The sequence below is a fragment of the Meles meles genome, chromosome 6, assembly GCF_922984935.1.
Source record: "Meles meles chromosome 6, mMelMel3.1 paternal haplotype, whole genome shotgun sequence".
Classification (NCBI taxonomy): Eukaryota; Metazoa; Chordata; class Mammalia; order Carnivora; family Mustelidae; genus Meles; species Meles meles.
Window position 1 is genome coordinate 23935802 of NC_060071.1, and position 72089 is coordinate 24007890.

Consider the following 72089-nt stretch of genomic DNA (forward strand, 5'->3'; position numbering starts at 1 on the left):
GTTTATATGATATGATAGGTAAATTGGACTTCATATAAAAGTGTTTAAAAATGATGTGGCTTCCTGCCCTCATACGCTCATTACTCTTCAGTCATGTAAAATTTTATAAGTCCTGTAATTTTCTTCAGCTTTATATCTATACATATAGTTGATAAATTGTATTATGTAATTTTCAGGTATGATACATGATGATTTACTATACACCTCTATTGTGAAAAGATTTCTACAACAAGGTTATTTAACACATCCATCACCTTGCATAGGTCCATTTTTTTTCTTGTGATGAAAATATTTAAGATTTACTCTTGGCAAATTTTGAATATTATAATACTGTTAACTGTAGTTCCCATGCTATGGATTAGATCCTTTTAACTTAATCATCTTATAATTAAAAACCTATACCCTTTGATCAGCATATCCATTTTACAGACCCCATCAGCCCCAGGCAACCACCATTATAGTCTGTTTCAGTGAGTTTAACTTTTTCAGAATTCACATGCAAGACTTTTTTTGCAAGGTTTATTGAGCAATAACAAAGTGGTAATACAAAGCTCCTAAGGAGGGAGGGGACCCAAGGGGGTTGCCCAGAAATCTTGTAATTTTTGTAAACCTAGCTAGTGTTTTATTTCTTTTAGGTCTTAACTTGTATTAGAATAATAATGTAGTAGAAAGTAACTTACAGAGTTATGTGATAAGAGTAATACTTGTCTAGAATTTACATAATCTGATTTCAGAGATCAGGATTTATTCATTTCCAATAAAACTTATTGATTTCGGCCAGTAGTCAGTTACAGCCTCTGTGAGATTATATGACATTTTCAAATACATGTTATCCAATTGATAATACATTGCTAGATTCTAACTCATCTTCACATTCCAGTTCCCTGCGACTGGCCATTCATATAATAAAGCTTAATATTTGAATTATAGTAAATAAGTAAAGCAAGATACATTCTTTTTTTAAATTTAATTTAATTTTTGATTTTTCGGTGTCATATTCTAAGCTTTTTTTTTTTTTTTGTATTGCAGTTTTTTTAGTGTTAATAAGGTCTTTTTTGCCCACATAGTTGATGACTCTGAAACGAGGAGAGAATTTGACCACTCAGTTTTCTGACATGTCACCGTGGATCCTGCCCAGTAGTATCACAAGGAAGCTGAAAATGGTGTTAGCTGCACTTAGGGAAAAAAATCCTTCCAGGTAAAATAACCTTGTAAAGAAAAGTAATAGTGTATTATAGAGGCCTTGGCTAGGTTCATGATGACAAAGGACCTTGTCTGAACATAATGATTTCAAAACTTGAGCTTAAATGACACTCTGAAATCCAGTCAATGTGCCTCAGTAGACTTTTCATAGAACATTATTTTCAACAGATACTTTGACTTATTGTGGAAACTTAGAATACTAGAAATGGCAGGTGTAAATCGGCATTATATATTGCCAATTATTCAGACATCTTTTTTTAAGTTTTCATAAGATATTCTGAGCTCATTATTTTTCCCTTCTTTTTAAACATGTATGCTGCTGAAAGCAAAAAAGGAAACTTATCCTTAGATCCCAGAAGGCATACACACATGCTGAGATGGAAGCAAGGACATATAAAAGGGAGACGACCACCTCTTTGATCAAACATAGAATGCCAAAATTAGAGATGTCTAAGTGATGTCCAGGAAAGAGGGGAACTAATATTTGTGGAACATGTATTATAAAATGCAGTGAGTATGGTAAGTGTCCTTACATGGACACCACTGGTGTTTGAAGACAATTTGTTTTGGTTTTGTTTTTCTTCAGTTGTCTGCAGTGATCAGTGGGCATAGACTCTATCACACAGAGGGAGAAAAACCATAAGAGACTCTTAATCTCACAAAAGAAACTGAGGGTTGCTGGGGGGAGGGGGTTATGGAGAGAGAGTTTTGGTTATGGGCATTGGGGAGGGTATGTGATATGGTGAGAACTATGAAGTGTTTAAGCCTGACAATTTACAGACTTATACGCCAGGGGCAAGTAATACATTATATGTTAATAAAAATAATTAATAAAAAAAGAAATGTGTCAGCATTACCAATTTTTAAAAAATGTTAGGGTGCAAGTTTTTAAGATTTATTATAGTTCCTTCCATGTAGTGGAATGTCTGTGATTAGAATCTATGCCTAACTAATATCTAGCTCCGTGTTCTTTTTATTTTTAAGATTTTATTTATTTATTTGACAGAGATCACAAGTAGGCAGAGAGGCAGGCAGAGAGAGAAGCAGAAGCAGGCTCTCCTTAGAGCAGAGAGCCGATGTGGGGCTCAATCCCAGGACCCCAGGATCGTGACCTGAGCTGAAGGCAGAGGCTTTAACCCACTGAGCCACCCAGCTGCCCCTAGTTCCATATTGTTAACGCAGAAGTGGTCAGGTTTTCCTAAATAGGAGCCAGTCAGAAATATGTTTATATGGACTTATTTTAGTGAAGCTAGGTACCTTGTCATGATGTTTACAATGCATTTTAGTCATTTTTGGTCAAAGAGTAGAAATAACAAAATTCTGTTTGATTTTACAGGGGTGAGAGGATCCCTACTGCTTAATTGAGATGATAAAGGACCAATAAGAGAGCAGTATTTGAAATCCAGTTCCAAGGATATATTTGTTTTAGATGTGAATGTTGATTAATGACTTCAGGTGTTAATGCAGCAAGTTCATCTATGCCAAAAGTGAGTAGAATGTGAAGGGGAGCAGCTGGGTGTTGGCTGCAGTATACTTCATTCAACTTCTTAAATGATAGATGAGGAAACCTCAAGGGACTTTCCTTGTATTAAAAGTGATGTGCTGTTTGCCCCTGGTATCCTCTGTTGGCAGGGATGCAGACTGAAAGAAATAGTCCCAATAGGTCTTCTGCATTCAGTTTCACCTCAGTTTTGCTCTGGAGTCCATGTTGATAACATACGGGGTTTTTTTTGCCTCTAATATAGGAAGTGCTAATGTAGAATAGAATTGGTTAGTAGAAGACTGGACTGGATTAATTTTCTTTGGTGGGCAAAATAATTTAAAAATTAGGTGAGGTAGCCAAGATTCAATAAAGAGCCTCAAGACCAGCCAGATATTTGATGATTATGAATCCTTTGTATTAGATTTACTGTTCACGAGGGTAACACAGTGACCCAGGGGGTAAGATATTTGTACATCTGCAATCGTTGAACTATCTGTTCCCATGTATTTAAGTTAAATTTAATTAGACAAGCTATAGTACATCATCAGTTTCAGATGTAGAGTTCAGTAATTCATCAGTTCCATATAATACCCAGTGCTCATCACATCACATGGCCTCCTTAACGCCCAGCACCTAGTTACATCCCCCCGCCCATGTCCCCTCCAGCAAACCCCAGTTTGTTTTACTGTAGTTAATTTGAGCCTCTCTTGATTTTTCTCCTTCTTTGATAAGTTCCAGTTCAGTTTCCCTCCCTTCCACTATGATCCTCTGCAGTTTTTCTTATATTCCACAAGTGAATGAAACCATATGATAATTGTCTTTCTCAGATTGACTTATTTTGCTCAGCATAATACCCTCCAATTCCATCCATGTTAATGTAAATGGTAATATCTGTTCTTATATAAAATTTATTTGTACCCCTAGTTACTTTTTTTTTCTATTTAAAAAAAGTTTTTATTTAAATGGTAGTTGGTTAACATATAGTATACTTCTATATAGTACCTTGTATACTCATTAATCGTCCATCACATATTTAACTCAACACAGAAAGAAAGTTAAAAAGTTCAGTTCCGGATAGGAATAATTTATTGTCTATTAGGAGATCTGTATCAGGAAAAGTAGTGTGTGCTCTCTTCGTCCCATGATAATTCGGATTATGTTATCATATCACTTTGTTCTTTGTATTAGACATGTTAGAGCTCCTTCAGAATCCTCAACACCATGTATCACTGGACTTGTTGGACTTTGTGTTTTACTTACTTGATTTTCCGTAATTTTATTTGACCATTGACATTGATTCTAACTTAACTCTAGAATATTTTGGTAGATGTTTTCAATGTAATCTAGATCCTTAATATATTTGAATATTTCATTTTTTTAATTTGTTAGGTGATTTGCTTGTTGAAGCAGATTATAGACTATTATATTTAGTTCTAAGACAGCAAAGATCTTAATGTTATTCTGTCACATTGCTGGAGTTTTACTGTCTTTTAAATTTTTTCCCATATTTTTACCTTTATTCTGTGTCAGTTGAATGATACTGCTGCCATTTAACTTACCTTGTTACATGAAGATGATCATTTGTTTTCCTAAGCTAGAAGACTTTGCATTAGTAGAGATGTACTGTCTGCAGATATTAATTCCTTTGCAGGTTTGCAGTTGTTGTTGTAAGACCTTAACTGAGTTTGTGATGAGTTATGATAACTGAGCATGATGAAATGAAACTCAGCATGAGTACTCTGAAGTATAGCCTAAGGGTCAGTCCAAGTACTTGGGACACACACATTCTGACTGTAAGTTCTTAAAGGTATTTGGAGCAATATTATGCAGGTTAGGGAATATAGAAGTGTAGGTTTTCCCAGAGATCTAAAGGGACGTGAGTTCTAAATTTGACTACTGCAGTTTCCTTTCATAGACTATCTTGTATGTTTGTAACATTTGTATATCTGATCTTTTTTATTAGGAATTTTAAGTGAGTAATGATGTGGTAGATATTTTGCTGTTTTTTTTATATTACTATCATCATTTAGTTCGAACCTTATATCTGTTTCTCAAGAGCAGGTCCCCAAACTATGAGGCAGCTCCAGTTAACATATGAATAAGAAATTTCTAGTTTGTTGTTGAGATACTGCTTTGGTTTGAAATGAGAGTTACACGAACTTAAGCAGAATGCTAAAGATACATCAGATGGATTACTCTAATTCTCTTAATAAGTTACTACTTTCTGCATCTTTATCAAGTCCTAAATGGAGATGTAGAAGTTTTGACTGTGATTTAAGGAAGAAAGTGACATTTCATAGTTAATACTGAGCCCTAGAGAGGAACTTATTTGCTAAGTACCATACATTTTCTTTTGAATCAGGACCTTAATCTCCCATTATTCTTTGTTATTTGTGTTTATTTGAGTGTGCAATGGACCTTTTGTTATCTGTGATTGGCATTCCATGATAGATCCTTCTGATTTGCTTATTTTAGTTATGAGGGAATTGAGTAATAATTAAACAGTAAGCCTTTGTAGAAATGTACTATGGATAGTTGAATATACCAGGATATAATTTTTTTTTAGATTTTTTTTTATTTATTTGAGAGACAGAGATCACAAGTAGGCAGAGAAGCAGGCAGAGAGAGAGAGGAGGAAGCAGGCTCCCTGCTGAGCAGAGAGCCTGATAAAGGGCTTGATCCCAGGACCCTGAGATCATGACCTGAGCCAAAGGCAGAGGCTTTAACCCACTGAGCCACCCAGGCGCCCCCCACCCCCAGGATATAATTCTTAAATAGCTATCTTAATTTGTTAAGGAGTATGTGGTGTGTGTGTGTGTGTGTGTGTGTATGTATGTATAAATAACGTGGGTATTGATACTATGACAGGTGGTAGTTTATAGGGAAAAGCTTTTGAGGTTCAGAAAAATTACATTCCTTTTTTTTAAAGGAGCAGGGAGGGTAAGTCTTTCCACAGGTCCTTTTTTCCCTCCCATAAATTTTAGAATATTCATAACCTCATGCTTTGTTTGGTTACTTTCAGTGTTCTGATTGTGCCACCTGGCTGCCTGCAAATAACCACTCTCTTGTGGTGTCTGCCTCTTGTCTGCCTTTGGCTCAAATCATCATCCCAGGGTCCCAGGATCAAGCCCCTTGTCAGGCTTCCTGCTCACCAGGGAGTCCACTTCTCACTCTGCCTCCCCTAACCCCCTGCAGCATGTGCACACTTTTTCACTCACTCACTATATCTCAAATAAATAAATAAAATCTTAAAAAAAATTAAAATATGAATTACCAGAAGGGCTTGTGTAGTTTGAGAGAGGGATTCTGGGTCAGCAGTAGGTCTAGGTCTGAGAAGCTGACAGATGTTGATTTTAGCACCACATGTAGAAAACAGTTGGGTTTTCTTCAGAGAACAAATAGCCAGTATACATTTAAATTATGTACATCATTTAAAGAAGTAAATTTCTTTTTTTTTAAGATTTTATTTATTTATATGACAGACAGAGATCACAAGTAGAAAAGACAAGCACGCAGAGGGAAAGTATGAAGCAGGCTCCGCACTAAGCAGAGAGCCTGATGTCTAACTCAATCCCAGGACCCTGGGATCATGACGGGAGCTGAAGGCAGAGGGCTTAACGCACTGAGCCACCCAGGTGCCCCAAATTTCTTTTTTTTTTTTTTAAAGATTTTATTTATTTATTTATTTGAAGAGAGAAATCACAAGAGAGGCAGGCAGAGAGAGAGGAAGGGAAGCAGGCTCTCCGCTGAGCAGAGAGCCCGATGTGGGACTCGATCCCAGGATCCTGAGATCATGACCTGAGCTGAAGGCAGCGGCTTAACCCACTGAGCCACCCAGGTGCCCCCCAAATTTCTTTTTGATAACGAATTAACTTTTCACCAAATTCATACTCGGTTAGATGATCAATAAACAAAAATCTAAAAAAAAAAAAATTTTTTTTTTTAAAGTAGATGTAATCTCAATTAATTGTGTGATTTTCAGGACATGGTAATTTCTGTATAGTAATTCTACTTCTGGGACAAGGTTTATCTGGTTTATGTTCTGTTAATCACACAACTTCATAACTCGAATTACTTTGCATTTGGGCATTTTTTTTTTAAAGACTTTATTTATTTATTTGACAGACAGATCACAAGAAGGCAGAGAGGTAGGCAGGGAGAGAGAAGGGAGGAAGCAGGCTCCCTGCTGAGCAGAGAGCCCGATGCGGAGCTCCATCCCAGGACCCTGGGATCATGACCTGAGCCGAAGGCAGAGGCTTTAACCCACTGAGCCACCCAGGCGCCCCCATTTGGGCATTTTTTTAAGATTTTATTTTTAGGTGATCTCTACACCCAGTGGGAAGCTCAAACTTACAGTTATCCCCCAAATCAAGAGTTGCACACTCTAATGCCTAACCAGGTGCCCTTGTTTTTTTGTTTTTTTTATTTGACAGACAGAGATCACAAGCAGGCAGAGAGGCAGGCAGAGAGAGAGGAGGAAGCAGGCTCCCCGCTGAGCAGAGATCCCAATGGGGGGCTCGAGCCCAGGACCCTGGGATCATGACCTGAGCTGAAGGCAGAACCTTTAACCCACTGAGGCACCCAGGTGCCCCCCTTGTTTTGTTTTAAGCAGCCACTTGTGGATCATCTTAAGTAGGCCAGAAACTGGCAATACCAATGGATTTCTGGGGGTTGATGTTGGGATTGAGTCTGTTTTCTGGGGAAATTTCAACTACTGTGCTATAGCTTGGCTGTGAATACTCTGGTGGTTCTATATGTTTATTAAAATCTAGGGCTGTTTTATAATGATGCTTCTTAATGGGAATAGTGTTACAATGGACTGTCTACTTCTACTTAGAAACAATGAAAATTAGCCAAGGATTTCTCTAGGATACAAAGTCTGAAGAATATAGATGTAGGTCAAATAAGAGTCATTCCCCATGCTATAGGAAATAAGGAACCCACAATTGAAATGAGGGGACTTGTTTTCTGTGGCTTGGAGTGAGTAAAATAAATTACAGAGGATTTTTTAATATTGTAACTTACGATTTCTGAAAACAAATTATTGCAGTGAAATTGGTTTTCTTATTTTTGAAGAATGGCAGAACATTTTTTTCAAGATTTTTAAAAAAATTTATTTGACAGAGAAAGAGTGATCACAAGTAGGCAGAGAGGCAGGGGGGGGGGGAGAAGGCTACCCACTGAGCAGAGAGCCCAATGGGGATCTCGATCCCAGGACCCTGAGATCATGACTTGAGCCAAAGGCAGAGGCTTAACCCATGGAGCCACCCAGGTGCCCCATGGCAGAACATCTTGCACATTGTATTTTTCTTACTTATGTTTTGTATAATGTATAATCTGCTTTGGTGACCTTCTCTGAACAATGGCTTTGTATTCTAGATAGATGGGGTATTTTCTCCTTCTCTTTTTTTTCAAGCTTTTGGTTATTTGTCAGAGACCAAGAGAGAGAATGAGCACAGAGCACGGGCAGAAGGAGAAGCAGAGTCCCTGATAAGCAGTGAGCCCAGTGGGAGATTGGATCCCAGGACACTGGGATCATGAACTGAGCCAAAGGCAGATACCTAACTGTCTGAGCCACCCAGGCATCATAGATGGGGTGTTTTCTCAACTAAGTGACTCATGGCCTTAAATGATATCAAAGTAACAATAGAAATACTCATCTCCTCTAAGATTGGTGAAGTCACAACGGAGAAACAATGGATAAAAGCCCTAACTTACCAAACAATATTTGTATGTCTAAGGTTACAATATGGAAGATTCATAAAAATGGTTGCAAGAAGGCATAGACGTAACCCTTCCCTTATAGGGAGAACAAAATATTAATAATTAGAATCTTGTAGGAGTTTGGAAAGGTAGCAATTTTTGTCATATTGATATTAACACAGGTATTGGTGGAATTAATACATAAATGAGCAAATGGCACAAGAAATTTTCCTTATGTATAGACAAAACTTGGCTTCAGTTTAAAACTCAAATTTCTCATTCTTTGTAATTTTTTCAAGTCATGAAACGTGGACATATTATTGTCCAAATTGCTGTGAGCACAGAATGAAGTGATAACATCTTTCTTAAAAATTTTGTTTTTTTCAGTGTTCTGAGATCCATTGTATATGTACCACACCCAGTGATCTGTGCAGTATGTACCCTCCTTAATACCTACACTAGGCTAACCCATCCTCCCAACCCCCTCCCTTCTAAAACCCTTAGTTTATTTCTCAGAAATCAGTCTCTCATGGTTTGTATCCCCTGGTGATTTCCCCCAATTCACTTTTCCTTTCTTTCTCCTAATGTCCTCCATGTGATTCCTTATGCTCCACGAATAAGTGAAACCCTAAGATACTTGACTTTCTCTGGTTGACTTACGTCACTCAGCGTAATCTCCTCCGGTCTTATGCATGTTGATGCAAAAGTTTGGTATTCATCCTTTCTGATGGAGGCGTTAATATTCCATTGTATATATGGACCATGGACCATATATTCTTTTTTTTTTTAATTTCTTTTCAGCATAACAGAATTCATTGTTTTTGCACCACACCCAGTGCTCCATGCAATACGTGCCCTCCTTAATACCCACCACCTGGCTCCCCCAGCCTCTCACCTCCGGCCCCTTCAAAACCCTCAAATTGTTTTTCAGAATCCATACTCTCTCATGGTTCACCTCCCCTTCTAATTTCCCTCAACTCCCACCTCCTCTCCGTCTCCCTGTGTCCTCCATGTTATTTGTTATGCTCCACAAATAAGTGAAACCATATGATACTTGACTCTCTCTGCTTGACTTATTTGGCTTAGCATAATCTCTTCCAGTCCCATCCATGTTGCTACAAAACTTGGGTATTCATCCTTTCTGATGGAGGCATAATACGCCATAGTGTATATGGACGACATCTTCCTTATCCATTCATCTGTTGAAGGGCATCTTGTTCTTTCCACAGTTTGGCCACTGTGGCCATTGCTGCTATAAACCTTGGGGTACAGATGGCCCTTCTTTTCACTACATCGTATCTTTGGAGTAAATACCCAGTTGTGCAATTGCAGGGTTATAGGGAAGCTCTATTTTTAATTTCTTGAGGAATCTCCACACTGTTCTCCAAAGTGGCTGTACCAACTTGCATTCCCACCAACAGCGTAAGAGGGTTCCCCTTTCTCCACATCCTCTCCAACACATGTTGTTTCCTGTCTTGCTAATTTTGGCCATTCTAACAGGTGTAAGGTATATATTCTTTATCCATTCATCTGTTGAAGGGCATCTTGGTTCTAGGCACAGTTTGACTATTGGGGCCTTTGCTGTTATGAACATTGTGGTACATATGGCCCTTTTTTCACTGTGTCTGTATCTTTAGGGTAAGTACCTAGTAGTGCAATTGTCAGGACATAAGATAGCTCTATTTTTAATTTTTGAGGAATCTCCTCCACACTGTTTTCGAAAGTGGCTGCACCAACTTGCATTCCCACCAACAGTGTAAGAGAGTTCCTCTTTCTCCACATCCTCTCCAAATTTTGTCATTTCCTGCCTTGTTAATTTTTTTTGTTGTAACTGGTGTAAGGTGGTATCTCAGTGTGGTTTTGATTTGAATTTCCCTGATGGCTAATTATGATGAACATTTTTTCATGTGTCTACAAGCCATTTGTATTCTTCATTAGCGAAGTGTCTGTTCATGGCTTCTGCCCATTTTTTGACATGATTATCTCTTTTGGATGTTTAGTTTGAGGAGTTCTTTATAGATCTTGGATATCAGCCCTTCATCTGTAGTGTCATTTATGAATGTCTTATCCCATTCCTTGGGTTGCCTCCTGGTTTTGTTGACTGTTTCCTTTGCTGTGCAGAAGGATTTGATCTAGATGATGTCCTAAAAGTGCATTTTAGCTTTTGTTTCCTTTGCCTTTGGAGACACGTCTTGAAAGAAGTTGCTGTGGCTGATGTCGAATTTCTCCTCTATGTTCTCCTCTGGGATTTTGATAGATTCCTGCCTCATGTGGAAGTCTTTTATCCATTTCAAGTTTGTTTCTGTGTATGGTGTAAGAGAATGGTCAAGTTTCTTTCTTCTATATATAGCTGTCCAATTTTTCCAGCACCATGTATTGAAGAGACTGTCTTTTTTCCAGCACCATGTATTGAAGAGACTGTCTTTTTTCCACTAGGTATTTTTTCCTGCTTTTTCAAAGTATATTTGACCATAGAGTTGTGGGTCCATTTATTATCTTAAAATCAGCTTGCCCATTCTTGTCATTTAGAGAGTGCCACATTTTAATTTTATGACCTTGGTGGAAATGGAAAATGATCTTCCTTTAGGTTGTCTACTCTTATTGGATATTTCTTCCTGTTTCAGTACAACTCAAAGGGGAATAAATCTTCCAAGTTTAAATATTTTAAAAAGTCTGTGTTCTGTTGAACTTAGCCCTTTGTGCATATCTCTTAGAAATCAAGAGACCATTGTTTTTGAGTGTATATGAAGTTTACTTGTCAGTAGGTAATAGAGTAGTTGGGCACATAAAAAAACGTGAAAATGCGTCATCATTTCAGTTGACAAAATATATGTTATTTATTTTCTTCAATTTTGTAATGTACATAAACATTTGTACAACTTTAAAAGACTTGGAACGATTGTATTCAAAATGACAAAAACATGTACAGATAATTCAAAGAAGAAAATATTGACAAGTAAAATGAAATGTCTGAAAATCACTCATAAACATCCTTTAGAATATCATCATTGATATATTTATCAATTTTACATAGACGTAAAAGGGTGATGCCAGCTAGGTTAGGAAGTAGCTATCATTCATGGATGTGAATGGAGGCTAAGAAACAAGGACAAGTATTTCATCCAGAAACTTTGAAAATTTATTGGACAGTAGATGCTGTATAAATTCCATTACATGGTTGTTCTGGAGCTGCCTTTCTAGATTAGTTTTGTTGTTATTGCTGTCTTTTATCTGTATTAAAACTTCTAATTGATCCCCTTACTTCCAGCTTCAGATTCTCTAATTCATCTGTCTGCCAGAGCAGTCTTTTGGAAAGATGACAAACCTCATCATGTTGCTTCAAAAATCTGCAGTTGACATGTTTCAAGAGTGATAGAAATAAGCAATAATCAGAGAAGAGGACAAAGATTATATAAATTGATAATATTTAGAGCATCTTTTGACTCTGACAGAACTGGAGTTTCTACTTTCACTCCCTGAATAAGATGCCCCTGATCAGAATCTGGAGAAATTTTTGCAGCAAGAAACAATGTGATTAAAATCCAGAATGATAGAGGATAATGTGCAAACCTTTTTTCCATTAACATGGACAGGGAAAGATGGTCTGAGTGACTCTGCATTGATAAAATTGTAGTTTTCAAGTTATTCTGGGGTATCCTGTGCAACTTTACTTATGGACTGCTATGGAAGTCTAAATCTGATGTTTATTTAAGGGGTCACTGACCAGGACCTTCCTGTAGAGACAATCTAGATCTTCCGCTTTATTTCTTGGTCCAACATGATCAGCACAGCGCCTCTCATTCCAAATTATTATTCCCAAAAAATGCAAGTGTGTGAAGGTGTCTGCTGAATTGAAAATTATTTCAAATGGATGACACTTAATAGTATTGGTCTAGTGTGGACAATCTCAAGTACATTTAACCCAGCCTTCTAGGAAAATATGGAAAGAAGGGGAAGGACAACACATCATGAATTAATCTAGAAGCTTCACCAACTACAAAAAAATCACAGAGAAATAAAGATGCATACATTCCTGAAATTCATCTTGCCTTTCAAATATTTATATTTCATTGCTGGTCTTTGAATTTGGAAAAAATATCAATATTTTGCTTTTTATGGAGTATCAACTTGCCCTCAAAATATTTACCAGTGAGAGCCTTGCATATGTGACATTGATTGCATATGTGATAAACACAAGTATTAGTTTTATTTTTTCTTTGTCTTCCACTGCCTGCCATTTTAAAAGAGCTAGGAACCTCATCTATTAACTATTTTACTGGACATATGTAGCTTAAGAATTTATCTAAATACTCACAAAAATTGTGATTGGGTAATGGTATTGAAATTGAAATATAAAATACTCAGTAAATGATGAATATGCATGAACTGTTCATTAGATATTTGGTGGTGAAGAGAATGAAATTAAACATGTAATAACTTTTTATATATTTTATTCTTTCTTTGCTTAATCTTTTTTGGAATCTAATGCTGAAGCACAGAGGCCTACATTTATAAAAAAATCTATTGTTTTTAAGGTACTTTTAAAAATGGTTTCTGTGATAATAGAGGTTTCCTAGGGAAATTTATAAAAACATGTTTGGTAAAACTGCCTTCTGGAAAATATTTTAGAAAGAAATGGGCCATTTTGTTCAAATGTACTGAATTCTATATTGTTGGAGTGCTTATGTAAAGCAAAGAGGAAATGGGCATGGGAGTGTTTAATATATTAATCAGGAAAAATGTAAAACACTAGTTATTTATGTGCATTTAGAGACTATTGTATATGAAACAACCGAATATAATTGCTTTGTGACCTTAAGGCATTGTGATTGCTAAGAAGGTGATTGCTAACATATGTAGAAGAAATATTTTTTAATAACATGACTATAGAAATAGAAGTTACTTCTGAATGATGGATATTTAATACCATGTGATGGGATTGCTGTGGCTTTTTTGGGGGTTGGGGTAGGGATTGTTCTGTATGCAGTGGTCATATTAAGAAATTTTTTTAAGGCTGCTATATATGGCTGTGGATGTTATCCTCTAAATGCTCTTTATGTTAATATTTGTATGGTATGAGATTCAATTCTCTTGATGGAATTGCTGCATAAGAGGCCAGTCTCTATGCATGTTTGATGGACTAGGATATGATGGCCTTTTTTATTTCTCTGTATATAATAGAAAAAAAGTACTGTTAAAACATCCTTTTAAGCATGGTGATGGCTGACATTTGGTCATTTAAATTGTTTGAATGTAGTTTTGTTGGGTTACAGAGAGGAGTTTCAGATTGCCTTGTTTGTTTTAAACAAATAAAAGCAGAATTTAGAAGATAGAGAAAAAGGAATTTTTGAGGACTATTTGAGTATGCATATGTACAGAGATAGTTCTTGATCAGCCAGGTTTTACTCCATGTTTAGATGTTGGGAATCTTACATGTGTTTTATTAATACTGTAATGTTAAACTGGTGTGGGTTTTTGTTACTCTTTTAACGAGTAACAAAATTGGAATTGTGGAATTGCCTCTCAATTCCAAAAGTTAATTTCTTTTCAGTTGATAATGTTACATATTTTATTACAGTGATATATGTAATGTAACTTTCTTTGTTTAACATCTAATTTTCTACATGTATAGACATCACTGTATATATTATAGGACAGACATTTTTATTTCCCAAAAGTGATATTACACCTAGCCTCTTAAATCTTTAGTCTCAATTTTTAGGTTGTGGTAAATGTGTAGTGTCCAGTATAATATCTCATTGTTTTACATAAGATTCATCATGGTGGAAATGTCATCATGTCTATTGGTCTGACTCTGTTCATGGTTTTCAGATGTTTGTATACCAACAGAAAATAGTTACTAGATAAATCCTACATGTGGTTAAACGTAACAGGTTAGAAAAGTTTTCATGTCAGTGGAATTCCACATTTAATAATAACCAAATTGTTCTTGTTTTAAAATACTTACATCTAATTATATAGATGTAGGTGATTGTAAGTTTTTATGGGGGATGTTCACAATTACCTGTCAAACCTATGGTCATTAAGGGATGGGCTGATCCAAGAAATGTTTTATATAATGTGTATATAATAGACACAGTTACTATGTTTTATTAAAGCCAAGGAACTATTATATCAGCATATTTTGTAAATAGATTAATTATATGTAGAGTGAAAAATTACCATAACAGTTGTCAGATTATCTCTTAGTAAATAATTGGCCAGGTGAAGTTCATGGAATTTTGTTAGATTGTTCTGTGTGAAATAGTAAGGATATAAACTTTTAATCCTTGATTTTACAGGGTTCCTTTCATGTACACCTGTGTAATATATACACAGTTGTATAGTATACAGGTCTATAAATAAGTGTTTATTAAAAATCATAGCAAAGAAACATTTTTTGGCCAAGTAGTAATGACTCAGGTTTAGTCTGTTCTTCATGTCATTTTGTGGTTATGATAAAGGGAGTTGCAGTTTGAGCTTTAGTTCCTGAAGATATTGTAGGTTGCTACCTAAGTGTATAGACCAATGCTAGTTTTTGTTTCAGAACATCTGCATAGGATTCGCTGATAGGCACTTATTTTTTGAATACAAATCTGAGACAGTGTGAAAACATTTTATTTTGGCAAGTTGAATCACTATACCATGTCTGTTTGGGATGTATTTGGTGATGGAGATTGTATTATTATTTTTTGCATCAGTGTCATTTTCGAAAACGTTGTATATATAATTTCTGTCAATAATTTTAGAACTATATTTTCATTGAAACAGGTAGAAACATGGAGTGTAGATAGAGTGAGCATCTTCATGAGTTAGGCTTGATTTTGATTTTTTTTAATATTTGTGTATTTTGTAAAGTTTTTATTTAAATTTCAGATAGTTAACATACAGCATAGTAATTTCAGGTGTACAATATAGTGATTCAGCACTTCATACAACACCTAGTCCTCATCACAAGTGCACTCCTTAATCCCCATCATTTAGTTAATCTATGCCCTCACCCACCTCCCGCCTCCCGCCTCTGGTAACACTGTTTCTTTATAGTTTATAGTTTAGAGTCTTTTCTTGGTTTGCCTCTCTCCTTTTTCTCTCTTTGTGTTACTGAGATTTTTTTCAACAATTTTTGTTAAAGTACAGAAACTTGTCATTCATATTTTTAAATGTGAAATTTGAATGATTTTTTATTTCAATATAAATTTTGGATGTTATATATTGAGAACAGTGCGGGGAAACCTTTCACTAACTTATATAACATCTTAAATTCTAACTATATAGAAATACCCTCTCCACGCATAAACACACAGCATGCATACACGCGCATAGTAAACCTATTAATGTTGAACAACTCGGGCAAAAACAGAATTGTTACAAGACCACTTCTGTGTGTTTTCACCTGGTGTGTTTTGGGTTATTACTAAGTAGTTATGCACATGTGTATCAGTTGTTTATTTTTATACCATATAATTTTATAGATGTTCAGACATTGCTGTTATATATTTGAATATATTTCACCTAAAATTAGAGCACATAAACTTTAATGCTTGTAAACATGAAATGATAAAATAACTTTCTGTTAAGTATGATTTCTAGAATGCTGTGTATGTAATTATTTATAAAACACTTGTTATTTCTAGATATATAGGCATTGCTGACAAACATACTTTTAAATATCATACTTTTAAAAATCAGTATAGTAATTAGATTCTCTGCACGTTCAATGGTTTGTTGTGAGGGATATGGTGGAGGGGTGGATGTTTTCCAATCTCATCTATAATGTATGATTCCATTGATTCTTAACTATTCTTTTTCTTTTAAAGAGATGGTGAACATCATGTATATGTTGCAGTCATTCTATTCATAAAATGTAAGTTTGACGTGTTTAGCATTTGCAAATTATTCTAAGAATTCTGTATGGGTAGCTCTTTGGTTTGTTAAAGAGTGGCATTTACAATGGATACTTCATAACATTTGACTTAGGAAATACATTGAATTGTTGATAAATATGATAGTGGGAAGAAACAGTTTTCTTTTGATACTGTTACCTTTGTGTAGAATTGCATGGATTGTTGAGATTTTTAAAGACAAATTACTTAAAAATTGAGTTAAAGGATTTTGAACCCTATTTTTGTTAACATTAGTGTGCTTATACACATGCACACGAATGTATACAGTCAGGGAGGACAGAGGTCAAAAGTTTTTTGTCTTCAGTTTTATTTAGGAGAAAAGTTAGACTGCAATAATTAAATTGTACCCATTTTATATAAAAATATTTCTGCCAATTTAAGGGACATGCAGGTATATCTTCTCAGATGTACTGAGGTTCTTAATGAAATTGATTTTGCTAAAGAACATTTTGTAGAATCTGAATTAGAAAATTCTATGTATATCTGTTGTGTGTCAATATGACAACTTTGTAAATAATGAGCAAGTGAAATATTTACTTTTGAAGAATTAATTTTTCTAGATGTATTGAGTATCACAATATAATATAAATATTTTCATTGTAAATGTGTTAGGATTATTGTCTTTTAAAATCAGCACGGCAAAGAAATTGATCATTTATGTACAGGCTCTTGGAGCGGTGCAACATTTATCTATTAATTTGGTTGTTAAGAGGAGAAATAGAATAGATTGTGTTTTATTCCATTCCTATAGTAAAATAGTATGCCATTAAACTTAAACCATGTAAATTCATTTGATGTTTCTGAATGTATTGTGACGTATTTTATTAGGACTTACCTGATAAATATACATCTTATATTTATGTTAAGACTATTTTTTATAGCAGATTTAGGTTCTCAGCAAAAAGGTACAAAGATTTGCCATATAGCCCCATCCCAGCACTTGCATAATCTCCATCATTAACCATTATGCACATGCATAATTACCCCCCATTATCAACATCCCTTACCAGACTGTACATCTGTTAATACTGATGAATATTCATTGACATATTATAAGTCAAGGTCCATGTTTTGTTACGGCTAACTCTTGGTGGTGTATGTTTTGTGAGTTTGGACAAATGTATAATGCCCTGTATCTTTCATGGTATTATACAGACTATTTGTCCTAAAAATTCTCTGTGTTCCACCTATTCATCCTTCTCCCATATTTGTTTCATTGTTGTTGTTTACATTGGATATATAAATGACTTTCTTAAGGAGATTTTTATACTACCTCTTGGAACAATATACAGTTCTGTATGTGTTCCTTTGGTTGCATGACAATATTCAAGACAACTTTGTAAATAATAGGCAAATACAGTTTTTTTTTTTACTTTTTAACATCTAGTCTTTCTAGATGTGTAGAGTCTCACAAAGTATAATTTTGTAAATAATTCATTGTAAAATTTCATAGTCATTGTTATCAAGTGTTGTAATAGCATTGCAACTGATAACAATTTTAGGTTTCTTGAGCTATACATATTTTGGTATCTGTTTAGGGAGTTGTTAGGGGAAGGAGAAAGTTAGAAGGGTATACTACCAGTCTTGAATTTTCTCAGAGAAAATTTTACATTTTAATCACTGTTTAGTCCTTGTATTTATTATACATTAAGAATCCGAAGTCATAATTTTATAGGTGTATTGCTGAAAGGGCATTATGTATTTAATCATAGAAAATATGTAATATAAGAAATTTTATTCTCCCTTTTAGAACTATTCAGTTTTGTATTTAATTGGACAGCATGACAGCATTCAAGACAACTTTGTAAATAGCAGATGACTATATTATTTATAAATACCTAGTTTTTCCAGACAAGAAATTTCACAATGTATACATTTTATAAATATTTCATTGTCAAATGCCATAAATTGTTTTTTTCTAAATATTCTGTCAGTATAGTAAGTAATAATTGTTCTTTTAAGGTTATGTAACGTTCTGATGTTGGTTAGGTAGGTTTTGGGCAGAGGGATGGATAGATCATCATATCCTCAGATTGCTTCCTTTTTCTTCAGATTGTTAGCTTCTCATAGAAGAAAAGATTAGATTTTATACTTAAAAAACAAACAAGGGGAACCTGGGTGGTTCAGTGGGTTCAGCCTCTGCCTTTGGTTCAAGTCATGATCTCAGGGCCCCTGGGATCAAGCCCCGCATCGCATCAGTCTGTCTGCTCAGCGGGGAACCTGCTTCCCCCTCTCTCTATGCCTCCCTCTCCGCCTATTTGTGATTTCTCTCTCTGTCAAATAAATAAGTAAAATCTTAAAAAAATGAAAATACTCAGGATGTATGTTATCCTTAGAATAAGGAAGACGTGAGAAAAGGAATTGTTTAAAATCACAGATCTGTTCATAGTTAAAAGATACTTGTATTGCTAAGTAATTGTTATTTTACTCTGTTATATAGATCTACTATGGCAAATTTATATGTATATATGCATATACATATATAATATAAATGTTAAGCACCTGTATACAGTAAAATTAGTTTTAGGAGTATAAACTTGATATTATTCTCTTTCTCGTTTATTACCATATTGCTTTGCATTTTATTTTTTTTGAAAATTATGGAAATATTTCAAATCTAAGCTTAAACATTTCTATAATCCCACTTCATGGTATATCTAAATGTATATTATTTTTAATATAAAATGGTTAGCTCCTGTGTGTTTTCTGTTACCATGTATATGTACATCTAAATGAAAATAATTTCTGTGATTATGAATTTTTTATTCTAAGAGCTTATCAAAAATATCCAGTGTGTAGTTATATTTGTATGTTATGCGTAGTCAAACAAATGTCAAAAGTGTTGCATCTTGGTAGTCTTCTAAAAAATAAAGAATATAAACGAAAATATAAATTAATATATTTTTTGAACAGCAGTTTGGCAATAATAGTTGAAATTAAAGTGTGTAAACATTTGAAGTGGTATAACTTGCTGCTGGGATTTCATCTATTCCATAGTCTCAAATTTACAAAGAAGAAAGTATGTTATTTATTGAGTATTAAATAATTGGAGTATCTGAAATAATACATCCCTAAAAGATCATAAAGGTTATATCTTATTCATCATATGAATATAATTTAAACACTGGAAGATATTCTGATATGAACGGGTGTTTTAAGTGGATATTTTTTGTAATTATGTTATTTTTTGAACAAACATCAATACTGTGTTTCCATGTGCTTCTAGTTGTTCTGATGAAAGTGTTAATGTTTACTATTCCCAAGGAATGTAATTATTCTGCCATGATTTATAGAGTTAAGTAATGCTTAGTCATCAGAGTTAATATAATGGTGATTATTTAAGCATTTTTCATAAGATTTTTGTACATGTTTAAGTTAAATGGTAAAACATTGTTTATTATCTGTATATTGCTACTTGACAATCTGAAATGAATATATGAATTGTTGAATAGAAAGTTGTCTGGAAGATCATATGGCAAAAATTTAACATTACTGTGTAGAGTAATGGAAGGGCTGCTTCTGCTTTTGGAATTTGAAATTGTGAAGGTATTAAAAGGAACATTTAAACAACAAAAGAGGATTTAAAAGATAAAACCAATTCATGCCTTTCTGTATCCTTGCCTGTGACGTCTTAAGAGCATTGGGTTGTTATATCCAATTTTGTATTCCCAGTGGCCATTATGAATAGTTTATGAGTGATCATGAAGAACGTGTGATTTAGAGACTAGTACAGCAGAGTTTTACACACTGAAACAGTATTGTGGGATACAGGAAAAGAATATCGGAGAAGATGGGATATGAGGTAGGTGCTAAAAAATTGTATTTGGGTTTACAATCATATGAATGATTAAAATAAGTAACTGAAACTTTTGTATTGTATTATGTTAGTCACAATATCATTACATCATTAGTTTTTATATAGTGTTCAACTGTTCATAGTGTGTAACACCCAGTGCTCCATGCACTACATGCCATCCTTAATACTCACCATCAGGCTCACTCATCTTCCGTCCCCCCTACCCTCTGAAACCCTCAGTTTGTTTCCACAGTCTCTCATGCTTCATTTCCCCTGCAGATTCCCCCAATTCACGTTTCCTTTCCTTCTCCTAGTGTCCTCCACATTATTCCTTAAGTTCCACAAGTAAGTGAAACCTTATAATAATTGACTTTCTCTGCTTGACTTATTTCAGTCAGCATAATCTCCTCCAGTCCCAACTATGGTGATAAAATTTTGGGTATTCAGCCTTTCTGATGGCTGAGTAATACTCCATTGTATATATGAACCATATCTTCTGTATCCATTAGTCTGTTGAAAGGCATCTTGGCTCTTGACTCTGTTTGGCTATTGTGGCCATTGCTGCTATGAACACTGGGGTACATATGGCCCTTGTTTTCACTACATCTATATCCTTGGGGTAAATACCCAGAAGTGCGATGGGAGGGTCATAGAGTAGCTCTATTTTTAATTTTTTGAGTAATCTCCACACTGTTTTCCAAAGTGCTGCACCAGCTTGCATTCCCACCAACAATGTAAGAGAGTTCCCCTTTATCCACATCTTCTCCAACATTTGTCATTTCCTGTCTTGTTAATCTTTGCCTTTGTAACTGGTGTAAGGAGGTATCTCAGTGTGGTTTTGATTTGAATTTCCCTGATGGCTAATGATGAACATTTTTTCATATATCTGCTAGCTATTTGTATGTCTATATTGGAGAACTGTCTACTCATTAGGGTAAATTTTCATAATTCACTGCTGTATTTGTGGTTACCAGCCAGATCACATTGTTTGAGGGAGAGTTTCTTGGAATAAGTTGGAACTTACTCTTAATTAATGGGAGTAATTATAGAATGGTTTCTTTACTTTGTTTTGTGCTAGTGGCAGTCTGCCAGAAGGATATCAAGTAGAATTTTACATTTTTTAATATTATTCAGAATAAACATGAGAGACATTTCAATAAATTTGTGTTAAAATTTCACTGACAAGGTGAGAAAATTTTTACAAAGTTACTGTGCTATTAACTGCTTATTTATCTCCCTTCATTACTCCTGATAATTATGTAGTTATCCTAATTTATGTGTCCTGGTGTCTCACTTGTAACTATCTATATTGTATCCTTACTTATCAGAAATTCATGATGAAAAGAAGTTTATAGATAACCTGAGGACAACTGACATCAGGAATATCCCTCATGCTATGGACTTCCTTAATCTAAAAGTCTTAACTGGGAACAACAGGTAAGAAGTTCTGGATCAGTAAGTACTGTTTTAATACAAGGTTTGGGCAAGGCTCAGGAAAATATCACTGGGGCAGAATTTGGAATATTGTACCATGTCTGAGAATTAGTGAGAAAATCAATTCTTTCCAAAGATAATTTTTGCTGAAATAGAGATGTGGATTAGACGTAGAATATAGGAGATTATTTGTGTATTCTTTCAGTTAATGACTTTTATAATCAAATATCATGACATAATATTATAAAGGTAATGATCAATTGTTCATTAGTTGGACAGAATTTTTGCAGGTAAATTTTATAGTGTGTTAAAGGGAGAAGTTCATGGAAACAAAATAAAGGGGAAACCTCTTGCACTGTTAGTGGGAATGCAAACTGGTTCAGTCACTGGAAACATGTGGAAGTTCCTCAGAAAGTTAAAAATATGATTCAGCTATTGAAGCATGAGGCATTTACCTAGAGAATACAAAAATACTAATTTGAAGGGATGCATGCACCCCTTGTTTATGTGTATGAAAGCATTGTCTATAATAGCCAAACTATGGAAATAGACCAAGTGTCCATCAGCTTAATGGATAAGGAAGAAGTGGTAAATAAACAATGGAATGTTACCGAGCCATAAAATAAGAATGAGGCTTTGCCATTTGCAGTGAGGTGGATTGTAGTCATATAGTTGTCAGTAAAGAAAGACAAATACCATATATTTCATGCATGTGGAATTTAAGAAACAAACTAGCAAAGGAATGAAAAAGTCTGAGGCAAACCAAGAAACGTTCTTAACTAGAGAGAACAAACTGATGGTTATCAGAGGGAAGTAGGTAGGAGGAATGGAGAAAATACGTGATGGGGATTAAGGATGGCACTTGTGAAGAGCAAGGGGTGTTGTATGAAAGCATTGAATAACTAAATAGTACATATGAAACTAGTACACTGTATGTTAACTAACTGGAATTTAAAAACTTAAGAGTATGGGTAAGTAATGGCCGATGCTGAAGAGTTGCATCAACTATGGGATTGATTAATGATGAATTGTTTCTAAGAATTAAGGGACTTACAACAAAGTTCAAGATGAGTATCCACTTAACCTGCTGCTTTAGCTATTCTATGAGAATGATCTATACCTTACCTTACAGTGTTTCTTTTTGTCCCTGTCAGGAGGTGATAGTTCTATGAAAACATACTTCTGCCCTCCTGGTTTGTAATTGCAAGAATTGATATCATCAGACCTCTCACTGGCAGTATTATTCATTCACGGGTTCTTCATCTCTGATCTCTGGTTCCAGGAATACCACTTGGAGAAATTACTGTAAGAACAGATAAGTGCTTATTTGATTCAGGAAGGGACACTTTTGTTAGACAGGAGCTAATATTATGCTTTTATTAAGATTAATGAATTTATGGTGATAGCTAGTGGGGAATGAGGTCTGTTCAGGTTACATATTGTACTTCCTCCAAGAAGTCCTTAATCTTCTATTTAGTAATGAGTAATCCTAAGAAAAAAAAATGCTTTATGATTAACGCCTTCACTTTAAGGTTATTCTGGGTTAGGGTTAAGATTTGGAGGAAGTGTCTACTCAACAATTTTTTGATAGCTAGCTTGAATAATGGGTTAGGATATAAATCTGAGGATTTAGATCTAAGTTAGACCTTAAATTCTTAGGTCCATTATTTCTATATCTTACAGATACCATTTTTATCACGAAATGTACTGAGGTCCATTTGTTATTTTTTGGGAATTTTTTGGCGTTGTTACCCTGTGTATAGAAATGCATGCAGATTATGTAAAATAATTCTGTATGTGAATGAACAATCTAGGGATACAAGCAATCATTCAAATACATATCTGAAAAGAAACATAACATGAGAATTAGAAATGTATGAGAAGAAAGAATACCAATAATTGGCTTTTTTAAGTTGACAATGTTACATTAGCTTCAGGTGTATCAGTAGTGAATAGTGATAGTGATTAGATAATTCTGTGCATTATGTAATGGTCAACACAGTGAGTGTAGTTATCATCTCCAGCCTTAATAGAAAATTCCAAAAGTAATTTTGATCTGTTTTTTCTTCACAATTTAATGGATGTTGCATTTCATTGTACATAATTTTTTTAGCTCCTAGTGATAATTATGTAAAAGTGTGTTTTTAACTTTTACCCATTCCCCAATGTGTCTCTCAGGTGGTGACTAAACAGAAAAACTGATGCTATTGCTTCTGCTATCATCTTCAAATCCAAAAGACAGTCTTCATAATGTATGGAGACTTCTGTTTCATGTGTTGGAGTGGATACTCCTCGCAGATCAGAAAAAATGGACTGAGAAAACTCAAGTTTGAAAATTACCTAGAATGTCATTGGAGGGAAATGTAACCAGGCATGTTGACTGTTTTCATAATTGACATTGGACTAAATCTCAGGAGCTTGAATGGTGGAGATGTTATTACCCAGAGAGGCTCAGTATGGTGTGATTGCAAGGCATCATTTCAGTGTTCCCATTAGAATAAAGTGCACATATTTATAATTTTCACTTATTACAGGGTAAATTTTAAATTGTTGGAAAAAAATTACCCTTTTCCAGATTTCAAAAGGCACAGAAATTTATCAAGGATAATATTTTTACTTCTTAAATGCGTTTTTCCCCTCCTAATTCTAATTTCCAAGATTATCTACAGTTAATGGAGTTTTGTGTTTATACTCTTCAGGTATATTGATGAACAAATTGTTATGCTAGTAGTCTTTTGGACCAATATATTAGCTACAAATTTTCTAGGCAGTTATATGATTTATTTAGAAATGATTTTTAATTTCTCTGGCTAATTTGTTGAAAATAGTCATAGTATTTCCACCTTCTCAGAATTAAGTATACCCAAAGTTTACATTCTGAGTCAAAAGTAAAAATTTTCCCCAAATGGTATAGATTGTCCTCATCAATTTTTCTCCCAGTATTTGTTTATGAGATTTCAGTTTTCTTAAACAGTACAAACATTACTTTTCAGAGTTTTAATCTTTGACAATGTGGTGTTACTAAAAACTGCTTTTATTCTTACTGTTCAGTTCAGTCATCCTCATATGTCCTTAAAACTTACCTAGTCACTTGTTTTTTCATTTTCTTCTCTTGTTTTCTTTTTCATTTCCCTCAGAATATTAGTGTTTTTGTAATGGTTTCTAAGAGATCATTTATGACTAAGTTTGTTAGTATGTTAGTATGCATTTGTCATGCATTGCGAATTACATACTGTATGTTCTCATCACCATTTTACTGTGATGTTTTTGTTGTACAAAAGTTGTGCTTTCAAATATAATGCTCTGCTTTATGCCTTTTGAGTTTTGTGTTTTTATTTGGAAATGTGTCCATCACTCTCATGCATTCTTTGTATTCTATTTTTTGTCAGTTAGTCTGTCATTTCATTTTTTCCATTAATTGTTACTGTGGTTTTAAACCATTACCTACGCAGATTATTTACCTTGACTTAAGCAGTTACCACTTAGCTAAATGGCACCATAGTTACCTAGAAATTCCCACATAGAATCAACTGCAACTCTATTTGTTTGCCTTACTGTCTTTTGATACTTTAAAATTACTGATGATTTTGTCTATTCCATTGAACTATCTCATTTCTCTTCTTTTTTTTTTTTTCAGAATATTCCCTCTCTATAGTCGCATTTTTTTTCTCTCAATTGATGCTTAAAATTATTTTGCAAGTTGGAAAAAAATGCAGTTTTAATTTCATTTGCACCAAATTTAATAGATTAATTAGGAGAGAATAGATGTCTTTAAAAGTGAGTCTTCCTATCAATCTGCAAGGTATGTCTGTCTTTTTTTTTTAATCAAATTGTTAATGTTGGGAAACTGCTGGTGTGATTTTTTTTTTTTAATTCATTCCCAGTCATTTCATAGTTTTGTTAGTGTAGTTATGGGAATAGTACAACTAGTTTATTTTCATAAAGAGCTATTTTTGTTTACTTTCCTAGTGACATTTCATTAAAATTCCGGAATTTTGACTTTCTTTCTTCATTCATGGTTCTTACAGAAATACGGAAGCAGAAACAGCCCTCGCTTATGTGGCAGTGAATATTAATCTTACTATTTTAAGGTTCATTTACTTATGGGTCATTTTAGGTAACTTCCCTTTCTTGGGCATTTATGCAAAATTTGTTGACAGTTTAATAAAATGTTTTGTATTTGTCACGTATTATATGTGATTATAGGTGATTATACATGCCATTATAATTATTGATTAGGCTAAAAAGTAACTTCTAAAAATGAACATTCTTGAGATATGCATTGTGTGTGTATTAATGTGGATGTCTATTTGTTGTGTATATATATTCGTAAATATTTCCCTATTGTTACAATTTTCTTTGCAATTTCTGAAAATATCCTAAATAAATAGCTTATATTCTGCTTTTGTCAGGTTTTTGTATTTGGTTTACTTGTTCTATCAATATATTTGGAGTATTATTTTTTATTGACTGTAAACCAGAAGTATTAGCAATAATTTTTTAATTTTTATTTTCAAATAACTTTCAGATTATAAAACTGTATATTGTTCTCTACCTTCCTCTTATATTAACATCTTTCATACGTGTTATACAGTTACCTATACTAGGAAATTGATATATTCCTGTTAACTGATGTTTTTATAATCCATGATTGCAGATAGTTGTCATAGTCTCCTTAATGCCACTTTGCTTGGGGCAGTTGCCCAGTTTTCTTTTATTTTCACAATGTTGATGTTTTTGAAGAGTCTACAGAATATTTATTAACGTTACTCTATATGGGTTTGTGTGATTTTTGTCATTGAAATTGAGGTTGTGCATAAGATTACTACAGAAATGGTACTCCTTTCTCAGTTCATCACTAGAGATCACATACTGCTGATACGCCTTGTGGCTAGTGATGTTACTTTGATTACATAGTGTTATGTAGCAAGTATGTTGGGGAAGGTACTATGAACACTGTTAAACTTATCTGCAAATTTTAGACTCTTGTTGCTTGTAATAACTAATACACAGTGGTGTTTGACAAATTGTGATTTTTTTTGACAAAACACTTTTTTTAAGTTTCAGAGGTAGAATTTAGTGGTTTGTCAGTTACATGTAACATCCAGTGCTCATTACATCTTGTGCCCTCCTTAATGCCCATCACCCAGTTACCCCATTCCCAGCTCTCCTCCAGCAACACTCAGTTCATTTCCTAGAGTTAAGAGTCTCTTTGAGTTTGTCTTCCACCATGATTTTCTCTTATTTTAATTTTCCCTACCTTCCTCTATGTTCATGTTTTATTTCCTTTCTTTTTTTTTTAAAGATTTTATTTATTTATTTGACACACACAGAGAAATTACAAGTAGGCAGAAAGGCAGACAGAGAGAGAGGGGGATGCCGTCTCTCTGCTAAGCAGAGAGCCTGATGCGGGACTCGATCACAGGACCCTGAGCTCATGACCTGAGCCAAAGGCAGAGGCTTAACCCACTGAGCCACCCAGGCGCCCTCATGTTTTATTTCTTAAGTTACACGTACAAGTGACATCATATTTGTGTTTTTTTGATTTTTACTTTGCTTAGCATAATACATTCTAGTTATGTCCATATTGTTGCCGAATACCAAATTTCAATTTTCTTATGGCTGAATAATATTCCTTTGTATATATGCACCACATCTTTATCTGTTTACCTGTTGATGGACATCTGGGCTCTTTGCATATTTTGGATTTTGTGGACATTGTTGCTATAAACATTGTAGTGTAGGTATACATTCAAATCTCTCTGTTTGTATCAATCGGATAAATACCTAGTATTCCTAATAGTCCCATTGCTTGGTCATAGTTCTATTTTTAATTTTTTAAGGAACCTCCATACTGTTTTCCAGAGTAGCTGCAACAGCTTGCATTCCCACCAACAGTGGGAACCCTTTTCTCTCCATCCTTGGGAACATTTGTCACTTTCTGACTTGTTAATTTTAGCCATTGTGATGGGAGGTGGTATGTCATTGTGGGTTTTTTTTTTTTTTTTAGGATTTTAATTAATTAATTATTTTTTTTTTCAGCGTAACAGTATTCATTGTTTTTGCACAATACCCATTGCTCCGTGCAATACGTGCCCTCCCTACTACCTACCACCTGGTGCCCCCAACCTCCCACCCCCGCCCCTTCAAAACCCTGAGGTTGTTTTTCAGAGTCCATAGTCTCTTTTTTTGTTTGTTTGTTTATTTACAGCATGATAGTGTTAATTGTTTTGGCATCACACCCAGTGCTCCATGCAGTACCTGCCCTCCCTATTACCCACCACGTGGTTTCTCAACCTCCGCCCCCCCCCCCCCCCCCGCCCCTTCAAAACCCTCTGGTGGTTTTTCAGAGTCCATAGTGTCTCATGGTTCACCTCCCCTTCCAGTTTCCCTGAACTCCCTCTCCTCTCCATCTCCCCATGTCCTCCATGTTATTTGTTATGCTCCATAAATAAGTGAGACCATTTGATACTTGACTCTCTCTGCTTGACTTATTTCGCTCAGCATAATCTCTTCCAGTCCCGTCCATGTTGCTACAAAAGTTGGGTATTCATCCTTTCTGATGGAGGCATAATACTCCATTGTGTATATGGACCACATCTTCCTTATCCATTCATCCATTGAAGGGCATCTTGGTTCTTTCCACAGTTTGGCGACCGTAGCCATTGCTACAATAAACATTGGGGTACAGATGGCAGATGGCCCTTCTTTTCACTACATGTGTTTCTTTGGGGTAAATACCCAGCAGTGCAATTGCAGGGTCATAGGGAAGCTCTATTCTTAATTTCTTCAGGAATCTCCACACTGTTCTCCAAAGTGGCTGCACTAACTTGCATTCCCACCAACAGTGTCAGAGGGTTCCCCTTTCTCCACATCGTCTCCAACACACGTTGTTTCCTGTCTTGCTAAGTTTGGCCATTCTAACTGGTGTCAGGTGGTATCTCAATGTTGTTTTAATTTGAATCTTCCTGATGGCTAGTGATGATGAACATTTTTTCATGTGTCTGATAGACATTTGTATGTCTCTTATGGTTCGCCTCCCCTTCCAATTTCCCTCAACTTCCTTCTCCTCTCCATCTCCCAGTGTCCTCCTTGTCATTTGTTATGCTCCACAAATAAGTGAAACCATATGATACTTGATTCTCTCTGCTTGACTTATTTCACTCAGCATAATCCCTTCCAGTCCCGTCCATGTTGCTGCAAAAGTTGGGTAGTCATCGTTTTTTTTTTTTTTTTCTTGATAAACATATGTATTTTTATCCCCAGGGGTACAGGTCTGTGAATCACCAGGTTTACACACTTCACAGCACTCACCATAGCACATACCCTCCCCAATGTCCATAATCCCCCTCCCCCTCTCCCAACCCCACCTCCCTCCAGCAACCCCCCAGTTTGTTTTGTGAGATTTTGTTTTGTTTTTGGAACAGTTTCAGGAGAATAGGAATTAGTTCTTTAAATGTTTGGTAGAATTTCCCTGGGAAGCCGTCTGGCCCTGGGCTTTTGTTTGTTTCGAGATTTTTGATGACTGTTTCAATCTCCTTACTGGTTATGGGCCTGTTCAGGTTTTCTATTTCTTCCTAAGTCATTTATGGTTTGTCTCCCTCCCAATCCCATCTTGTTTCATTTATTCTTCTCCTATCCCCCTAACCCCCCATGTTGCATCTCCACGTTCTCATATCAGGGAGATCATATGATAGTTGTCTTTTCTCCAATTGACTTATTTCACTAAGCATGATACCGTCTAGTTCCATCCACATCGTCGCAAATGGCAAGATTTCATTTCTTTTGATGGCTGCATAGTATTCCGTTGTGTATATATACCACTTCTTCTTTATCCATTCATCTGTTGATGGACATCTAGGTTCTTTCCATAGTTTGGCTATTGTAGACATTGCTGCTATAAACATTCGGGTACACGTGCCACTTCAGATCACAATGTTTGTATCTTTAGGGTAAATACCCAGTAGTGCAATTGCTGGGTCATAGGGCAGTTCTATTTTCAACATTTTGAGAAACCTCCATGCTGTTTTCCAGAGTGGCTCCACCAGCTTGCATTCCCACCAACAGTGTAGGAGGAAGTCTCCGCATCCTTGCCAGCATCTGTCATATCCTGACTTGTTAATTTTAGCCATTCTGACTGGTGTGAGGTGATATCTCATTGTGGTTTTGATTTGTATTTCCCTGATGCCGAGTGATGTGGAGCACTTTTTCATGTGTCTGTTGGCCATCTGGATGTCTTCTTTGTAGAAATGTCTGTTCATGCCCTCTGCCCATTTCTTGATTGGATTATTTGTTCTTTGGGTGTTGAGTTTGCTAAGCTCTTTATAGATTTTGGACACTAGCCCTTTATCTGATATGTCATAGATATTTAAAATTGTTAGATCTTCTTGTTGGACGGACTCTTTGAGTATGATATAGTGTCCTTCCTCATCTCTTATTATAGTCTTTGGCTTAAAATCTAATTGATCTGATAATAAGGATTGTCGCCCCAGCTTTCTTCTGATGCCCATTAGCATGGTAAATTGTTTTCCACCCCCTCACTTTAAATCTGGAGGTGTCCTCGCATCTAAAATGAGTTTCTTGTAGGCAACATATTGATGGGTTTTGTTTTTTTATCCATTCTGATACCCTGTGTCTTTTGATTGGGGCATTTAGCCCATTAATATTCAGGGTAACTATTGAGAGATATGAATTTAGTGCCATTATTAGCCTGTAAGGTGACTGTTACTGTATAATGTCTCTGTACCTTTCTGATCTACTACTTTTAGGCTCTCTCTTTGCTTAGAGGACCCCTTTCAATATTTCCTGTAGAGCTGGTTTGGTGTTTGCAAATTCTTTCCGTTTTTGTTTGTCCTGGAAGCTTTTTATCTCTCCTTCTATTTTCAATGATAGCCTAGCTGGATAGAGTATTCTTGGCTGCATGTTTTTGCTCGTTTAGTGCTCTGAATATATCATGCCAGCTCTTTCTGGCCTGCCAGGTCTCTGTGGATAAGTCTGCTGCCAATCTAATATTTTTACCATTGTGTGTTACAGACTTCTTTTCCCAGGCTGCTCTCAGGATTTTCTCTTTGTCACTAAGACTTGTAAATTTTACTATTAGGTGATGGGGTGTGGACCTATTCTTGTTGACTTTGAGGGGGGTTCTCTGCACCTCCTGGATTTTGATCCTTGTTCCCTTTGCCATATTAGGAAAATTCTCTCTAATAATTCTCTCCAATAGACCCTGCTCCCCTCTCTCTTGCTTCTTCTTCTGGAATCCCAATTATTCTAATGCTGTTTCGTCTTATGGTGTCACTTAACTCTCGAATTCTCCCCTCGTGGTCCAGTAGCTGTTTGTCCCTCTTTTGCTCGGCTTCTTTATTCTCTGTCATTTGGTCTTCTATATCACTAATTCTTTCTTCTGCCTCATTTATCCTAGCAGTGAGAGCCTCCATTTTTTATTTCACCTCATTAATAGCTTTTTTGATTTCAACTTGGTTAGATTTTAGTTCTTTCATTTTTCCAGAAAGGACTTTTATATCTCCAGAGAGGATTTCTCTAATATCTTCCATGCCTTTTTCAAGCCTGGCTAGAACGTTCAGAATCGTCATTCTGAACTCTTGATCTGACATATTACCAATGTCTGTGTTGATTAGGTCCCTAGCCTTCGGGACTGCCTCTTGTTCTTTTGTTTGTGGTGATTTTTTCTGCCTTGTCATTTTGTCCAGATAAGAGGATATGAACGATCAAATAAAATACCAAAAGGGTGGAAAAGACCCCAGAAAAATGTGCTGTAACCAAATCAGAAGAGAGCCCCAAATTGTGGGGGGGAGAAAGGGAATAAAAAGAGGTTCAGAAAAAAAAAAGAAAAAATTAAAAAAATAAAACAAATAAAAAATATAAAAAAGAAAAAATATATATTTTAGATAAACTAGTCAAAAAACGTTAAAAAAGAAAAGGTTAAAAATTTTAAAAAATTTAGCAGAAGAAGAAAAAAGAAAAAAAATTGAAAAAAAATTGAACTAACCGCAAGACTAAAGAATCATGGGGAGAAAGCCATGGGTTCCGTGCTTTGCTTTCTCCTCCAGTGGAATTCCGCTGCTGTCCTAGGTATTGAAACTGCTTTCCTTGATAGTTGAACTTTGTCCTGGCTGGATATTTTGTTGATCCTCTGGGGGGAAGGGGCCTGTTGTAGTGACTCTCAAGTGTCTTTGCCCGAGGCGGAATTGCACCACCCTTACCGGGGGCCCAACTAAGTAATCCAGTTCGCTTTTGGGAGCTTCTGTTCCCTGAATGCTTTCCATAGAGTTCTGGAGGACGGGAATGAAAATGGCGGCCTCCTAGTCTCCAGCCTGGAGGAGCGGAGAGCCCAGGGCCCCACTCCTTAGTGCGCCCCCAGAGGACAGCACCCAATCACTCCTGTATCCCCAGCCTCCATCCGCTCTCCGAGCTCACCCAGCCCACGACCAGTTCAAGGTAACCCGGAGCTGAGAGTTCAGTCCTCGACTTTGTCTCTGTAGCCGGCCTCTCCGTTCTAATACCTGCGAGATCTGCGACACTCCGACACCCCCTATGCTTCTGTGACCCTGCGGGACCTGGGGCCACACTGACCCCCCGTGGGCTTCACCCCGGTTTAGCCTCTGGAGCAATGTCCCTCAGTGGAACAGACTTTTAAAAGTCCTGATTTTGTGCTCTGTTGCTCCGCCGCTTGCCGGGACCCGTCCCCTCCCCCCGTGGTCTATCTTCCCGTCGTTTTAGATTCACTTCTCCGCCAGTCCTACCTTTCAGAAAGTGGTTGATTTTCTGTTTCTAGAGTTGCTGTTCTTCTTCTCTTCTATCTCCCGTTGGATTTGTAGGTGTTTGCAATGTTTAGATAAGCTATCGAGCTGATCTCCTGCTACCTGATGTAGTCTCAGGCTGCTACTTCTCCACCATCTTGACTCCTCCTGTTCCTGTCATTGTGGTTTTGATTTGTATTTCCCTGATGCAAAGTGATGCTGGGCATTTTTTTCATGTTGGCCATTATATGTCTTTGGAAAAATGTCTGTTCATGTCTTCTGCCCATTTCTTGACTGGATTTTTTGTTTGTTTGGGGTGTTGAGTTTGATAAGTTTTTTTTTAAGATTTTATTTATTTATTTATTTGACAGACAGAGATCATAAGTAGAAAAGAGAAGCAGGCAGAGGGAAAGGAGGAAGTAGGCTCCCCGCTAAGCAGAGAGCCTGATGTCCAACTCAATCCCAGGACCCCGGGATCATAACCTGAGCTGAAGGCAGGCTTTAACCCACTGAGTTTGGTAAGTTCATTATAGGTTTTAGATACTAGCCCTTTATCTGATAAGTAATCGGCTAAGAGTACCCAACAGTATCTTAGAAGGATTATTCTCCACAACCAGGTGGGATTTATTCTGGGGCTTTAAGGATGGTTCAACATCTGTAAATCAATAAATGTGATAAACCACATTAATACAAGAATTCCTTTGGGTATATATCTAAGAAATTTGCTAGGAGCCATGGGTATTATCATGTTGAACTCTTTGAGGATTGGGTTGTTTTTATTATAAAAATTTTCATATTCATGTGCAGCTGGGTGGCTCAGTTAATTAACCTTTTGCCTTCAGCTCAGGTCATGATGCAAGGGTCCTGGGATTCAGTCCTCCATTGGGCTCCTGCTCAGCAGAGAGCCTGCTTTTCCCTCTCCCTCTCCCTGCCACTTTGCCTGCTTGTGCTCTCTTTGTGTCTCCCTCCACCTCTGTTTGCTATTGCATCTGCTCCTATTCTCTCTCTCTCTGTTCATAAAATAGATACAATCTTCGAAAAAAAAAATTACCTATATATATGTATATAATCATAATAATGAACTTAAACATACTGAGCAACTGAGATGAATAATTTTCAGTATTTTGCCATATTTTTAAAGTTACAAATCCCAAGAAATTTCAATCTTGAGTTTTCTGCATGTGTATAGAAATGTAAATAACTATAACATCATATGTCTATTGTTACTAAGTAGAATCCCTTAATGAGTTTAAAATAAATTCTCATGTAAATGTGTGAGTTGGTCCAAGGATACCATAAGAATTGCAAAATCTGGATCCAAGCTGGGACCATGCATTTTTATCTAGGCCATTTTTATCTTATATTTGGTTATTTTTAATAATCTAGTCTTAATATTAAATCTTTTTCTCTCTCTTAATATAGGACATTTTCCCTTGCTTTTTTGTTTCATGTGTTAAATATGTAAAAAATACTTGATATTTTGTAATTCATTTCATTTGGAAGTGAAGACTTAAGACAGGAACTTAATTTTTCTGTTTCTTTTATATTCCTATTGATTTTACCCACTATTTCTAGTGTATTAAGTGCATTGTTAGGACTAATATACATGTTATTTCTACCTTGAGGTTTTCTCTGTCTCTCTCTTTCCTGTATTCTCTGGCACATACCTGTGTAACTATATAAACATTACAGAATTATATAGAATATATATATATATATATGCACACACACATATATATATTGAATATTATATACAGTCTTATATTGTATAGAGAATATTGACTATTACATATTCTATATATAGAAAATTTATATATATGTATATATAGTATACCTTAGATATATATATCTGTGGTAGACCATGGCAAAAGTGTAGCTCAGACTTTTAAATACATGACGGGTACGTAGAAAGAAGTGTCTTCATATACAAAGCACTGTAAGTAATTGTGACAAGTTCACTATTGTTACAGGTCTGTATCTCTATCTCCATTAGGGACCAACTTAGTCTTATTAATAGGACTTGCTATCCGTGTCCTGACCTCAATTTTCTTTTTGTTTCTTTTCATATTGAATATTTGACCATTCTGTCAGTGGTTCACGATCATTTTTTATACTATGTCCAAAATTGAAGGTGAATATGTACTTAGATTTTCTCGTGTCTTATCCTAGAAATAATAATTAAGGCTTACATCGCTTTTAAAATGTCTTCTCAATGTATTTTGTTGTATTTCCTCATTTGGGGATCCCATTACTTGTAAAGGATAATCATTATGCTACCTGCTGAAAAATATATAGTAATAAATCATTATAGTGTATCGCAGGGGGATATATAAAGTACTTAGAGGTATTTCTAGATAAAACAATACTATTCAGGGGTGTCTGGGTGGCTCAGTGGGTTAAAGACTCTGCCTTCTGGGATTGAGCCCTGCATCTCTGCATCAGAAGGGAGCCTGCTTCCTGCTCTCTCTGCCTACTTGATCTCTGTCAAGTAAAATAAAATCTATTCAAATGTAATATGTTTTAACAATACTTACATTCAAATCAGCACTTGAATAATCATGTATTCCATTCTACTTGGCTTGTTAATGAATAATTCCTTGAATCTGTAGCAGCCCTTTTTAAAAAAATATTTTGTTCTGTTTATATTTGGAAGAAATCAGGCTACTTGCCATTTAAAACTATTACATTTGTAGATTCTCCAAATAGTTTATGACATCCTTATCGTAGGCTATAATGTCCTACATTTTCTGTGATAGCTAGGTGTAAATGACATACCATATTGGTTTTATTAATTCTTTCCTCATTAAATCATTTTTTGAAAACATTTTATTTATATAGTAATTTATTTGAGAGAGAGAGAGGGAGAGAGGGAGAACAAACACAAGCAGGGGGAGTGGGGGAGGGAAAAGCCAGCTTCTTGCTGAGAAGGAGACTGAGATCAGGACCTGAGCTGAATGAAGGCAGATGCTTAATGACCGAGTCATCCTGGTGCCCCTCATTGGTTACTTATTACAGGAATATTTTCAATATACAATGTATTATATACAATATAATTCTTTAATATGAGAACACTATGAATTTTTATTTATTTTTTATTATTAATTTTTAAAAAGATTTTATTTATTTGACAGAGAGAGCTCACAAGTAGAGAGGCAGACAGAGAGAGAGAGGAGGGAAGCAGGCTCCCTGCTGAGCTGAGAACCCGCTGTGGGGCTTGATCCCAGGACCCTGGGATCATGACCTGAGCCGAAAGCAGAGGCTTTAACCCACTGAGCCACCCAGATGCCACTATTTTTTATTTTTTAAAATATTTCATTTTATTTATTTGACAGGGACACATTGAGAGAGGAAACACCAACAGGAAGTGTGGGAGAGGGAGAAGCAGAGGGAGAAGCTCCCCACTGAGCAGGGATCCTGATGTGGGACTCAATTCCAGGGCTCTGGGATCATGACCTGAGCTAAGGGCAGACACTTAGCCACTGAGCTACCCAGGTTCCTGAAAATAAAAATTTTTAAATTTGAATTCCTGTATAGTTAAGGTACAGGGTTAAATTAGTTTCGAGTGTCCATATAGTGATTCAGGAATCACCTAGCATTCATCACAAGTGCCCTCAATTCCTGTCCCTTCCCACATTTCTAATAACCATTAGGTTTTTTTTCTCTAGAGTTAAGAGTTTTGGTTTCTCCCTTTCTTCTGTTTGCTACTTTGCTTTTTAAATTCTACCTATGAGTGAAAGAATATGGTATTTGTCTTTTTATGACTGACTTATTTCACTTAATATAGTACTCTCAACCTCGATCCGTGTGGTTGCAAATGAGTTTAATTATTTTTTATAACTGAGTAATATTCTGTCATATAAATGATATAAACACATACGCACATCTGTATCCATTCGTCAGTCAGTGGATACATGGCTGCTTACTTAACCTGCCTGTTGTAAATAATGCTGCAAAAAACTTAGGGGTTTAGTGCTTTTGTAATATTTGGGTAAATTCCCAGTAGTGTGATTCATAGGTCATAAGGTAGTTCTATTTTATTAATTTTTAAATTTTTTAATATTTTATTTATTTGACCGACAGCCTGCCAGAGAGGGAACATAAGCAGGGGGAGTTAGAGGGGAGAATCAGGCTTCCCACTGAGCAGGAAGCTGAACCAAAGTCAGACGTTTAACAACTGAGCCACCCAAAGAGCCCTATTTTTTAACTTCTTGAGGAGTCTTCATACTGTTTTCCAGAGTGTCTGCATCACTTTGCATTGCACCAAAAGGGCAAGAGTGTTCTGTTTTCTCCACATCTTCCCCAACCCTTGCTGTTTCTTATGTTGTCTATTTTAGCCATTCTGACCCATGTGAGGTGATGCATAATTGTAATTTTGATTTGCATTTTCCTGATGATGAATAAAAAGCATCTTTTCATGTGTCTGTTGGCCATCTGTATGTCTTTTTTAGAGAAATGTCTGTTCATGTCTTTGCTATTATGATTTTTGGGTGGTTAGTTATATGACTATATATTTAGGATAATGAATTCTTCATCAGATGTATCATTTGCAAATATCTTCCATTCATTAAGTTGCCCATTAGTTTGTTGATTATTTCCTTTACTGTATGGAAGATTTCTATTTTTATTTTTTATTTTTTTTAAGAGCAGGAGAGTGAGAATGATGGAAGGGAAATGAAGAGGGTGAGAGAATCTTAAGCAGGCTCCATGCTCAGCTCAGATCTGATGTCCCTGAGACCATGACTTCAGGCAAAATTAGTAGTTGGAGGCTTAACAAACTGAGCCACTTGGGCACCTGAGAAACTTTTTATTTTAATGTTTTCCCAGTAGTGTATTCTTTCTTTTGTTTCCCTTGCCTCAGGAGACTTTTCTAGAAAAACAATTGCTTCAGCTGATGTCAGCACATTTATTGCCTGTGTTCTCCTCAAGAAATTTTTTTAAATTTTATTTATTTGGCAGACAGAGATCACAAGTAGGCAGAGATGCAGGCAGAGAGAGAGATTGGGGTGGGGGGGAGCGGGCTCCCCACTGACCAGAGAGCCCGATGCAGGACTTGATCCCAGGACCCTGGGATCATGACCTGAGCCAAAGGCAGAGGCTTTAACCCACTGAGCCACTCAGGCGCCCCTCCTCTAGAATTTCTGTTGTTTGAAGTCTCACATTAAGGGATTTCATCCATTTCTAATTTATTTTTGTGTATGGTGTAAGAAAGTTGTCCAGTTTCATTCTTTTGCATGTTGCTGTCTACGGTTTTCCCCATTATATTTATTGAAGAGACCCCCTTTTGCCATTGGATATTATTTCCTGCTTTGTTGATTAATTGATCATAAACTTTGGGTTTATTTTCTTTTTAATTTCACTTTTCTATGTGTCTATTTTTGTGCTAATACCACACCGGTTTGATTACTAGAGCTTTGCAGTGTAACCTGAGATCTAGAATTGTGATGCTTCCAGCTTTGCTTTCTTTTTGGGAGGTTGCTTTGTCAATTCAGGGTCTTTTGTGCTTCCATACAAATTATAGGATGTTTATTCTAGGTCTGTGAAAAATATAGGTAGTATTATTTTTTTAAGATTTCTTATTTATTTGATAGAGAGAGAGGTCACAAGTAGGCAGAGAGAGAAGAGGAAGCAGGCTCCTGTGCTGAGCAGAGAGCCTGATGTGGGACTCAATCCCAGGACCCTGAGATCGTGACCTGAGCCAAAGGCAGAGGCTTACCCCACCGAGCCACCCCTGCACTACAATATGGGTGGTATTTTGATAGGGATGGCAGTAAGCGAGTACATGGCTTTGGATACCTAACACATTTTAACAGTATTTGTTCTTCTAATCCATGAGTGTTGAATGTTTTTCAATTTCTTTGTGTTTTCTTCAATTTCTTTCATCAGTATTTTATAGTTTTCTGAGAATAGTCTTGTTACACCCAAGTTTTTGCGTCCGAGAGACCACCAAGGAGCCAACACCGATGCAATCACATGAGGGTTTATTTGACAAGCTTAAGCTTGGGCCCAAGTATACCCGACAGAGCGGAGTAGGGACTTGGACCCCGAACCAGATTACAGTCAGAGTTTTTAAAGGCAGAGTAGGGGTGGACTCGTAGGTGGATGAGGACAAAGGGGATATTCAGAAGGGCTATCAGGGTAAAGAAGACTGCCAGGATATTGGAGGCCTGGTTGTTATCAAGCCAAGGCCGTTTTTCCCTCTAATGAGGCACTAACATGAAGACAATTGGGAGTTTCCTGGTGGAATGTCACATTCCTCCTATCAAACATCCTTGTTAGTGAGATTTAGCACTAGGACACATGTAAACTGAGGGAGACTCCTGTCTTGCAGGATTGCGATTTCTGCAAGTTAACTATTTGTTCACACATAACTACCAAGGGGAGGTGAGTGGGAGGAGAGGGGGTACAAGGTGCCAGCTTTTGCTTTGTCAAGATGGCGTTACTTATGTCAGGGCTAGACTCGAGGTGGGTGCAGCCTTGTTTTTCTTGGCCTCCACAGTCTGTCACATCTTTGGTTTGCTTTATTTCTAGTTATGTGGTCTTTGGTGAAGTTCTAAATGGGATTGATTTCTTAGTTTCTCTTAGTACTGCTTCATTAATGACATAGAGAAAAGCAACAGATTTCTGTACTTTGGTTTTTATATACTGTGACTCAAATACTTGAGTTTGTGCATCAATCCTTTCAGGTTTTTAGTGGTGTCTGTTGAGTTTTCAATATAGAGTATCATGTCATCTGCAAAGAGTGAAAAATATTTGCCTTTCTTTACACTTTGGATTCCTTTTGGTTGGTTGCTCTGGCTAGGACTTCTAGTACTATGGTAAATAACAGGTGACAGTGAGCAACCCTCTCTAGTTCCTGACTATAGAAGAAAGTTTGTTTTTCCCCGTTGACGAAGGTACTAGCTTTAGGTTTTTCCTGTATAGCCTTTATTATATTGAGGTATGTTTCCTCTAAACCTACTTTGTTGAAGGTTGTTTTTTAGCATGAATGGATGTTTTACTTTGTCAAATATTTTTTTTTAAAGATTTTATTTATTTATTTGACAGAGAGAGAGATCACAAGCAGGCAGAGAGGCAGGCAGAGAGAGAGAGTGGGGAAGCAGGCTCCCCGCGGAGCAGAGAGCCCAATGCGGGGCTCGATCCCAGGACCCTGAGATCATGACCTGAGCCGAAGGCAGAGGCTCAATCCACTGAGCCACCCAATATTTTTTTTCTACATCTATTGAAATGATCATATGGTTCTTCTATTTTGTCAGTGTGGATTTATCAGATTGATTGATTTGTAAATTTTGGACCAAACTTGCAGCCCAGGGATATATCCCACGTGATTGTGGTGAATGATTTTTTTAAATGTATTGTTGGGTTTGTTTTGCTACTTTTTTAAAAAATTTATTTGACAGACAGAGATCACAAGTAGGCAGAGAGGCAGGCAGAGAGAGAGGGAAGGAACCAGGCTCCCTGCTGAGCAGAGATCCTGATGTGGGACTTGATATCAGGACTCTGGGATCATGACCTGAGCCGAAGGCTGAGGCTTTAACCCACTGAGCCACCCAGGTGCCCTGTTTTGCTACTTTTTCATTGAGATTTTTGCATTCATGTTCACAGGATAATTGGCCTGTAGTTCTCTTTTTCAGTGAGGTCTTTGTCTAGCTTTGTCACCAGGGTGATGCTCTCCTTGGAGAAGGAATTTTGGCAGTTTTGCTTCTTTTCTATTTTTTTTTTTTTTTTGGAATAGTTTGAGAAGCATAAGAATTAAGTCTTTAAAGATTTTTATTTATGCATTTGACAGAGAGAGATTACAAGTAGGCAAATAGGCAAGCAGAGAAAGAGGAAGGGAAGCAGGCTTCCTGCTGAGCAGAGGCTTTAACCCACTGACCCACCCAGGCCCCCCAGTATTAACTCTTTAAATGTTTGGTAGAATTCACCTGTAAAGCAATCTGGTTCTGGACTTTGTTGGGAGATTTTTTCATTGGACCAGCTTTTGCTTTCATTGATTTGTCACATTATTCTTTTAGTTTTTATATTGCTTATTTCTTCAATTTATATTATTTTAAAATATATATCATTTCTGCTATCTGTATTTGTCTATATTATTTCCTTCTGCCAGGTTTTAGCTTTGTTTTTTCTACTCTAATTCCTTTAGGTGTAAATTTAGTTGTTTGAGATTTTTCTTGGTTCTTGGTTCTTGTATTGCTATAAACCTTTCTGTTTTAGAACAGCTTTCGTTTCATTCCAGGGGTTTTTATTTTAATTTCTTCCTGTGTACATTTTGATTTCTGCTTTAATTTCTTGTTTGACCCACTTGTTTAGTGGCATGTTTTTTAATATCCACATATTTGTGGTCTTCCAGATTTTTCTTGTTGATTTCTAATTCCAGAGTGTTGTAGTTAGAAAAGATGCATAATATAACTCTGATCTTTTTGAATTTGAGGTATATTTTGTGGCCATGTGATCTATAATAGAGAATGTAACGTATGCACTTGAAGAAAATTAGTGTACTGTTTTTCTAGGATGGAATGTTTTACATATATGTCTTAAGTCTGTCTGGCGCAGTGTATCTTCAAAGTCAGTGTTTCCTTGTTCATTTGCTGTTTAGATGATCTGTATCTCAGCATTATTAAAGTGCCCTCCTATTACTGTATTACTATCAAATAGTTCCTTTTTGATTTTTTGATGTTTTGTGTACTTGTGTGCTCAAATATTGGGTGCATAAATATTTACAATTCTGTATTTTCCTGTTGGGTTGTCCCTTTTATTGTAATATACTATTGTCCTCTGTCTCTTTATTAGGATTTTTAAGATTTAAATTCAATTAATTACATATAGTAATGCATATATTACTATATTAATATAGTACTATACATAGTATGTTAATATGTACTATACATAATACTTATAATGTATTACTTGTATCAGAGGTAGAGCTCAATGCTTCATCAGTCTTAAATAATACCCAGCGCTCATTATATCACATGCCCTCCTTAACATATATCCCCTCACCCCCTCCCTTCCAGCAACCCTCAGTTTGTTTCCTATGCTTGTCTCTTATGTTTCTCTCCATTTCTGATTTCATCTTTATTTTTTCCTCTCTTCCCCTAGATCCTCTGTTTTGTTTCTTAAATTCCACATGAGTGAGATCCTGTGATAATTGTCCTTCTCTGAGTAATACCACTTTGCCTAATACCCTCTAGTTACATCCGCATTGTTGCAAATGGCAAGATATCATTTTTGATGACTGAATAGTATTCCTGTGTGTTTGCACATGCGTATGTGTGTGAACGCACACATGTACACCACATCTTTATCCATTCATCTTTGAATGGACATGAGCACTATTTCCATAGTTTAGATATCATGAACATTGCTGTTACAAACATTGGAGTGTAGCTTCCCCTTCAGATAACTGTATTTGTATCTTTGGGGTAAATACCCAGTAGTGGAGTTGCATCATAGAGTAGCTCTATTTTTAACTTTTTTTTTTTTTAATTTTTTTTAAGATTTTTTTTTTAAGATTTTATTTTTTAAGATTTTATTTTTTTTAAGATTTTATTTATTTGACAGAGAGATCACAAGTAGGCAGAGAGGCAGACAGAGAGAAAGGAGGAAGCAGGCTCCCTGCTGAGCAGAGAGCCTGATGTGTGGCTCGATCCCAGGACCTGGGATCATGACCTGAGCCAAAGGCAGAGGCTTAATCCACTGAGCCACCCAGGTGCCCCTATTTTCAACTTTTTGAGGAAATTGCATACTGTTTTCCAGAGTGACTACAATAGCTTGTATCCCCACAAACAGTGTAAGAGGGTTTGTTGTTTCTCGACTTGTTAATTTTTAGCCATTATGCGAGGTGTGAGGCGATATTTCACTGTGGTTTTGATTTGTATTTCCCTGGTGTTGAGTGATCTGGAACATTTTTTTCATATGTCTGTTGACCATTTGTATGTCCTTGGAGAAAATTCTGTTCATATCTTCTACCCATTTCTTGATTGTGTTATTTGTTTTCTTTGTGTTGCACTTGATACATTCTTTATAGATTTTACATACTAACCCTCTATCTGATACCTCATTTGCAAATATCTTCTATTCTGTTGGTTGTCTTTTTGTTTTGTCTGCTGTTTCCTTTCCTATGCAAAACCCCTTTATCTTGATGAAGTCAAATAGTTCATTTTTGTTTTAATTTCCCTTGCCTTTGGAGGTGTGTCCAGTAAGACTTTTGTGCAGCCCAGGTCACAGAGGTTGTTGCCTGTGTTCTTCTCTAGGATTTTGGTGGATTCCTGTCTCACATTTAGGTCTTTCATCCATTTTGAGTCTCTTGTTGTGTATGTAATAAGAAAATGATCCAGTTTCATTCTTATACATGTGGCTGTGCAATTTTCCCAGCACCATTTTTGTTTTGTTTCGTTTTTGGTTTTTTATTGTGTTATGTTAGTCATCATATATCATTAGTTCTTTTTTTTTAAGATTTATTTATTTATTTGACAGAGAGAGACACAGGGAGAGAGGGAACACAAACAGGGGGAGCGGGAGAGAGAGAAGCGGGCTTCCCACTGAGCAGGGAGCCCGATGCGGGTCTTGATCCTAGGACCCTGGTATCATGACCTCAGCTGAAGGCAGATGCTCAACAACCGAGCCACCCAGGCACCCCCAGCATTAGTTCTTGATGGCAGTGTTCCAAGAGTCACTGTTTATGCACCACACCCAGTGTTCAATGCAATACATGACCTCCTTAATACCCACCACCAGGCTCCCCTATCCTCCCACTCTCCTCCCCTCTAAAACCCTGTAATGTTTCTCAGAGTCCACAGACTCTCGTGGTTCATCTCCCCCTCCAATTTCTCCCTACTCACTTTTCCTTTCCTTCTCCTAATGTCCTCCATGTTATTCCTTATGTTCTACAAGTAAGTGAAACCATATGATAATTGACTTTCTCTGTTTGAATTAATGCACTCAGCATAATCTCCTCCAGTCCCATCCACCCTTTGTCCATTGGATGTTCTTTTCTGATTTGTAAAAGATTAGTTGACCATGCAGTGAAGGTCCATTTTGGGTTCTCTCTTCTGTTCCATTGATCTATGTGTCTGTTTTTGTGCCAGTACCATCGGTATTGATAATAACAGCTTTGTAATATAGCTTGAAGTCACACATTGAGATGCCACCTCAGATCTCTATAATTCGAATGTCACTATGCTTGACAAAGTTACTGAGTTCTTGTAAGTCTATTCTCATTATGCAGTGTTTGTTTTGTTCTGTGTTTTTTTTTTAAAGATTTTATTTATTTATTTGACAGACAGAGATCACAGTAGGCAGAGAGTCAGGCAGAGAGAGAGAGGGAGAAGCAGGCTCGCTGCTGAGCAGAGAGCCCGATATGGGGCTCGATCCCAGGACCCTGCAAACCTATTCAGTTTGATTGCTTTCCATTATTCTGTCCTCTAGGTCACTGATATATTTCTCTGCTTCCTGTAACCTACTACTTATTCCATAGTTTAAATTTCGTTTATTGGGTTCTTCATTTCTGATATATTTTAAATCTTTTTTTTTTTTTTTTTTTAAATTTTTATTTCTTTGACAGAGAGAAATCACAACTAGGCAGAGAGGCAGGCAGAGAGAGAGGAGGAAGCAGGCTCCCTGCCAAGCAGAGAGCCCCATGCGGGGCTCGATCCCAGGACCCTGGGACCATGACCTGAGCTGAAGGCAGAGGCTTTAACCCACTGAGCCACCCAGGCGCCCCCATTTCTGATATATTTTATATTTTTTTCTTTGTTTTAGGTTTTTGGTGTCCTCTATTCTTTTCTCAAGTTGAGTGTGTATCTTTATTATTAGTACTTTGAATTCTCTATTTGGCATATTCTTATTTCTCTCTTTTGTGTTCTCCTGTGATTTTATAGTGTTCGTTCATTTTGACAAATTAAGCTGTTTCCTCCTCTTGTCTGTTTCTGCTTCTGTGTGTTAGGAAAGTCAGTTACATCCTCTGCTCTTGAATGCCATGGCTTTATGAAAGACAGGTCCTGTAGTGCTGTGTCCCTGGCTCACCAGAACCTTGCATTTAAGGGAGTCTCCTATGGGTTTTGCTTGGATTGTGCTATTGTACCTGAGTAGCTTTCCCTTTTAGTCCAAATGTCTGCATAGTCCCTCTGCCTGTTGTGTGTTATGCTTGCTGTCTGTGGTGTCAACCTCTCCCATGAGACGTCTTAGTATTTAGTTGTGGAGTTTGTTGTGTAATCTTTGGATCATTATCTAGTTTATTAACTCAGATTTGCATGATGTGATAGCTGGTTGTAAATGTGCAGTAGGGTGAGGTTACGGTCCTCCTACCTCAGCATATCACCTTCTAGAAGAACACTCCTTTTTGTATCACATTATAATGTTTTATTGGTCATGCAATGTTTAATTTCTCCATCAGCTTTTCTCCTAAAAATAATGGCCTCTATTCATTATTTTATTAGTAGGTGAACTTTTGCTCTAATTAAGTAAAATTACTCTTAATATGGAATTTCTTGTAAATAAGAGTTTTCTAATTTGTATTCTCACCAACAGTGTAAGAGGGTTCTCCTTTCTGTACATCTTCTCCAACATTTGTTTCTTGCCTTGTTGATTTTTACCATTATAAATGGTATAAGATGGTATCTCAGTGAGATTTGGATTCAAATTTCCCTGATGGCTAATGATGATTAACACTTTTTCATGTGTGCTAGCCATTTGCCTGTCTTTGGAGAAGTGTCTGCTCATGTCTTCTAGCCATTTTTTGACTTGACAATAAACCATGAGAGACATAAAAAAATATATAAAATAAAATTATTTGGTTTCACTTGTGGCGCATAAAGAATAACATGGAGGACAGTAGAAGAAGGAAAGGAAAAGGGAAGTGGGGTAAATCAGAGGGGGAGACCAAGCATGAGAGAATGGACTCTGAGAAACAGGGTTTTAGAGAGGTGGTGCGTGGGGGCATGGGTGAGCCTGGTGATCAGTATTAAGAAGGGCATGTATTGCATGGAACACTGGGTGTTAAAGGCAAAAAATGGATCATGGAATATAACATCAAAAACTAAGGATGTACTATAAGGTGAGTATAACGACAGCACACAATCAAAAAAAGGAGTTTTCTATATCAACTAATTAAAATTCTTAATTTAAAAGAATGTAGTATGCATATTAGATCCTTTGCCTTTACTTTTAAATTACAGATTAATTAATTCAATGTCTTATCAGTCACCAGAGATGATTTGTATATGTGCTGTAGTGTAAAGACATAACTGCAAAAAATTTGAATATTTAAGTTATATTGCAAAGGTAATGAGTGTTAAACTTAGAGTTATTGAAACCAATACACACATGTAGATACAGGAAATTAGGTAATATACATTTTAATTTTCCGATTTATTCAGATTTGTATTTAATTTATGGAATTTATTTTACAGCTCGAAGTTATGTTTTTCCTCAAGCTTTATAAAATTCAGATTTTTTCCACATATATATAAAGAGCACGAGTGAGCTTTTGAAAAATTTGTAAATATGCTATTTTTTAAAGAGATTTTATTTATTTATTTGACAGAGATCAAAAGTAGGCAGAGAGGCAGACAGAGAGAGAGGAGGAAGCAGGCTCCCTGCTGAGCAGAGAGCCAGATGTGGGGCTTGATCCCAGGATCCTGGGATTAGGACCTGAGCTGAAGGCAGAGGCTTTAACCCACTGAGCCACCCAGGCGCCCCTGTAAATATGCTCTTTTTGACTTTTTTTTAAAAGATGATAAAAATAACATGTTCCACATTTCATTGTAAATATTAATATGAAAAGAATAAGAACTGTAACCGTGAATGTTGTTTTTTAAAAAACTTTTATTTAAATTCATTTTTTAAAAGATTTTATTTATTTATTTGAGAGAGAATGTTATCAGGCATGAGAGGGGGCAGGGTCAGAGGAAGAAGCAGACTCCCCGCTGAGCAGGCAGCCTGATATGGGACTGGATCCTGGGACTCCAGGATCATGACCTCAGCTGATGGCAGTTGCTTAAGCAACTGAGCCACTCAGGTGTCCCTTAAATTCAATTTAATTAGCATATACTGTAGTATTAGTTTCAGGGGTAGAATTTAGTGATTCATCAGTTGCATATAACACCCATGCTCATTACATCAAGTGCCCTCCTTAACGTCCATCACCCAGTTACCGCATCTTCTCATCCACCTCGCCTCCAGCAATCAAATTTAAGTGGCACTCTCTATTATTTTTTTTATAGATTTTATTTATTTATTTGACAGAGAGAGATACAAGTAGGCAGAGAGGCAGGCAGAGAGAGTGAGAATTCATGAATATGAATGAATAATTGATATTATATACAAATAGCTGAGAAGAGATCTTGGCTATCCCAGTCCTCTATTTCCTGACTGTATTTATATTTGTGCTTGCAGATTATTCAGTTAGGATCTGGTTTATCACATTTTAAGTTCTTGGTCCATAACTTTAATGCTGTAATCCCATATACTCAGGAGTAATACTTGGTTGCTGCCACTGAGTATATATTTAGTATATCCAGTTTCATTAAGTTACTTTATAGGTTCATTGATTATACAATCACATTTTTTTAAAGATTTTATTTATTTATTTGACAGGGAGAGAGAGAGATCACAAGCAGGCAGAGAGGCAAGCAGAGAGAGGGGGAGGCAGGCTCCCTGCTGAGCAGAGAGCCCAAGGCAGGGCTTGATCCCAGTACCCTGGGATTATGACCTGAGCCGAAGGCAGAGACTTTAACCCACTGAGCCACACAGGCGCCCCTAGTTTTATGTTCTTAAAGATTGTAGGCAACTTTCTTCATAAACTCAGTATAAAGGGCAATACATTATATGTTACTGAAAGATTGTAGGTTGCATGAAAATTTTTATATGTTTAAGAAGAGGGAGGGCATTAGCAAATAAAAATTAATAAAATGTATGAGAATCGAGTAAATGAGTTGGCCGTTAGGGAATCCGATGTCATTTTGCAGTTGCAATTTGTTGAATTATTTTCTGAAAACTAGTTTTTAAGGAGAGTAGAAGATCTTATTTTGTGATTTTATGTTTTTCTGTGGTCCGTATGTTTTATCAAGTGGCACCCAGAAAGGACTGTTTAATTTATTTTAGTTTTGGATGATAGCACCTTCTCAGATTTCTTTCAGAGTACAAGTCACATAATATTCTACACTGAATGTGTAGTGACTTACCCTACCATCTTTAGTCTGTTTGCATTTGATCTCATATATCTGGTCTTCATGGGTATAAAATGCATGAAAGATTTTGATTAGGAAAAAGTGCAGGAAGACTTAGTCATTTCTTCACAGAAAACAATTTCTAATGCAGATAAGTGATGAATAGGAGACAGTAAAAAATTTTCAGGTGTATTCATAAGTTTCCTTTAGTTAGCTTTTAAGTGTAATCTTTTTTTAAAGATTTTATTTACTTATTTGTCAAAGAGAGAGAGAGACAGCGAGCACAGGCAGAGTAGCAGGCAGAGGCAGAGGGAGAAGCAGGCTCTCTGCTGAGCAAAGAGCCTGATGTGGTACTCGATCCCAGAACTCTGAGATCATGACCTGAGCTGAAGGCAGACGCTTAGCCAACTAACTGAGCCACCCAGGTGTCCCAAGCGAAATTTTTTATTTAAGTATAGTTAACATACAGTATTATATATATTATATTATATATAATATAATATATATATAATATATATATATTATATATATATAATATATATATAACTATATATATATAATTATATATATAATATAAATATAATATATTATATATATATTATATATATATAATATATATATATATATATTATATAACATCAGTTTCAGGTGCACAATATGGTGGTTCAACAATTCTATATATTACTCATTGCTCATCCCAATAAGTGTCCTCTTAATTGTCTTCAGCTATTTCACCATCCCTCTATTCATCATCACTAACTATTTCACCATCTCCCTACCCACCATCCCTCTGGTAACCAACGATTCTCTATATTTAAGACTTTTTTGTGTGTGTTTATCTCCTCCTTTGTTTTTTTCTTAAGTTGCACATATGAGTGAAATAATAATGACATTTAGTTAGCTTCTAAAAAAGTTAACAGTATCATTTCTTTGATTATTGTTTTCTTCTCCATCTTCTCTATTTATATCACATGTCTGGTAATCATCAAAGCAATATTTATTGATATTAAGGTGACACAGAAGACAGAAGTATTAAGGAAATTTGGAATAGACCCGTATTTCAAATAAAAGGCTCTTTTCCAGGCTAAGGATAGCATTATATTTATGAGAACATATATAAATACAGGCTATCTGTTTCCTCTAGAGTGATTCAGATATTTATTTATTTATTCATTTATTTTTAAAGATTTTATTGATTTGAGAGACAGAGATCACAAGTAGGCAGAGAGAGAGGAGGAAGGAGGCTCCCCACTAAGCAGACAGCCAGATGCGGGCTCGATCCCAGGACCCCGAGATCATGACCTGAGCTAAAGGCAGAGTCTTTAAACCACTGAGCCACCAGGAGCCCCCAGATATTTATATCTGCTGTAAATATGTCACAGAAGAATCTTGTTCTCAATAGATGTGTTCCTTATATCTATTACTGCAAAAGATAGAATATTGAGAGTTCAGGTCTTAAAATTGGCAGTGATAACTGCCACTAAGTTTATCTTAAGATTGAACATCAAAAAGAAGAAATATATTACACACGAATGCACAGTAATGCAATAGTACAGAAAATCAAGAACTTTACAGGTGCATTAGGAAATAGAAAGTGCAATAGAATTACCTGCAGTCACTGGAGGGAGTTGTTAGCCAAATGCAGAAAAATGAAGTTTGACCCATTTCTTCCAGTATAGAGCAGGATGGATTTTACATGAATCAGAGGTTTAAATTAAATTAAGGAAATTACAGAATTACAGAACATGCTAAATTTCTTAACCTAGGAGTGAAGGATATTTTATTCCTTACTATTAAAATTCTAGAATTGTTAAGAAGTGACAAATTTCATAATGTTAAAATAATGTAATGGACAAAGCAAACACCAAATGATAATTAAGAAAGGACACTTGTAATATAAGAATGCTGAAATCTCCTAACACAGATAGATCCTAATATGGGGTAGAAAACTACCAATAAAATCTAAGGACAACTCATTTATTTTTTTTTATATCTTATTTATTTGAGAAAGAGACAGTGAGAAAAAATGAAAGTGTGAGAGGGGAGAAGGTCAGAAGGAGAAGCAGATTCCCTGCAGAGCTGGGAGCCCAATGTGGGACTCAATCCTGTGATGCTGGGATCATGGCCTGAGCTGAAGGGAGTTGTTTAACCAACTGAGCAGTCCAGGCACCCAGGACAACTCATTTAAATAGACAGTCATGAAAGGAGTAAAAATTGATATGGAAGTATCCTTGGATTTGTTTTTAGTAAGTATAATTATAATTAACAATACAAACAGGATATAATAAACATCTCAGCTATTAGATTTCAGTAAGTCCAGGTATTTGATAACACTCTTTCAGCAAGCTGAGGGGAGGGGAATCTGGTAACCATATGATTGTCGTAGTGTGTAATGTAAAACTTATATGGATAGGGATTGAGTAGTGAATTTACTTAATTTGTGGCAAATTCATTATACATCTTGTAGTAATATGTATCCTTGTAATTGATTACTAAGTACATGTAAGGTACTATGAATAATATTTGGGATATAAGTATAAATATAAGTGTCAGGATGTAGCAAAATGATGGTTTATAAAAAAGATTTGAGAGAGAGAGTGTGTGTGCACTTGTGTGGGAGGGAGTAGGGAGTAAGGAGTTGGGAGGGATAGAGGGAGAAGCAGACTTCAAGGTTTATTCAGGAGCCTGACTCAGAGCTCCATCCAGGGACTCTGGGATCATGACCCAAGCCAAAGGCAGACACTTAACCAACCAAGCCATGCAGGTGCCCCAAAACAATGCTTTTATCATCACAACTATGTGAATGTTCTTTGTTCCTGTTGCCTGGGTTGTATCTGAAAACAGTACAGGGCTTTCAGCAGAATTTTGTAAATAGCTAATTCTTACATTCAATGTCCTATGAAATAAATGGTGTTTTTATGGAATAAGTTAGAAATAAAAGGGTGGGATACATTTTGATTTAGGTAAGAATTCAAGGGATTGGTGGTTTTGTTAGTATTCTAAAGAAAAGATGTAGTATTCCTTTAAAAGTTGTGTAAATATAAAGGCAGCATTTTTTTTGTACTGGGAATAATAAATATTTCCAAAATACTGAGCTCTTCTCTCCTTTCATTTTCCATCAGAATGATATTTTAAAACATATTAATTTCATCTAATTTTTATGGTGTTCCGAGATTCATTGTTGATGCCTCACACCCAGTGCTCTATTAAATATGTGCCCTCCTTAATACTCACCACCAGGCTCACCCATTCCCTCCACCCTCTTCCCCTCCAGAACCCTCAGTTTGTTTCTTAAGAGTCCACAGTTTCTCATGCTTCATCTCCCACTCTCATTTACCCAAATCCCTCAGAATGATTTAAGGTAGGGTTTGGCCAATACTGCAAACTCATAATAGAGATACCTGAGATTCTATGGAAAAATTTCATTTTATTTTATTTTTACTTACTTATTTTGATTTTTATTTAAATTCCAGCTAACATACAGTGTAGTATTAATTTCAGGTATATAATATAGTGATTGAACACTTAAAACACCCGGTGCTTATCACAACTTTGCAAAGGTTGTAAAATAGAGACGTCATTTGAGGTTAATCCTGTGGTCATCCTGATTTGATGCATATTTAAGCAAATAATTTAGGACCTATTTACTACTCTCAGCTCTGATGTGAGAATGGAAGGGAGTATGGATAAGGAACAGATATTGGATATACATTGATAATGTGAAATGAACAGATGAGTAGATGGTCATAAGGATGAATGATTTGAGGGATATATCCCTGAACGAATATATGGGTAGACTGATGCAGGAAAGGTTAATTCATAAATTTCAGTTACTTTAAATTACGAGGATGTATTCTTAAAGACTGTTCCAACAGGAATTTGTTAGGTGTCTTGGGTTCAATGACAATTACTTATAGGCCAAATACCAGAAAGACTGTGATTCTCTCCTGTCACTATGATCACAGCATAAGAGTTTATTGTCACTTGGAGATACAACATGGAAAATTACATAATAACTTGAGAAATAATATTTCAGATTTTGTCTTGGGTAAAATCAATCCTATACGCATCTGTAAACTTAAAGGTTTTACAAACTATTTCTCCCATGTCTTCAAAGGGAGAGTAGAAAGAACATATGAATCAATAGTCATATCTACTATAGGATACCTCTCAGACTTCAGATAATGAGTTTACTTTGTATTTACACAGTAAATTGTGTGTTCTTCTCATTGGGACCAAACAAACAAAGATTCATCTAGCTAAAAGTCCAGTATTTCTCAGTTGTGCACTCTTACCAGGAGGTGATTTCCACTGATGGTTGTGTCAGATTTCACTTTGCCTACTCTTGATAAACAGACATAGGAACTTCCTTTTTTTTAATTATTCTTTTTTTTTTAAGATTTTATTTTTCAGAGAGAAAGAGCCTTTAATAAAGCAATGTAGGAAATACCCTCCAAGGGAGGTAAAGAACTTTTCTATTTATAGAGAGTTGTGCCTAAAATTAATTTTAAGTCTTAATCATGCAATTTTTAGTTCCTTGGGCAGTAAAACTTAGTCAAATTATGTCATGGGGGGTGCCTGCGTGGCTCAGTGGGTTAAGCCTCTGCCTTCCGCTCAGGTCATGATTTCAAGGTCCTGGGATCCAGTCCCACATCCGGCTCTGCCTACTTGTGATCTGTCTCTGTCAAATAAATAAATAAAATCTTAGGGTCGCCTGGGTGGCTCAGTGGGTTAAAGGCTCTGCCTTCAGCTCAGGTCATGATGTTAGGGTCCTGGGATCGAGCCCTGCATTGGGCTCCCTGCTCAGCAGGAGCCTGCTTATCCCTCTCCCACTCCCCCTGCTTGTGTTCCCTGTCTCACTCTATCAAATAAATACACAAATAAAATAAAAATTAGTGGATGAAGGAATGCAAGATGGTATACTTTTAAAGTCATCTGTGAAAGTGGATATAATGAACTATTGCTTATATAATTGAGGGTATAACAGTGGATGAATTAATGCAGAACTGAATGACTGAAAGAATGGATGGAAACTAGAATATTAAGTGTATTGTTAATGGAAGAATAAAGAATTAATGTTTCAAAAAGACGGAGGTATATATGGATTCGTGGACTTAATGTTCAGTGAAGTTATAGTTGTTTAGATACATAGATGTTAGAATCTGAGTTGTTTCCAGAATGGATTGTTGGATGCAGGCATCATCTGCAAATAAATGGGTGTTTAGATTCATAGGTGCACATATGGCTGGCTACAGTAATGATGAATGTAGGGATCAATGCATACATAAATGGTTTGTGTGAGTGTGATAACATCATTGATTCTATTAAGGGTGGCTTAATAGATATACTGATGCATAGATGTTTTAATTCAAGAAGGGATGGTATAAGAATTTTATGACTGGAAGAATAGACTAATATAATAAAATGACGTATCTAAAGTTAAATTAAAAAATGGAGCAACTTTTGGGGCGCCTGGGTGGCTCAGTGGGTTAAGCCGCTGCCTTTGGCTCAGGTCATGATCTCAGGGTCCTGGGATCGAGTCCCACATCGGGCTCTCTGCTCAGCGGCGAGCCTGCTTCCCTCTCTCTCTCTCTGCCTGCCTCTCTTGTGATTTCTCTCTGTCAAATAAATAAATAAAATCTTAAAAAAAAGGGAGCAACTTTTGAGGGATATAAGCTAATTTGTTATTTACAAACTTAGAGAAATTTAGTGATTGCTCTCTCAATGTATTGTGATAGTCATTTTTTTAAAGCACAAAACAAAGCAAAAAGAAACCAAAAACCAACTATAATGAAATTGAGAGTAGTTTTCTATGATACCATTTTATATTTTAATAATTTATTTAATAATTAATTATATTATTAAATTATTATATTAATAATTGATAATATTTTAATAATAATCTTAAGAGATTGATCAAAGAGCCAACTTTACCATCAGTATTTTATGTTGATCATGGTATATATGACAATTTTCCCATATTTTTCACAGTTTTAACTGAGGTGTTACCAGCTTAAGAACTGAGACATTTTAGATGCTTCAACACCTGACATTTCTATATCAATCCAAACACTTGTACTTGTTTCTCATTTCTGTGGACTTCGTTCTTCAAAAGTACTGGTAAGAATCAGTAACACTGGTGTATTATTTGTTTGTTTTTTGACCAGTTTGATATGGAATCATTGGTAATATTTTAAGATTCCAAACCATATATGAATTCCAGGAAATCATAGGTTTATCAAATTGTGGAGTGATTGCCAATTAGATGGAACAGAATAGCTTCAAAAAACTATTAAATTTTGATGCAGTGTTGATACATAGATTGTGTAGATTTTGATTCACTACTTTTAATATACTCTTATCATAAAATGTGGTGTGCAGAGACTAATCTCTGTTGGTACACTCAGTAAATGTTAAATTCATTTAGATATTAAATATTTTGAACATGCATTAGTGTTGGATGGATAAAAGGAGACAAGTCAGGCAGGTGGGGAATAAAGTGAAAGGAGGATAAAAAGGCACTAGAAAGAAAATACAATAGCCAGACTATGGAAAGAACCTAGATGTCCATCAACAGATGAATGGATCAAGAAGATGTGGTATATATACACAATGGAATACTATGCAGCCATCAAAAGAAATGAAATCTTGCCATTTGCGACGACGTGGATGGAACTAGAGCGTATCATGCTTAGTGAAATAAGTCAATCGGAGAAAGACAACTATCATATGATCTCCCTGATATGAGGACATGGAGAAGCAACATGGGGGGGGAGGGGGATAGGAGAAGAATAAATGAAACAAGATGGGATTGGGAGGGAGACAAACCATAAATGACTCTTAATCTCACAAAACAAACTGGGGGTTGCTGGGGGGAGGTGGGATTGGGAGAGGGGGAGCGGGCTATGGACATTGGGGAGGGGAGGCGAACCATAAGAGACTATGGACTCTGAAAAACAACCTGAGGGTTTTGAAGGGTCAGGGGTGGGAGGTTGGGGGAACAGGTGGTGGGTGATGGGGAGGGCACGTTTTGCATGGAGCACTGGGTGTTGTGCAAAAAGAATGAATACTGTTACGCTGAAAAAATTAATAAAAGGGGGGAAAAAAAAAAAAAAAAAAAAAAAGAAAAGCTCTTAGGAAGTACAATTTGCTGCAAATAATGTGGGCCTTAATGATAGCAGGAAGCTAAATATTTTTCAAGATGAATAATTTAGGGTATTGGTAATATTATCAGTGGGTAGGTAAGGTAGATAGTCAGGAGTTGAGGAATATTCTATTATTAATGTAAAGAAGTTAGATCCTTAACACCCTTTCACTTGATTAATGAACAAAGATATTTTTCAGATATTTTCAAACTTCTCTCTCCCTTCCCCTCTCCTTCCTCCCTTTCTCTGTTTTTTCTTCCTTACTTGCCTGCCCGCATTCCTTCCTTCCTTCCTCCTTTCCTTTCCTTTCGTTTCCTTTTCTTCCCTTCCCTTTCCCTTCCTTCCTTTCCATTCCTTTCCTTTGATTTCCTCTTTCCCCTTTCCCTTCCCCTTCCCTTTTTCCTTTTTCCTTTCTGTTTCTTTCCTTTTCTAGCATGTTTCATAAGCAAGGATCAAAGAAACTGTCTACAGGTAAGGACACTGAGGCGTATATTCTGATTTTTAAGAGATCTTTTTGGCTATATTGATACTTAGGCTTTTGAGTTATTTGACAGTAAATTTCTTTTTCATCAAACCTCTTATAGGACCTACATGATTATTTTGAGGTTACAGTTTAACTTAAAGTTTTAGGGTTCTCACTTGTGTTTAAGCAACATTTAATGATGTAGAAGTTTTCTTCTAGTTAGAGCTATCAAAAACAGCACAATAAACTGGGAAAGCAGGAAGAATAGATAATGTGGGTACTGTGATAATGGGGTTTGGTTTTTGCAAAGATTCCTATGAAATACTATGAAATTTACAGAGCAGATTATTAGTATTTTCTTGTACCATTGTCTTTTATTTTTTAACCCTTGACTGGTATATGAATTAACACTGAGAAGTTAACACTAGAAATGGCTGTTCAAAGAATGGATGTATGGGTGTGTAAATGACATGAAAATAATTTGGAATATAGTATTGGTACTTAAATCACAGTAAATGGACTGAGGAAGTAAAATTATGGTTTTGTCTTTTTCCTACTGTAAATATATCTGGTTTTTGTAGTTTGAAGATACTTAGTATCTGGCTCATGGGAATTGTGTTTCATGGATACAATAGAATACTTGACTGGAAGGGTGATATCCATCTGTCCTGATGCATGGCTTTGTGATAACTTGTTGTTTATTTCCATTTGCAATCTACCCTCTGCACTATCCCAGGTGGTGAACATGTGTACAAGAGGACCATCAATACCTTCTGCAGTGGTACCATGCACAGCATCACCTATTTCCTGTCATTATTTCCCCTTTTGGAAGCTCATTGCATCTTTATATCTCAAAATGCACAAGTTTTTATATATGTACCACCAGAAATACAAGTGATCTGCTTTTTGGCAAGTAATTGCCCAGAATGTTAAGTACTTTTTTGTTCTCTGAATATATCTTACACTTTCCTCTGTTGTTATTTACCTCATTGAAGTTTTTTCCCTCTATGTTTTACATTAGAAGTGGAAATAAGATTTGTGTGTGGTAAATATAATTAATGCAATACCATGGACACCTTGGTCACACTAAAGAATTCTAACCAGGCTTTTTCACAAGCTGAGTACCTCCCATATGTCATTTTGGATACCATTTGTAAAATACTTTATTCCTCATTTGAATCATGAGCCCACAGTTTTTAAAGAGGTCCCCCAAATAGATCCTTTTAAAACATTGGTGTTACATGCAAATAGACCATTTATAGTTTTACTTTTTATGGCACCTGCTAGGTCTCCCTCTAGAACAGGATCTGAGCCTGACCATAGTTGATGTTTACCTTAGTGCCCAAATTTAAGACTCAGATGCTATCACAATTCCAGTTTTGTAAGGAAGATCCAGACTGTAGAACACACATTTCTATCATTTTATTACCATCACTGGGATTGGACCAAAAAACCCAAGCCACGAAGATATTTTACTTTTATTCACATTATCCTGATTTTCATTTGTTTCTGTTTAACCTAAATGGGCTTAGTATAGATGGCTGTGTTTTTTGGAAGTTTTAACTGAGTATTCTGGAGAATAACCTGTCTATTGCCCAACCTGTCTCAATAGACAAGTTTGACCCCTAGTACATTTAATCAGGGCCATAAGGGATGAATTTGTTATTAAACAATTTAGAAAAAAATGTGGTCATTCATCCTTTTTCATCCTTACTTCTTAAGTGTGTCAAGAGTTACTCAGTTGTGCTAGTGGTGTATAACATATCTATGCTTATATATAAGTTTATCTGGAATGTACTTTATAAATATGACATCATTATGGTTTTGCAGTTACATTTTTTCTTTAATATATTGTGGACATATTTCTAAACCAATAAATGTAGCTTACCTACAAACTTCTCATTGGTTATAAAGTAGACATCATAATGGGTTTATCCATTTCTCTATCTTGGGAAATGCAGATTAAGCCTTTAATTTTGCTGCTGCATAAAATGTTTTAATGTATATAATTATATATATATATGTGTATATATATGTATATGTGTATATATACATATATATATATATAATATTAAAACGCTTGGGCTTCTATTTCTGTAAGATAGATTTCTAGTTGTGGCATTGTTGGATCATCAGTTCTGCATACTTTTAATTTCAGTAGATACTGTGAAATTGCCAGCATATAGCTATGGTGTAATGGCTGTGCTAATTCTCATAGAAACTTATATAGGATATATATTATCAATCCATTAAGTTTTTAACCAATCTAATAGGTGAAAACCATATTTTTAACTTAAGTCTTAAACAGTAACTGGCCATGGATAAGAAAAAAGACCAAAAATGTTATGTTTTTTATTTAAGAAAGAAATAAAAATAGTACACATTTCCTCCAATCACAAGAGATCCTGTTTGTTGAGAGGTAGAAACTATTGACCTTTTCTCGGTGGAGGGGTTCTTGGAGGTATATTAAGATTCTTTTTTTTAAAGGTTTAATTTATTTGTCTGAGAGAGAGTGCACAAGCAGGGGGAGTGACAGGCCAAGGGAAAAGTATGCGCCCCACTGGACAGGAAGCTTGACACAGGGTTAGATCCTAGGATGCTGGGATCATGACCTGAGCTGAAGGCAGACGTTTAAACGACTGGCCACCCAGGATCCCCAGTACATAAGCATAATGTCTTAAGCATACCTTATACCAGTAGTATTTTTTTTACTTTTTATGTTTGAAATAATTTTAGATTTAGAGTTGCAAGAATCATATGGAGATCCCCTTCAGATGCTCTTACCCAGACTTTTTTTCTACATTGTTTTGTTCTTTTTTTTTCTTGATTTCCTGATCTTCCTCATTCCCTCTTTTTTTCTGTCTCTTCTCTCTCTCCCCCACCTTATGTTATTCTTACTTTATTAAGTATTTGTAAATAAGATAGAGATTTTATGTCATTGTATCCCCAAATGTCTCAGCATTGACTTTCTGAGAGCCTGCAAATCCTCTTAACTCTGGTACAGTTTTTTAAATCAGGAAATTTATTAATAGTACCAACACATTACATTCATATATAGTCTATTATTAGATTTCACCAGTTCTAATACTGTTCTTTATGGTAATTTCTTTCATCCTTCAGGACCTGGAAAAAAGATTCTGTATTGTGTTTAATCAAGTGTCATGTTTCTCTAGTCTCACATAATCTGGAGCAGTTTCTCATTCATTTTTGTGTTTTGATGACATCAGTATTCTTGAAAAAGTATTGGCTAATAGTTTTTTAAAAGATCCTCAAATTTGAATTTGTTTCCTCCTGAATAGGTTTAGGTTCTGCAATTTTGTCAAGAATATTTCATAATTTACGTCTGTCCACCTCAGTGATTCACAACAGGTGGAAAATTATACCTCTTTTCCTGTTACTAATGACATTAATTTTGATCTCTTGGTTCAGTTGATGTCCACTAGATTTATCCACTTTAAAGTTAACATTCCTTTGTAATTAGTAAATATTCTGTAGGCAAACTATGTAAATTTCCTGTTTATCATCAAACTTTTATGTTAGTAGTTTTAACAGTTACAGGTGATTCTTAGATGGAATCATTGGTGATTTTTCAAAATCTTTTATTGGTTATGCATCTTATTCTCACAGGAGGAATTTGTGTGTAATGGCTTATAGGAAATTTTCAACAAAATGTTTACTGAAAATACTGAGTGAAAAAATGAGGTGGTGATCCACAGGACAAAGCAGGAAACGAGTTAATTAAAGGATTTGATGAAGCTCATCTCTAAACTATGGTCTGAAATGCAGGTGGCAGGTGGAATGTTTTTAGAGGTGGTTGATGAAATGCATTCACATCATAGAGAAGAGCATGTTGTTGTTTTGTTGTTGAAAGTTTTTATTTATTTGACAGAGAGATAGGGTGAGAGAGAGAATGAGCAGGGGGAGTGGCAGGCAGAGGGAGAAGGGATAAGCAGGCTCCTGCAGAGTAGGGGGAGCCTGATGCAGGCTAGATCCCTGAACCTGGGGATCATGACCTGAGCTGAAGGCAGACACTTCACCAACTGCACCACCCAGGTGCCTGAGAAGAGCATGGTTTTTAGCAATAAGTTCCAGCAAGGGAATGTGATGGTGCTATCATTATTGGCAGGGTGTTCAACAGAGGTTTTTTTTTTTTCTTTTTTCTTTTTTTCTTTGAACTGACTGTGAGGCAGGGCAGTGGAGTTGGTTCAGACACATCTGATATTCTGTGTAGATGTAAATCAATAGTTTTTTTCCTTTGTTGTCATTTGTTTTAAGTTGCCATAACCCTTTACAGAGTCTGAGATTGATGGTGAATGAACTTTATTTGAGGTGCTATTTAAAGATGTACCCTCAGCTTTCTGAGCTTTTATTCATATTATAACTCATTGTTTCTCCATCCCTCTGTAGTTCTGTCTGTGCAGATGGTACAGACTATGCAGTGGATATGTTGGCTAAAACCTGTATATCCCTAAATTCTGTTCTGTGTTGTCTGTGACGGGGGAATTTTAAGAAGTCTATTCACAATCATAAATTTCATGCTATTTAAAGGAAGGTTTCCAGAATAAAGATGTTTTAAGTTTCCAAAAATGACTTGGTTGAATTAATGAAATGTTTTTAGTCATCTGAATATGATTTTCAAAGGCAGGCTTGGTGTTGCTGAAGTGCAGATCCCCTGATATGAGTAGAAAGATCATGCCAATTTATAAATTGTAAACTAAAGCAATATATTTGTAGAGGCATGGATATGGTCCAAGGCTTTGGACCAAAATGATAATCTGAAAACTCTCCGCTTCCCATATCAAACTGTGTACTGTCTTTAGTGACAAGCTTGGTAACAGAGGCTCAGCAAATGGTCTCATAAAATACATAAAGGAGAAAAAAGAAGGAAGGCCAAAATTACTGATTGAGAACAAGTGAAATATCAACTAAATGAATAAGCAAATAGGTAAATAAATAACCAGTGAAGAAATTTCTCATGTAACGAGGGCAAAACAATATAAGAAGGCAGTCCAAGAGTATTCTGTTACGGTATTAATATAGATATTGCTACTTTCATATATAACATAATAAGGGTATCTTAGAAAATTTGAAATTTGCCTGTCTAAAACATATCCTTCTCTCTTTTATGAGGCCAAATGTATCAGATTATTATTTTGGTATTGCTGTGATTAAGACCAGTTTTACTACCAGATTCATAAATTGAGCCTCAATCTAGCAAATCCTTATAATTTCCATGATGTGTAGTGAGTTTTAAAAAATAAATAGATCACAACAGGACAGCATGTTACTATCTAATTATTCTCTGAGATGATAATAGAAACTGTGCTGCCAAAAACTCTTTGATACAGGAAGAGTAGAGTAGTAGTAAAGTAGTACCAAAGAAAACTCAGCCTCTCAAATTTCAGACCTAAATGGAATCCATATGTCCTTACCTTGGAGAAGAGTGCACGGGGGCAATGTAGCTGGGTCTTTTCATCTAACAAGGCACTTTCAAGGTAGCAGCCTATGAATTTGAAATAAGAATGCAAATGAGAGTAAACACATGGCTGACTTCAGAACACTGAATTCCCCTTAAAGAGAGGCCTAGTGATTACTATAAAGTCTCTCCAAACAGGGCAAAGTCTTTTGCTCCCAGAGGGAGCAGTGTGAAGTGACTAGAAAGAAACAATAGCTACTCTTCTCTCCTTATGTCTCTTGAGTTTTGTTACTTTGACAAATTGTTTGCACAAAAGTCCAGGCCTGTGGCTTTTCTGGTAATTGGTTTAATAGGATAGAACATTAAGTTCTAAGGAAAAACTGTGCAATTGGTTAAAAATACTACAGTTTTGACAGTGCGAAATAATAATTTGCTTTATATTTTTCTACATAGTTCATCATATGAGATATGTAACAGTCACATTACTCTTTATTTATTTATTTATTCATTTTTTAAACATTTTATTTATTTATTTGACAGAGAGAGATCACAAGTAGATAGAGAGGCAGGCAGAGAGAGAGAGAGGGAAGCAGGCTCCCTGCTGAGCAGAGAGCCCGATGCGGGACTTGATCCCAGGACCCCGAGATCATGACCTGAGCCGAAGGCAGAGGCTTAACCCACTGAGCCACCGAGGCGCCCTACTCTTTATTTAAATTTACACAAAGTAAATTCTAAATTTGGTATGTCATTTTATCTTAAAAAATTATAGACCAAAGAAATCTTCTATCCCATAATTTCTCATTTAACATTTTCTTAATTAATTGATTGATTAATTAATTTTTCAATGTTCCAGGATTCACTGTTTATGTACAACACCCAGTGCTCCACGCAATACGTACCCTCTTTAATACCCACCAATAAGCTCACCTAAACCCCCCACCTACCTCCCCTCCAAAACCCTTAGTTTGTTTCTCAGAGTCCACAGTCTTTCATGGTTCATCTCCTTCCTCCAATTTCCCCCAACTCACTTTTCTTTTCCTTCTCCTAATGTGCTCCTTGTTATTCCTTATGTTTTACAAGTAAGTGAAAACCTAAACCCTATGATAATTGACTTCCTCTGCTTGACTTATGTAACTCAGCATAATCTCCTCTAGTCCCATCCATGTTGATGAAAGTGTTGGATATTCATCATTTCTGATAGCTGAGTAGTATTTCATTGTATATATGGACTGCTTCTTCTGTGTCCATTCATCTCGTGAAGGGCATCTTGGCTCTTGGCACAGTTTGGCTATTGTGGCCACTGCTGCTATGAACATTGGGGTACAGATGGCCCTTCTTTTCACTACATCTGTGAGGTAAATACCCAGTAGTGCAATTGCAGGGTCATAGGGTAGCTCTATTTTTAGCTCTATTTTTAATTTCTTAAGGAATCTCCACACTGTTTTCCAAAGTGGCTGAATCAACTTGCATTCCCACCAACAGTGTAAGAGGACTCCCCTTTCTTCACATCCTGTCCAATATTTGTTGCTTCCTGTCCTGTTAATTTTGGCCATTGTAACTGGTGTAAGGTGGTATCTCATATGGTTTTGATTTGAATATCCCTGATGGCTAATGATGACGAACATTTTTTCCTTTGTCAGTTAGCCATTGGTATGTCTTCATTGGAGAATGTCTGTTCATAGTCTTCTGCCTATTTTTTGACATGATTGTCTAGTTTTTGGGTGTTGAGTTTGAGGAATTCTTTATAGATCTTGGATATCAGCCCTTTGTAGTGTAATTTGTGAATATCTTCTCCCATTCCATGGGTTGGTTCTTGATTTTGTTGAATGTTTCCTTTGCTGTGCAGAAGCTTTTTATCTTGATGAAGTTCCAAAAGTTCACTTTTGCTCTTCTTTCCTTTGCCTTTCAAGACATGTCTTAAAAGAAGTTGCTGAGGCCGATGAGGTTACTGCCTATGTTCTCCTCTAGGATTTTGATGGATTCTTGTCTCATGTTGAAGTCTTTCATCCATTTTGAGTTTATCTTTGTGTATGGTGTAAGAGAATGGTCAAGTTTCATTCTTCTATACATAGCTGTCCAATTTTCCCAGCACCATTTATTGAAGAGACTGTCTTTTTTTCCACTGGATATTTTTTCCATGCTTTGATGAAGATATATTTGACCATAGAGTTGAGGGTCCATATCTGGACTCTCTGCTCTGTTTCACACTGGTCTATGTATGTGTCTGTTTTTGTGCCAGTACAATGCTGTCTTGGTGATCACAGCTTTGTAATAAAGTTGGAAATCAGGCAGCACGATATTCCCAGCTTTGTATTTCTTTTTCAACATTTCCGTAGCAATTTGGAGTCTTCTGATTCCATATAAATTTTAGGATTGTTTGTTCCAGCACTTTGAAAAATGCCGGTGGAATTTGGATCAGGATGGCATTGAAAGTATATATTGCTCTGGGCAGTATAGACATTTTAACAATGTTTATTCTTCTTATCCCTGAGCATGGAATGTTTTTCCATCTTTTTGTGTTTTCTTCAGTTTCTTTCATGAGTGTTCTGCAGTTCCTCAAGTACTGATCCTTTACCTCTTTGGTTAGGTTTAGTCCAAGGTGTGTTATGGTTCTTGTTGCTATAGTAAATGGAATCAATTCTCTAATTTACCTTTCTATACTTTCATTGTTAGTGTATAAGAAAACAACTGATTTCTGTGCATTGATTTTCTGTCTTGCCACATTAAAGGATTGTTCTATGAGTTCTAGTAATTTGGGGTGGATTCTTTTGGTTCTCCACACAAGGTATCATGTCATCTGCAAAGAGAGAAGGTTGACTTCTTTGACAATTTGAAAACTTTTATTTCTTCTTGTTGTCTGATTGCTGTTGCTAGGACTTCTTATGTTGAACAACAGTGATGAGAATGGGCATCCTTGTCGTGTTCCTGATCTCAATGGTAAGGCTCTCAGCTTTTCCTCATTGAGAATGACACTTGCTGTGGGTTTTCATAGATGTATTTTATGAAGCTGAGGAATGTTCCCTTTATACCTACACTCTGAAGAGTTTTAATCAGGAAAGGATAACTATATTTTGTCAAATACTTTTTCTACATCAATTGAGAGGACCATGTGTTTCTTCTCTCCTCTTATTGATTTGTTCTATCACATTGATTGATTTGCAAATGTTGAACCACCCTTGCATCCCAGGGATAAATCCACCTGATCATGGTGCATAATCTTTTCAATGTACTGTTGGATCATGTTGGCTAGGATCTTGTTGAGAATCCTGGCATTCATATTCATCAGGGATATTGGTCTGAAATTCTCCTTTTTGATGGGGTCTTTGCCTCATTTTGGGATCATGGTAGTGCTGGCTTCATAGAAAGAGTCTGGAAGTTTTCCTTCTCTATTTTTTTTGAAAGAGCTTCAGGAGAATAGGTATTATTTCTTCTTTGAATGTTTGGTAGAATTCCCCAGGTTGTCCATCAGGTTCTAGACTCTTGTTTTTGGGGAATTTTTTGATCACTCCTTCAATTTCATTACTAGATATTGGTCTATTCATGTTGTCATTTCTTCCAGTTTCAGTCTTAAAAGTTTATAGGTTTCCAGGAATGCATCCATTTCTTCTAGGTTTCTTAACTTATTGGCATATAACTGTTGATAATAATTTTTGATGATTGTTTCTATTAACTGCGTATTAGTTTTCATCTCTTCCCTGTCATTCATAATTTTACTAATTTGGGTCCTCTCTCTTTTCTTTTGGATTAGTTTGGCCAGTGGTTTATTGGCCTTATTAATTCTTTCAAAGAACAAGCTTGTAGTTTTCTTGATGTGTTCTACTGTATCTCTGATTTCTAACTCATTGATCTCTACTCTAACCTTAATTATGTCCCTTTCTGTGCATGGGATTGGTTAATTTCATTGTTGATTTTCCAGTTCTTTGAGTTTTAAAGAGAGTTTGTGTGTTTGGGACTTTTCAGGTTTTTTTGAGTGAGGCTTGGATGGCTATGTATTTCCCCTTTAGGACCACCTTTTTCATATCCCATAGGTTTTGGGCCAATGTGTCTTCATTCTCATTGGTTTCCATGAATTGTTTAAGTTCTTCTTTGATTTCCTGGTTGATGTGAACGTTCTTAAGCAGGATGGTCTTTAGTTTCCCGGTGTTTGAATTCCTTCCAAACATTTTCTTGTGGTTGAGTTCTACTTTCAAAGCATTGTGGTCTGAGAATATGCAGGGAATAATCTCAGTCTTTTGGTATGTTGAGCCCTGATTCGTGACACAGTGTGTAGTCTATTCTGGAGAAAGTTCATGTGTGCTCGAGAAGAATGAATATTTGGTTGTTTTAGTTGTTCTGCATATATCTATGAGGTCCATCTGGTCCAGTGTGTCATTCAAAGCTCTTTTTTCTTTGTTGATTTTCTGCTTAGATGACCTGTCTACTGCTGAGAGTGGCTTGTTAAGATCCGCTACAGTTAATGTATTCATATCAATATGACTCTTTATTTTGATTAGCAGTTGGGTTATATATTGGCTGCTCCCATGTTAGGGGCATAAATATTTACAATTGTTAGATCTTTGTGGGTCGACCCTGTAAGAATGATGTAGTGTCCTTCTGTATCTCTGACTACAGTCTTTAGCTTTAAATCTAATTTATCTGATACGAGAATCTCTACTGCAGCTTTCTTTTGAGGCCGTTTGGTATGAAAGATAGTTCTCCATCCCTTCACTTTAAGCCTGGATGTATCTTTAGATTCCAAATGTGTCTTTTGTAGACAGCATATGGATGGGTCCTGTTATTTTATCCAGTCTGCAACCCTGTGCCGTTCTATGGGAACTTTAGGCCATTAACCCTGAGAGTGATTATAAAGAAAAGTTTTTGTTGTCATCATGTTTTCCTGTGAAGTCCTTGTTTCTATAGAGTGTCTCTGTAAATTTCTGTTCTGTGTCACTCTTAGGATCTTTCTTCTTTTATTGAATTCCCCCTTAGTATTTCTTGTAGTGCTGGCTTGGTGGTCACATAATCTTTTAAACTTTGATGGTCTTGGAGCTCTTTATCTCTTTATCCATTCTGAATCCTTGCTGGATACATTCAACATTTCCTAAGGTAGCATGTTCTCATTTAGTATTGGGGCAAGAATTACTGTTCTGTTCAATGGCTGCATTTTATTCATAATTACCATGCCAACTACTCTCATTTGTTTTAAATTTCCAAATTTTGACTTCTACCATCCTTAAGTTTTCTATGTTTTATATAAACAAGTTATATAAGATAAAGATCACTATGAATAAAATACTAATGATATATCAAAACTTGAAGTAAGAAGGCAAGGCACATGTTTGTTTCAGAAGTCATATGAAAGGTGTTGTACTAGGTTGATGATATGTAAATATTGAGAAGTAATGTGATTTTTGGTGCATTTTGATAGTATTGTCTGTCCTACTTGATAAAGTATTGAATGGTACTGGGTGAAACAAGAATGGGATTCAAATAAGTTAGTTGTGATCAGGCCTCACTAACTGTGTAAATGGGAATACCTTTTACTATGCTAGGCAGAGTTGATTTTCTTAAAATGCATGATAAGAAAGAGATATATTTTGCTAGTTTTATATTCATATGATACCTGTCTGTTAAGATGTTGACTTTTAATGTAGAAATAGGTCTCAGGCAAGGGCTGAGGACTGAGTTACTACTTTGGGTGAATCCGTACAGGTTGCTACTTATGGCCATTTGAAAGGCTGACATCTAGAGATGGTATATAGATGGGAGTAGGAATATATTCACCCTAAGACTGTGCCACCATATCTAGAATTAGATATGTATTGAGTAAATGAGAAGGCATTAAAAGAGATTGTCAAGTGTGGTTAGAGTCACTGTGTGAAATTTAAATAATTTCATTGTTCCTGAAGGGAAATGAATGCATTTTAAAAAAGTGAGGTAGCAGTTGGCCTTCATATGGCATTGAAAGGCATAGTTAGTTAGTTGTGGAAACAAAGAGAATGTCATTGACTTTAAGTAAAAGTGCTGTGTAGTAGGGGAAGGTAGGTACTGCTTTTAATCAAAGGAGCCATCTGAGTCCCCAATTTGTTCGGTAATATTGTTAGCAGTGTCAACCTGGTATAGAAACATGCTGATGTCTTCTGAGTTTCTTGCATGAATCATTATAAAATGAAGATAATCTCAGTTGTACAATTTGAGATCCTCTTCGGTATTGCACATTATATGCATACAGGATATAATTGGTTGTCTTCATTACAACTACTCAGTCTTCCAGTAATAATCTTTGTGCATTAATAATGAATCTTGGAACACTGAAAAAATAAAATTTAAAAAATAAAAAATGATAATCCTTGTGCAACTCTATCCATTGAGTTCCCACTTGTATTGTGTTGATCTGATCCTACATCTATTGAACACAGTAGAATATTTCATTAAGGCAAAATTGCTTGCTAGTTCCGGAGATCTTGTTTTTTTTGTGAGATATTGAGCAAAGGCTATTGAGGAAAGAAACAGGTGAGGAGACAAGGGAAAGAAAAACTAACAGCCTAATCATGTACAAATGAAAAAGGCATGAAGAAAGGATGATGCTAGGAATCAAGTGAGTGAAACAAGACAAAATGTATAGAAGGAAGAATTTTGACGGAAAGAGCTATAAGGACAAAGTTAAAGTGTGCTAAAAGTACATTTTAAATACTAGTTCTGTAGGGTAGTAAATGTAAATAACACCACTAAGGTCAAGGAGAAGATAAGAATATGGAAAGTGATCTTTCTTAATTGAATCTGGAATACTTTTCAGAAATTTACTATACATTGTCATTCCCTAATGTTTTAGGAATGAGCCTGGAAATTTTTATCTAACTGGTCTGAATTACCACCATTTAATTTATATCATGCCTCTAACATTTCAGTTGCCAAATTTTGTTTTGTTTATGTGTCTTAACAGACTAGAAATAATGAGCTCCTTTTGACAGGGATATTTTCCTATTCATATTTAACTTTCCATTACCTTACACAGCCTAGTATGTAGCAGATAATGTAATTTTGTAATTGTGTTGACTAACTTCTTATTTAGTGTGTGGATGAATGAGATTTTGATGATTTATTTACTTAAAGGGCTAGGAAAGTAAAATTTATAGAGACCCAGTATGAGGTAGCTCCTTGAGAATATTTTTTTGGGAATATTTTGGCCATGACTTTGGAAATCATAGATTCTTTAGGCACGCTGTGTTGGAAATTGCAAATCTAGATTACAGTATAGGGAAACTGAGTATCTGCTGGATTAGACTTTTTATGTTGAAAATATGGGTTGAGTTATAAATTCCCATTGATAATTTTGGTGGAATAAAATGCCACCCTTGTTTATTTCCTTGCTTGCATGGTATGGCAGACTTTTGAATGGTAGACTTTTGGATTGTAGACTTTTTCTTCTGGATAGAATGAACATGTTTAGTAGTATTTATCTTTTTATGTATAATCTGTCCCTAGTATACATTTATTTTCTATGTATTATATACTTTTCTACTTTTAAATTTACCTTGCAAAAAAGATAAAATCATCTTGAAAGAGAAGAGTTGTTCTTGAGGAGAGACTATGGACAGGTCAATTTAATGATAAAACATTAAGGTGTAGAATATAGTCACTAAGGACATTCAGTCATGGAAAGGAACAATATAAAACAATTTATATGACTGACTTCAGTGAGACCATTCAGTGTCCCAAAATGTATGAATATTGCTGTCTTTGAATTTTCTAACTTATAAAAATCATTCTTTTGTATATCTGTATGCCATTCTACCCTGCTAAGTATAATGGGTATTCCCCAGAACAGAATGTTACTTGTAACCATTTATGTGACCCAGTTCATTTATTTAGTATTAAGATTCAAGGAGTGCTGAGGAAAAGTCTACTGACTAATGATGGATGGGGATTATATGTAGGTGTTTTAAATGGTAGTCCAGAAAAGACAACAAGGAAACGTAGGAATTGTACAGGGGCCTTTCTTGTTACTCTTAGGTTGGGAAGTCCAGAAAAGTAAGAAGAATCACCTTTGTGGAGACTATGAAGAGATGCAAACTGCCCTTTTAGTAAGGGCTGACCAAGTTGTCAAAAATTGTTGAATTCCAGAAAGACAATGAAACAATAGGTAAATAAGATCTGTACTCCTTGCTTTCCTCCTGGCTTTTAATCAGGAGTTCCAAGTAAGTTTAAGATATCTTATGACTGCATTACCTTTAGAATCGCTGACCGTCAGTAACTTCAGAAAAGTGCTGCTATTGGTTCAATTTGGAGGAGTGATAGACCCAACCAATGCCTTGTTAAATTGTGTCATTGATTAATGGTTATTTTCATTCATAATAATATTGTGCATTGTCATTTCCTAACTAACGGTTTAGTAATATTTTTATAAGTAATCTCTATGCTCACCATGGGGCTTGAACTCATGACTCTGAGATTAACAAGAGTCATATGCTGTACGGACTGAGCCTGCAGGAGCCCCAAGTCTAGAAATGTTTTGTCCAGCCTGGACACCCACACCCATACCTCTCTTCCATTAGTGGAGAAAATGCTGGTTTGGAGAGAGCATGTGAATGGATCCATTAATAAAATGGTAAAAATAGGATGAGACCATTGTTGAATGGCACCCAGATCTGAAGTGTCTCAGGATTGGTCCATATGCCTTAATGTAAATAGCTGCATTCATTGAATCCTATTTGCTATTTGCTATTTCCTACTTCCAGCACTTAAGTGTTTTGTTTATATCATTATCAACGCACACCCCAATTTTGATTCATTTTATGCCTGGCTTTACACATACATTAATTATATATTATTTATATATACGTACATACACACACACAGGCACATATATAGATATATATACACACACATGTATGTATATATACGTAGACACACACATACACACACACACATATGAGCTCCCACTTGACGGGGACTTTTTTTCTATTGTCTTATGTTGCAATATCTGAAAGTAAGAATTTCATTAAAGTTTGGGAAATAAACTCATGATAAAATGAGTGAGAGAGGTCATAAATAATGAGAGAGAATCTAACAATAACAGAATGAGGGTGTGATTCAGAGAGACAAATCATATTTGAGTAATTTGAGAAACTCATGTTTGACAATGTTGAAAGAAAAGAACATTAGATTTAGTGATTATTTTTTTCTGATACATAGACATATAGATATTAACTCTGAGAATAAAATGGTTTACAGATAAACCTCTCATAAGTTGAAAATGTCATAAGTTGAAAATACATTTAATACGCCCAACATACCAAACATCATAGCTTAGCCTGCCCTATTTTAAACATGCTCAGAACATTTCTATTAGACTCAACTAGGCAAAATAGTCTAACACAAATCCTATTGTATAGTAAAATGTTGACTTTCATGTAATATGTTGATTATTGAAAGTGAAAAACAGAATGGTTGTATAGGTACAGAGTGATTATAAGTTTATCAGTTGTTTATCCTAATTGTCTCCTGGCTGACTAGGAGCTGCTACTTGATGCCTTTGCCTAGAATCGCAAGAGAGTATCATATTATTTGCCACTAACCCTGGAAAAGATTAAAATTCAAAATTAAAAGTTTAATTCTACTGAGTATATACAACTTTTAAGCAACATAAAGTAAAAAAAATCATTAAGTCAAACCATCATAAGACAGGGATGTCTGTATTTAAAAATAATTGTTGAAACGTATTGAACACGTCTAAATTTGTGAAATGAGAACAGGATTATTCTTTGGGCCTCCATTCTAAGTATGTATTGGCACTTGTCTAACTCTTGAACGTATGCAGGGAAGGGAGAGGGCCACCCTGATACCACTTTAGGTTTGTCTGCAGGTTTATTGTGATGCAAGGGAAATGCTCTCTCTATTGTCTATGGAAATATAAGGGCTTAGTTGTATCAGTTCCTACTGCTTAAAAAATCTTTGATACTGTTTAAAAATCTAACTAAATTTTCGTCAGTTTTATTGAGATATAACCTATATATATAATTGTAAGATCTTGAAAGTATGATGTGAAATTGTAAGATCTATAGAGTGATAATTAAGGATGATTTGATATTTATAATACACATATGCACATATTGTATATGATATATATAACACAGACATAACATACACATGTGTGTATATGTGTATATAGGTGTTTAATTAACATGTGTATATATGCACTTGTGTATACATACATACATACATACATACACACTTACACACAATATGAAAGGATTTCCCCTATCAAGTTAATTAAAATATCTATCATCTCATATATTTGCTTTTTTTTGGGTGAGAATATTTAAGTTCTACTCTCTTAACTAATTCATACTCTATAATACAATGCTACAAATTATAGTCAACATATTTTATATTAGATCCTCAGATGTCCTTCATCTTATAATTAAAACTTCGTACCCTTTCACAACCTCTCCCTACTTACCACAACCCCAAGCCCCTGGAAACTGCTTATCTACTTTGCTTATGAAGTTTACATTTTATTTTTTAAGATTTCTCATGTAAGTGATACCATGAGGTATTTGATTTGCCTTTCGACCTGGCTTATTTCACTTAGTTTAATGACATCCAGTTTCATCCATGTTGTCACAGAAGGCAAGATGTCTTTATTTTTAAGGGTTAATGATATTTCATTATAGTATAGTAAAATATTACATAATTACAATTATGTATTATAAATTTTATATAATTATAATTTAATCCATTTTATCTATCTAATTTATCTATTTTATATATGCACACCATGTTTCCTTATTGAGTTATTTGTTAACGGACACATAGGTTGTTTCCATACATTGGCTACTATGAATAATGTTGCTATGAAAATAGGAGTATAGCTATGTCTTCAAGATAATTTTATTTCCTTTGGATGTATACCCAACAGTGGGATTGCCAGTTGAGGTTGTTGTTCCATTTTTAATTTCTTGAGAAATCTACATACTGTTTTCCATTTATATTCCCACTAATACTGTACAAGGGTTCACTTTTCTCTGAATTGTCACCAGCATTTATGTCCTGTCTTGTTTTCTTTTTTTTTTATTTAAAATTTATTTACTTTAGAAAGAAAGATTGAGAGAGAAAGAGAAAGAGGGAGAGGAAGCACACACACCTTCGAGATTGGGGAGAAGGGTAGAGGGGGAGAACCTTCAAGTAGACTCCCTGCTGAGCACAGAGCCTGACTTGGGGCTCTATCTCATAACTCATGATATTATGACCTGAGCCGAAACCAAGAGTCAGATATTTAACCAGCTGAGTCACCCGAGTGCCACTGGTGTCTATTAACAGCAGACATCCTAACAGATGCCAGGTAATGTCACATTGTGGTTTTGATTTGCATTTCCCTCATGATTACTGATATTGAATATCTTTATATGTGCTATTGGACATTTGTTTGTCATTTGAAGATACAGGTCCTTGACTTTTTAAAATTGGGTTATTTGTTTTGTTACTGTGTTCTGTGCATTCTGTGTGTATTTTGGCTAATTAACCTCTATATATGTTGTTTGCAAATATTTTCTCCCATTATATAGGTTGCCTTTTCATTTTGCTAATGAATTTCTTTGCTTAACAGAAGCTATTTAGTTTTATGTAGCCTCAGGTGAAAT

General features: G+C 35.8%; 1 long non-coding RNA gene and 2 other non-coding genes across 4 annotated transcripts; all 3 read left to right on the forward strand.

The window, feature by feature from the left end:
• Nucleotides 1-1218: 1218 nt before the first annotated feature.
• LOC123943781 lies at nucleotides 1219-58489 on the forward strand. Of its 2 annotated transcripts, XR_006818670.1 has the most exons (9): nucleotides 1219-1722; nucleotides 2540-2690; nucleotides 19966-20095; nucleotides 21418-21526; nucleotides 22678-22828; nucleotides 23702-25325; nucleotides 53436-53564; nucleotides 55023-55060; nucleotides 55789-58489. It is a non-coding gene; the product is annotated as an uncharacterized LOC123943781 (long non-coding RNA). The 2 variants fall into 2 exon arrangements; XR_006818671.1 differs by lacking the exon at nucleotides 55023-55060.
• Nucleotides 1251-1323, forward strand: LOC123945217. The gene has a single exon (XR_006819120.1). It is a non-coding gene; the product is annotated as a small nucleolar RNA SNORD107 (small nucleolar RNA).
• LOC123945212 lies at nucleotides 4368-4434 on the forward strand. The gene has a single exon (XR_006819115.1). It is a non-coding gene; the product is annotated as a small nucleolar RNA SNORD64 (small nucleolar RNA).
• Nucleotides 58490-72089: the final 13600 nt, after the last annotated feature.